This window comes from Ziziphus jujuba, chromosome 1, assembly GCF_031755915.1.
Source record: "Ziziphus jujuba cultivar Dongzao chromosome 1, ASM3175591v1".
Taxonomy (NCBI): domain Eukaryota; kingdom Viridiplantae; phylum Streptophyta; class Magnoliopsida; order Rosales; family Rhamnaceae; genus Ziziphus; species Ziziphus jujuba.
In genome coordinates, this window is record NC_083379.1 from 17,820,213 (window position 1) to 17,881,160 (window position 60,948).

At 32.0% G+C, this 60,948-nt stretch overlaps 3 protein-coding genes across 5 annotated transcripts; 1 reads left to right on the plus strand and 2 right to left on the minus strand.

Annotated features, from left to right (window-relative positions):
* Positions 1 to 31,423: 31,423 nt before the first annotated feature.
* LOC107421357 (cysteine-rich repeat secretory protein 38) lies at positions 31,424 to 36,227 on the minus strand. Of its 3 annotated transcripts, none has more exons than XM_025072121.3 (4): positions 35,329 to 36,227; positions 34,021 to 35,170; positions 33,795 to 33,897; positions 31,424 to 31,716 (listed from the first exon to the last, which is right to left on the minus strand). In XM_025072121.3, the coding sequence occupies exons 1-2, from the start codon at positions 36,074 to 36,076 to the stop codon at positions 35,094 to 35,096; spliced, it is 825 nt and encodes a 274-aa protein (XP_024927889.1). In that variant the 5' UTR covers positions 36,077 to 36,227; the 3' UTR covers positions 31,424 to 31,716; positions 33,795 to 33,897; positions 34,021 to 35,093. The 3 variants fall into 3 exon arrangements, with proteins under 3 accessions (XP_024927889.1, XP_024927893.1, XP_024927897.1); XM_025072125.3 differs by having other exon boundaries at positions 33,795 to 33,907; XM_025072129.3 differs by lacking the exon at positions 33,795 to 33,897.
* A 13,689-nt stretch (positions 36,228 to 49,916) lies between these two features.
* Positions 49,917 to 52,807, plus strand: LOC107421320 (sulfite exporter TauE/SafE family protein 2). The gene is made up of 4 exons (XM_016030542.4): positions 49,917 to 50,857; positions 51,878 to 52,012; positions 52,106 to 52,255; positions 52,340 to 52,807. Exons 1-4 carry the CDS (start codon positions 50,075 to 50,077, stop codon positions 52,646 to 52,648), a joined length of 1,377 nt encoding a protein of 458 aa, XP_015886028.1. The 5' UTR covers positions 49,917 to 50,074; the 3' UTR covers positions 52,649 to 52,807.
* A 427-nt stretch (positions 52,808 to 53,234) lies between these two features.
* On the minus strand, positions 53,235 to 55,697 carry LOC107421188 (transcription factor ILR3). The gene is made up of 5 exons (XM_016030375.4): positions 55,324 to 55,697; positions 54,440 to 54,502; positions 54,238 to 54,315; positions 53,961 to 54,123; positions 53,235 to 53,823 (listed from the first exon to the last, which is right to left on the minus strand). The coding sequence occupies exons 1-5, from the start codon at positions 55,467 to 55,469 to the stop codon at positions 53,563 to 53,565; spliced, it is 711 nt and encodes a 236-aa protein (XP_015885861.2). The 5' UTR covers positions 55,470 to 55,697; the 3' UTR covers positions 53,235 to 53,562.
* Between the last annotated feature and the right edge of the window lie 5,251 nt (positions 55,698 to 60,948).

Here is a 60,948-nt window from a genome sequence, read left to right on the forward strand (position 1 = left end):
TTAGATGCTAGATTGCTTGGATTTGAACAATTGAAAGAACTTTATGAGCATGATAGTGACTTTGGAGAAATTTTTGGAACCTGTTTGAAGGGTATTTGTTTAAGGAAAACAAACTTTGTGTGCCTAATTGTAGCATTAAGGAATTATTGGTTCGGGAAGGACATGAGGGTGGTTTAATGGGTCAATTTGGTGTTTTTAAAACTTTATCCTTGCTGCAAGAACATTTTTATTGGCCTAACATGAGGAGAGATGTTGAGAGAATTTGTGAAAGATGTTTGAAGTGCCGAACAACAAAATCAACATTGAAGCCGCATGGATTGTACAAGCCTTTGCCAATTCCTACCTATCCTTGGGTAGATTTGTCTATGGATTTTATTCTTGGTTTGCCTAGGTCAAGGACAGGTAAGGATTCAATATTTGTTGTAGTAGATAGATTTTCTAAAATGGCACACTTTATTGCATGTAATAAAACTGATGATGCATCCAATGTTGCTAATTTATTTTTCAAGGAAATTATGAGATTGCATGGAATGCCAAGAACTATTGTTTCAGATAGGGATGCTAAGTTCTTAAGTTATTTTTGGAAAAGTTTGTGGGCTAAGTAAGGTACTAAGCTTTTATTTTCAACTACTTGCCACCCACAAACAGATGGGCAAACCGAAGTTGTGAATAGAACCTTGTTCGCTTTGTTACATGCTTTAATTAGTAGAAATTTGAGAACTTGGGAAGAATGTTCACCACATGTTAAATTTGCTTATAATAGGTCTTTACCTTCAGCTACTAAATATACACCATTTGAAATTGTTTATGGTTTTAATCCTTTGACTCCATTAGATCTAACACTTTTACCTTTGAGTGAGCGTGCTAATCTAGATGGAAAATAAAAAGCTGATTTTGTAAAACAGATTCATGAGAAGACAAAGGCAAATATTGAGAGGAGGACCAAGCAATATGCAAAGGTGGCTAATCAAGGCTGAAAACCAATGGTCTTTGAACCTGGAGATTGGGTGTGGCTGCATTTGAGGAAAGAAAGATTTCTTGAACAAAGAAAATCAAAACTCATGCCGAGGGGTGATGGACCTTTTCAAATTTTGGAGAAGATAAACGACAATGCCTACAAACTTGATCTACCGGGTGAGTATAATGTTAGTGCCACCTTCAATGTTGCTGATTTATCTCCTTTTTCTGTAGGTGATGACTTTGATTTGAGGGCAAATCCATTTCAAAAGGAGAGGACTAATACGAATCCACCTCAAACCGTTCAACCGACAACCCGCTGGGGTGTTAATCCAATACAGATGAAGGCGGGGCCAATCACTAGAGCCCAAGCTAAGAAGTTCAAGGACAATCTTGCTTTCTTTATCAAAGGAATAAGTCATAATTAAGAGGGGTTGTCCATATCTAAGAAACCAAGGCCTGTTTTACTCATACAAGCAATAGAAGCCAAAATGGGCCCGGGTGACTTTTTAATGCCAATATGGAGGTCAAGTTGTATGAATTGGATCCTCATTCTTATGGGTTCAATTCATATGGTGGATGAGTCATAGAAACCGGCCAAAGCAGCTTCAAAGCAGAACAACATAGTGGTTTGTGTACAAGGGGAAGAAAGGCCGAAATTTACTGTATTCTTTGCTGGCTTTACTGTATTTTACTGTATTAGCCTTTTCTCATATTTCTAAGCAAGGTCAATGTGAGGAACTTCATAATAAGCTTATTTGCATTCCACAAAGACTATTGAAGCTGATTTGGAGTCCAATTAGGTCAAAGAAAGGTCATTATCAACCTAGCCGAAAATTACCATATTTAGTTCCCTAATTTGTTTTTACTTTTTTGTTTTAGGAAACTATCTTTAATTTTGGATTTGTATTTATTTACTTATTGAACAAATAAGTTTAGGAAAGTTTTTATTTTGTTATTGTGTTTGTAAATTAATTAATTCCTAATTGAAAATAAGGGAATTAATTAATTAGATTAGGAAAAGGAAAGATTCGGTCAAGCTAGAACTCTTCATTGTGTGGCCAATTTTTCCTAGGGTTTTTAGGGTTTATTTTGTTTCTTTCAAAGCCTATTTAAAGGCTTATTTTTCAACAAGAATACAACTTTGATTTGATTGAAAAAATCCTTGTGAGATTAATTATCTCTTTGTTCTTTGATAACACCTAAAATACCATTAGAGAATTGGTTGTTTTAGCTTGACTTATCAATAGGATTTCCATCCCCTATTGTGGCGTCTACATTATACCAAGGTTTCTAACCATAGGTTGGTTAGGGGTTGAGGTCAATTCCATTAGAACTTGAACTTAATTAAGATCCGGGCTAATATAAGAGATCTTTTTAAATGTCCCTCTATCCAATAAAGTCAGTCTTGGAAAAGATAGGCACAACTTTATAGAATCCTAATTTTTCAACTATAGGCCCAAATTAAAGATGTTGCTATTCAACAGACCTATATTAATGAATACTATCATATGGTACATGAGTCTTAATCGAAATCCATACAAATAAAAAGTCAAACTCAAGCTCACGAATAAGTCTAGATGGCACCTTTTTTTGGCCATAACTTTCTAATCTCAACTCTGATTTTGGCATACTACTAGTTTACGAACTTGTGTAGACAAGTACTTTACCATGGTAACTCGATCAATATGAAATTTCTCTCACAATATAGATCAACCTTGGTTAAACCTGACCAAAAATTCAAATTCGAAGTATTTTCTTAGATCGGGTTGTTATACCATACTTAGTCAACTCCGGTCAAACTTAGTTAAAAGTTCAAATTCTAAGTGTTTTCTCTATCGGGATGTTACATTAAAACATATACAATCAAAGAAAGTCAAAAGAAAAGGAATGATAATGAAAGCAAAGGAAGAAGAAGATGAAGAAGAATGCTAGGTTTCTTTTATTAATCCAACTGTTATCTAAACAGTAATACAAAAGGAGTTTATATAGGTTAACAAAAAAAAAACACTAAATTGTCCCTACTAAAATTACCCTCAAACTCATGGTGCGGCAAAAGAAGTATCAAGAGTTTGTTAATTTAAAAACAAAATTGCAAAGTGTAGTGGGATTTTGTTAATAAGTCATATTGTCAATCTCAAGGTGATGCTGAGTTAAATGTTAGTCAATTTCATTGATCTGGGAGACTAAGTTATGAACAATTTGAATAGCATTTCTATTCTCATAATACATAGGAGTAGGATGAATTAAACAAAAAAAAACAAAAACATATAATCAAGTCACCAACATAACCAAAAATCTCAGTATTAGTGGATGCCAAAGCATGATACTTAGTTTTTGTAGGAAGATTTAGAAATAATTTTCTTTTCTTTTCTCTTCATAAAATCAGAGAAATACCCAAAAAAAAAAAACATAAAACCAACTTTAGACTCGCGAACAAAAAGGTTTTCAATCCAATCAACATTAGAATATGCATTTAACTAAAAAAAATGAAGTTGATGGAAGTAATAGACTTTGAAAGAGAGTGCCATGAAGATATTACAAAATACAAATAGCAGCGTCCTAGTGAAAGATAGTAGAAGAAGCAACAAATTGACTAACAACATGAAGAAAAAATCTTATATAAAATATTATGTAAAATATGACATGGTAAAAAGGATACCATTAGAAGGAGAAAATCTAATGTTAAGCTCCAGAGGAGTATCAACAGTCATAGTATCAATAAGGAGAGCATGCTAAAAAATGCCAATTGTGCACCTTTGGATTGAGAAAGAAAATAACCTTTCATAGAGAATGCAACATCAATATCAATAAAGTAATGCAAAGGACCCAAATCTTTCATTGCAAACTAATTAGATAAATATGTCTTCAATAATGCAATATAATTAACATCATCACCAACAATAATAATGTCATAAACATAAAAAAAGAGTAAAATACAACCAACAACACAAAAATAATTGAACCGTAATAATTGGAATGAAATCTAGTAGGAGTAATAATGGTAAAGAATTTCTCTAACCATGCACAAGATGCCTATATAAATATCTGTGTCATTGGAGAAAAGATCAATATCAATAAGATTAGATTAGTGAAATAAGGATCAATATAAAAAAGATTGGACTTAGTGAAATTATGAGAACTAGCAGAATTGGAAAAGGAAGTTATATGTCTAAGAAACAAAACATGATGAGAGACATAAAGTTCCTAGCTAATTGGATCAAAACATTGATAACCCTTTTGACCATCACCATAACCTAGAAAAATACAAATAGTAAAAAGCATGACCATACAATTTTTCAAATAGTGATAAACTTGAAGTATGAGATGAAGGAATCTTAATAATTACATGGATAGCAATAAGAACTACTTCACCCCAAAATGCACTAGGAAGATAGGTCAACAATAAAAGAGAATGAGTAGTTTTAGCAATGTGTCTATGTTTTCTTTCACCAAAACCACTCTATTGCGGTTTGTAGTGTAAGAAGTTTGGTAAATAGCCCCCATCTAATCTAAGCAACTTATAAAGGGTAGTAGAAGTATATTTACCACATAAGTCACATCTAAAACACTTGGGAGCTCTAAAATATTGAGTTTAAGCTAAAAAAGAAGTATAAATACTCAAAAAATTAAAATGCTCTTCAAGATAAACCTAACAATAAAGAGTATAATCATAAAGAAAGGAACCATAATAGAAAAGCCCAATTTTGTTACAATAAGAGAATGTCTTTACACGTCATAATGAATTAAATCAAACCGTGCAGAAAAAGATGAAACATATTTATAAAAAGGTAAGAAAAATTTTGCCTACTTTACAACCATTACAATAAAAAATATCATGAGTTTGTAAATTTCCAAAAGCTAGGAAACTAAAAAGTTTAAACAAGAGGAAAAAACATGACCAATACTAGAATACCATAAATAAAAGCTAAAAGAAAAGGAGTTCAAACGATAGGATGACAAATCAACACTAGAAGCTATGACAATTAGTTGTTAGAACTTGTACAAATTATATTGTTCCCCTTGACTATGGCCAATCCTAACTAGTTTATGGGATTGTAGATCTTGCCATAACAAGAAGTAGAGGAAAAAGAAATTGAATAATCAGAATCAAATAATTGACATGTAGAAATAAAATGGGAATATTACATTCAGACCCCTTGAGTTTTGCATTAATTACAATTTAGTCCTCTAGATTTTGAAAATTACAACTAGCACCTCTAGAGGGTTATGAATAATATTATTTTACGACGTGCAAATGGAATAATAAAGGGGATTGATGATTCCATTTTTAAACCTATAGGGAAATTGATGATATTTTTTAAACTAGAAGGACTAAATTGTATTTATGTTAAACATCATGGGAGCTAAATGAAACTACCCTAAATGAGATTTAGAGTAAGATCAATAATACGGTAGAAATTAGAAAGTGATAAACTATTTGTGCCAACAGAACCAATACATGCTAATGGCATAAGGGTGCCATCAAAAGTCATTACATATTAAGATGAAGTGTGAGATAAAAAGAATAAACTAACGAATTAGGTGACATTTAATGAGTGGCTCTAGAATATAAGACCCATATAGGGGAAGGCATTACCTAATGACCAATAAGATGGAAAACTTGTAAGAGAAGAGGGTGATTAAAATAATAAAAAAAATATTAAAAAAAAAAAAGAAAGCCAAAGATTTTCAACTATGATGCCATGTTAAATGACCGTCTATCCAAAAATTTTAAGCTGATAGGAAATGGCTCAACAATGTGCATCAAACTTATTTTCATATATACTCTCTCACTTGTACACCCATGAAAAGTACGTAAAGTCATTGGGTCTTACACATCTAAGCAATGCAAACAACAATTCAACCCATAATAAATAATAATTCAACACAAATACAATATAAAGAGGGATATGAACAATCAAACACAAAACCTATCAATCATCCGCCAAGGCTATGATACCATATTAAATATCCTTTCTAACATAAAACATAGATGATCAAAGAAACTCAGAAAAAAAGAACAACAAAAAAACCAAAGAAGTAGAAGAGAGAGAAAAATGCTAGATTTTTTGTTAATGCAATTGTTGTGTTCACAGCAATACAAAAAGAATTTATTTACGCTAACAAAAAAGTAAAAATCTAAGCTATCCTTACTAAAATAATAAATACACAAAATATTATAACATTAATAATAATGATGAATGTTATTATATGTTACCTATTCAATCAACCACTACTCAATAAGGAATGACACATTCAACAAGCAACTAGTGAATGTAAAATCCAAATAAGCAATAGGAAATTTTGATAATTGTTATAAAACTAAGACATATACATACATATAAGATAAATACAAATTCAACACAATATAGAAAGAGAAATATAGAGAAAAGATAAATATCTTATGCTTGTCTTTCATTCATTTAAAATCCTCTATTTATAGGCTCATACATGTACATCTACATGAGTTACAAGAAATAATGACCTTGATAAATGACCTAATCAATATTCAACGGTGGTTACATGTGCTATAAAAGTTACAAATTTGTTGATGAATGAGAACCAATATAGGAGTTTCATATTATATTAATGGGCATTCATAATATTCACAATACAGTCCCTTAAATGTCCATAACATATGAAATATGCTTCATTAAAACCTTGCTAGGAAAAAGAGTACAATATTTATGTGCTATGATAATATAAATGCCTATCTACCTCATTAAAACCTTGTAAAGAAAACTTAATGAGACAAAACCTTGCAAAGAAAAAATAAAGAATAGTCAATATATTTCTCCTCTGATTATAGCACTTCCAATGCATGTGAATGCTAATTTGTTTTACTAAAACCTTGTCTGGAAAATTTAGCAGGACAAAACATTAACAAGGAAAAAGAGTACAATCAATATATTCCCCCTTAACATAACACAACTAGTATGCTTGGATGCTAAACTGCCTTGTTAAACCCTTATAAGGAAAACCCAGTGGGAAAAACCTTTTCAAATGGAAAAGTACAATTTAAGCATATACTAAACTGATGTAGCACTGATGATTTGTATCCATGATAAATTGCTCACTATACTACCTCGTTAAAACCTTGCTAGGAAAAATCAAATGAGACGAAACCTTGGTGAGGGAAAAGAATACAATATGAGTAGTGTTGATGTGCTTGCTCGTCCTAATGTCAAGTTAAATACAAAAACTATGTACAATCTTTAAGTTGATACATTCCAAATCCTTAATAAATAAATATAATTTCTTCGAATATGAGTAATGAAATTAACATTATATTCATGCAATATTGTCATAAACTTGTATATTACAAATATCCTGCATATAAGTTTTCCTTTTAGCAAATTGTCATCCAAGGACTTCTATCCATGTTAGAATATTTCCAATAAATACAATTTCTCACTAATAAATTAGATGATATATAATATTTTAAAATTTTCATGCTATTATTACAATTTCGGCTTTTTCGCCTTAATGGTGGAAAAATCTCTTTAGGCATTTTAAAGTTTTAATGTATTGCAACCATTGTAATATTAGTAAATTTACATATAAGCAAATTAATTTGTTGACATATCATATCATTCTTAAAGTATTCATTGAGACTATTAACCCGCATTTGTTTAATTTGTATAGAGCTTTAATCGAGTGAGTATATACCTCAAAGTTTTGCTTCAAGTAATATCACATCCTTCAAGATTTTAAAATTTTAAAATTAAATATTTCATATAAAATGTCATATGCTCATAAATGCAGTTCAATTTTTGGAAACCATCAATTTCATAAAACATTGAAATATAATTGAATTTAGAGTATGTTAGTATGTTTCTTCATTTCAAAACTATATTTCTTTATTTCAAATCTCTTTAGAAGACTTTGTGCCATAAACTAAGAATTATATGTAAACATATTCAAACATTAAACTTTACCTTTTGGTGTACTATATGAGATTTTTAATGACTTAATACAATTCATCTTGAATTGTCTATTTCTTGATTTTTCAATTTGCCAATAATTTGTAGATAAAATCTACAATATCATATAATTTAGTATCATGATCATTTTTAATGATTTTATGCAGCTACTTTGAATAAACCATCAACAACTATCTTCATGATCCCAAAATCTTTAACTATTCTCTCCCAGAGAATTTCTTTTAGAATATTCCTCTTATAGATCTTTTATCACTTTTTAGGTTTTCTCTAATAAAGTTTTAAATCTTAAATGCATGCCACTTTTAGGGCTTTCCAAAATATTTTATCGATTATTAGATGTAAATCTCTATTTCCATTTGTAAAATTGACTTCCTTTTCAAGGAATTTAAGCTTTAAATTTATTGACTATTCACTCTTCATCATGCTGGAAACATACTATATAAATAATCAACTATTAATATTGTCAAACTGCCAAATGTTAAATATATGTTTTTGACATAAGTTTACTATAGATAAAATATTCAAATATGTGCTTTTACTTGTTAGAGAATCATGGCACTGTTAGCTATGATGGTGAGCAAACCCAAGACCTAGTTACTTAGGCCAAGAGGTTTGCAATTCAAGCTTGTTTTTGTATTTTGACTTGTAGTTTGTTCTAGACAATTTTATGTACATTCTAGGCTAGTTAAGTTGTTGCTAAAAGACATCAAAATGATTTAATTAAAGTATATATTAGCTAAATTATGGCTTAAGAAAAATTAAACACCTTGATACATGGAAACACCTCAGTGACATGGATGATGACATGGATAGCTGCGTGGTGACATGGAGTCTTATCATTTGACCAACCTCTCATCCAATGCATGTGAAAATGTGTGGCATCGTGCATGTTGACTACTTAAACTTGAAGGACTCGATAAGGAAACAGCACTTATCAAATATCTAAGAAAGCATGTGATGAAGTTGCATTTATACTTGCTCTTACTTCACCATGAAGTACCTAGGAAACGTTGGTGCTTAGGTTCAGCCATAGTGTGCTTTCACATCATTTTTTGCAAGCTATGTATATGTATAACATTACAATAAATGAATTCAATTTGGTTTTGGCAAAAGACCTTATTTTTCCTTTTGAAAATAAGAGAAACATCCATATCGGCCTTGCTGGAAAATTTAGCACCTTATTCAAAAGCATCAAGGCCGAGCACTCCAAAGCTTTTCCAAAATCAATTTCCAACAGCTTTAAACCCTTGTCTTTTTAGATAAACCTTGTCCTAATCTTTTATTGACATGAATAAATATATTAATTAGCTTTCATTTGTAGTATATGCATCGTAATGCATATGGATATTTTAGATGCAATTAAAATTTGTACCACATATATTTGCTCTTCTAGAGACTTTAATAATGAAATCAAAACAATGTATTAAATTGACTATATAAAATAAAATCACATTATAAATAATAAATATTAATTTAAGAATGGCATTTTCGTTATCTCACAAAATTTCCAAAATCAATTTTAGATATCTTATTTGCTCAATATATGATGTTTAAGATCATCCATTTGCATTTAAAAATCATCATATGTCCATTTGGTCATATGGATAAATTTATCATTTTTTATTTTATTTTCTCTTGCCTCTTAAGGCTTGACATATGTCAATAACATTAATTAATGTATCTATTAGAAAATTTATGAAATTTTCCCTTTAAGTTGACTACTTGTGTTGCTTTCTCATAAGAACAACTAAAAGAATTATATATTCATGATTACTATATAACTTTCATTGCAAATTAACATATTCAATAAAGTGACATTCATTTTAAAGTATGATAATAGTACAATATTCACTTTAAAAAATGATCTAAAATATTTTAACGGACCTCTAAAAATGCTTTATTTCCTCAATTGGGTAGTCATACTCCCTAGTATCAATTGTTCATAAATTGTTTTTACCTAATTGTATGTAATACAACTCTTTCATTCCAACAAAATATATCAAAAGTTTTTAAACTTGTCTAACCCTTCAATGATGACTTTATAATTTTATAGCCAATCAACATTATGGTTCCATAATCAATCATTATTGTCCAAAATAAATTGCAATATACTTTAGTAAATAAAAATAAATAAACTTTAATAAACATTAATATTGTAACCTTCAAGAATGATTTATCATTAAATAATAAATTGGTAAAGGCAACTAATATATGATAATAAAAATAGGCCATAATGTCATCAAATTAAATAAGAATTAAAACTCATAAATGAAATAACAACAAAGAATATAAATAATATAAATATATATATATATATATTACACCAATATACAATTACATCTTAACTATATATTTGCAAGGCATAAATATATAAATATATATATATATATATATATCTCATTCCATCATTAAAAAACCAAAGATACCATAAATTTAAATTCAAAAAGAATACCTTTCAACTACATTTTCTTTGTAAATGAGTATATGGTAACAAGACGACAATAAAATAGAGAGTAGAGAAATCTTTATATATTAGCATAACATATATAAACCCATAAAATTCATAAGTCAAAAATACTATTTTTCTTCCAAATTTTGTTACTCCATTAGTAATCTCATAAATTCTAAAGGACAATTTCATGTAAAACAAACAAACTTCCTTTTAATGGGAAAACATATACAATTGATTCCCCAAAATTACGAGCAATTGCACATAAGCAAATTAAATAATACTTCTCTAAAATAATATATAATTTTCCTATATGTACAAAACAGAAATATGCCTAAAATGAAAATCATATTCAAAATGACAAATAATGATGGAGAGGTAGAAATATAATAATGACACAATTCTAATTATGGAGATAGTTATCAAATAGTTCTAAACTATCAATATATCATACAGCGATATATGTTATATCAATTAAGGAGCATTGCAAATACTTTAAAAAATTCATTCACCAAAAAAATACTTTAAGGAATTCCATAAAAATATGTGGAAGAAAATCTCAATATAAATTCTCATTTTTTTTATGAACAAATAAGAAAGAAAAATGCTCCTGAATTAAATGATATAATCCCATAAAAAATCATCAAAATAAAATATTTACACAAGATCATAAATAAAACCATGCATTATAAAAAAGAATATATAATTTTACCAATATAAGAAAATCATAAATTTCACCAAGAACTTAAAACAAAATTTTTTAGTGTATAACTGATAATCAAGCACAATACTATCTGCAAAACATAATCATATATATGAAAAATGATTACCTCAACATAAACAATAATCTTACCCCAACCAAAAATCAAATTGATAGAGACTCGTGCTAATAACTTGTTAGAAAACTAACTAAGATATATACTTACATAAAAGATAAATATAAATTCAGCACAACATAGAAGAGTGAAATATGCCAGAAAAGATAATTATCTTATACTTGAATTTCATTCATCTCAAAGCCTTCTTTTATAGACTCATATACGTACATAAGTTACAAGAAATAATGATTTTAATAAATGACACAATCAATATTCAATGGTGGTTACATATGTTATGAGAGTTACACATTTGTAGATGAATGAGAATCAATATGGGAGTTTCATATTATGTTGACGGACATTCATAATATCTATAGTATACATTTTATTGTAAATTTTTCAGATTTAATTTTATATTTTCATAACTTGGATATTGTTTTAAGTTAGTTTTTCATATCTTTTGTCTAGTACCTCCCTTAATTTATTCAGTCTTGCTCATAATATTTTTTATGATAAGCTCATACTACAAACTTATCATAATATTAAACAAGCATATAATTTATTTAAATTTAAGTAGGTGTAAGTGTATTAAAATAATAAAAAATATTTATTGTGTTGAGATAAATGTTGAACAATTTTTAAAAATATAAAGTAGATGTAAATATCTCCTTCAAAACAACTTATGGAAAAGCCACTGCTTTCTCTAATAAAATTTCCACAGTTTCAACCTCCTTACCCACTTAAAAGATAAAAAGATGTAAAAATTGGGTGTTATTAAATTATCCTCAAGTACTAATAAATTGCTTAGAAAAACTTAAGCTCAATTTAAGTAAAATAATAGGTTGTTATAATTGTCTTCTCTATACTCAACATGGCCAGGTTTCAATCTATTTTATGAATACAATTGCAAGCACCTTAATCAACCGGTAGTCAATGCTATATTTATACTATTTTGCACGGTCCCAAATTTATTGATCATCTACAAGGTATTCAAAATGATATTGTTCACCTCAACCAATAAAAATATATTACCAAAAGGAATTAATCAGCGTTGGGTAAGGATCAATCTGATCATGAGGGCATGCATGCTATTAAGACTAGTTTATCTAATACTGGCCTCATATATAGGACCTTTATTACATAGACTTGTTGGAATAATGTTGGAAACTTCCCAACAATCTATCATCTCCTACATATATAGGCATGCCACTTCAAACCTGTAACAGATCAAAGAAAGAAAAAAATATATGCAGATTAAATTAAACTCCTTAGATAATTGTATTGATTATTGGAGAACAAAAATAATCTACAAGGTCCAATTGCCTTAATGATTACAGGACTTTTAAAAAATAAAATTTCAACTAAGAACAACTAATAACAATAGACTAATTGAAAGTACATTCTAAAAAAGAATAAACTAGATAGTCTAGTGCCTTGTAGTTGTATGTAGAGGTGTGTCTTCAATGAGCAAATGAGGCTTCAATATATAATAAGAGAATCCTCTTACAAATCTCTTATTTTTTCAATGTGGGATAATTGAAAAACTTATAGTTCTAAAACCCAATTAGTTTTCTTTCGCCTAATCTATGTAGGATATTTTTCCTTATGCTTCCTTATTATCTTAGACCAAAAATATTGGTACAAACATTTCCCCTCCCCCCCCCCCCCCCCCACCCACCCCCAATGCTTCATTAAATTAGAATAATTTAATTGAACATGTAATTTTCAATTTTTTGGTCTCAGCTCTCCATACTAGTATCCTATGATAGTCATTAGCATGATTATGTTGGTCTATGTGATCTTCGTCTACGGCATTTGGTCTTCTATCCAAACCAGAATCCTTTTGGATCTTACTGTATTGTCGTACAACCAGTCATCTTTAAGATGACTTTCTTAGTAGCTCCTAGATCCATACTCAAGCCTTTATTCATATTGTTATTCATCTTTAGCTATCCAAAGTCTCAGTTGGTCTTAAGGTTATATTGCCCATTCCTCTCTCTAAGATTGTTGGGACTAGCCTAATATGGTTGAAGGATTCCATATCGACAATACTTTTGGTCATGGTGTTGGTCTATAAACGGTTGTCCCCCATCCTGAATTCAATTTTTGGCCGATGGAGAAACATATAGTTGTTTCTTTTGTCCTATGCTTTGAACCTATTTCATCATAATTGGTGCGACCAAAAAGGCCTGCACTCTAGTAGATGAAGTCCATGGAGTCACTATCATTTTGCATATGGCCTGAGGGGTTAGCACCATGGTAAATATGACTGAAGGTGCTACCGGGATGAATGCAGCCCTAAAAGCCAGCATTTGAATAGGTATGATCCAGCTTGAGTGGCATGCATCAGAATGGATCTAGCTTGGGGAGCCAACATTGGGGCAAAGGCGACCTTGAAGGCCAGCACTCCTATAGGTGTCAATGGGCCTAAAGGGCCTAGAACTAGATAGATATGGCATGAGGGGCCAACATCAAGGTTGATACAACCTGTGAAGTCAGCATCGGGGCAGAAGCGACCTTGAAGGCCAACACTCCTATAGGTATCAATGAGGCTTGTGGGGCCTGGAACTGGATAGATGTGGCATGAGGGGCCACTATCGGGGAAGAGGCAGCTTTGGAGGCCTGCACCTGATACTTATTTTGATCATAAATTGACCACATGCCTTTTAGTGCCACTTAGAGAGCCTGCAACTGTTGGTGCATGAATGCGAATGATGCTTCCATCTTTCTTCTGTAGTCTTTACATCGCTACTTATTTGACATAAAATATCCCAAATACCTTTATCATCATTTGAAATCATCTTAGCTTCTTAGTTGATGGGTCCCATAGAGCGACCGAGAATAAATTATGTCAGAGAAAAATCCAACACTGGACGTCTCTGATTGTGTGTGTGTGCCACCTTCCAGATTGAAGGAAATAGAGAAAATAATAATAATACTAATAATTGCCAAAAAAAAATTAGACGATTGTATTTAATTACAGAGAACAAATAATTAAGAAGGTTCTGATGCCTTAATGATTAAAGGACTTTAATCAACTAAGAAAAAATAAATAAGAACAATCCAAAATAATAATAATAATAATTAAAGCCAATAAAATAGGTGGTCTAAGGACCAACACGAAATTAAATAGTTGAAACTAAATAATAGGTGGCCTAAGGGTCAATGCAAAATAAAAACTAAATAATAGGCAATCAGAAAGCCTGCTCTATGTTGAAAACTATAATTAAAAATTCAAAAAGTATTCTAGTGTAAAAAGGTGTAGTAGAAGTCAAGGTGTGCCCTCCATGAGCAGCAAATGAGGCTTCAATATATAGTAAGAGAAACCACCCACAACTCCTTTTCTTTTTCGATGTGGGATAATTAAAAAACTTTTATTTCTAAAACCCAATTGCTTTTCTTTCTCCTAATCCATGTGGGATATTTTTCCTTATGCTTCTTTATTACCCTGGACCGAAAATGTTGGTACACACATTGCCCCCCATCTTTCATTAACGTAGAATAATTTGATGAAACATGTAATATTTCAATTTTTCAGTCTCAGCTCTCCATACTAGTAGCCTACGATAGCCATCGGTATGATCATGTTGGTCCTCTTTTATCTTTGTCTATGGCATTTGATATTTTCTTTATACCAGAATCCCTTTGGATCATGCACCATAGTCGCACAGCCAATCATCTTTAAAATGACTTTTTCAGTAGTTCCTAGTGATACGAACCTAGGTCGACTTGTTCCTAAACCCGTATTATATTAGCCTGAATAAAAAAATTAAGTTCAAATTTTAATGGAAACTTTAACCCTCAAGAACTTGTGATTAGAAACCTTGGTATATGATGAAAATGCCACCATAGGTGATGGATGTCTTATTGATAAGTCAAAATAAAACACTCACTCTCTAATGGTGTTTTAGGTGTTCAAAGAGAACAAAAAGAATTCTGTCTCACCAATAATTTTCTGAATAATATGTAAGCTAATTTTTCATTAAAAATATGCCTTTAAATAGGCTTGAAGAATAAAATAAAAACCCTAAAAACTAAGGCAAAACCAGCCATTCATTGACACATTCCTAATGTGGCCGAAAATTCCATTCCTTTCCTAATCTAATTTTGATTAGTTCATCCCTTTATTCTGAATTAGGAATTAATTAATTTACAATTGAAATAATAAAATAATAACTTTCCTAAGTTAATTTTTTCAGAAAAATAATTAAATAAAACCAAAATAAAAGCTAGTTTCCTAAAACAAAAAGTCAAAATCAAACTAGAAAACTAGTTGACTAGTTTGACTACTAAACTAACTTTGACTAAATTTCAGCTTGCAAAGGCTCCAAATCTGATCCAATGTGCCATGTAGGATGCCAAATATGATTAGTGATGATTCCCACACGTTTCCCTTGATTAGAACAAAGAGAAAATGCCAAATCAACAAAATACAGTAAAGTCAGCGACAAAAGCAGCATTTTCAGCCCAAAAGTCCTTCCATGTGCAAATCACCAATTTGGTTTCTTTTCTTGATTCCATGATCTCTTAGTGATATTCATTGAATTCATGAAGTGTTGGATCCATTCCTTGCTACCCGGAGTCCAAAAATACATTAACACAGCTATCCGGGTCCATATTGGCCTTCACCATTTAGATGCTTAAAACAGGCTTTGAATCTTCGGGAATTGACAAACCCTTTTGAGAATTGATAATTCCTTGTATAAATTCAGCCAGTTTGTCCTTAAATCTCTTGGCTTGAGCCCTAGTGATTGGCCCAATCTTCAACTGTGGTGGATCTGCACCCTTGCTAGTTGTCGGTTGTATAGGGACGGGCGGATTCCCATCATTCCCATCCTCTTAAAAGAAATTTGCCCTCAAATGGAAGTCATCACCTGTAGCAAAAGGAAATAAATCAGCAATATTAAATGTAGCACTGGCATTATACTCACCCAGTAAGTCAAGCTTATGAGCATTGATACGAACCTAGGACGACCTGCACCTAAACCCATATTATATTAGCCCGGATCTAATTATGTTCAAGTTTTAATGGTTATCTCAACCCCTAAACAACCTGTAATTAGAAAGCTTGGTATAATGAAGATGCCATAGTAGGTGATAGATATCCTATTGATAAGTCAAACTAAAACACTCATTCACTAATAGTGTTTTAGGTGTTCAAAGAGAACAAAGAGCATTCAATCTCACAAATAATTTTCTGTATGAATAATGTACTAAATATTATTGATAAAACAAGCCCTTAAATAGGCTAAAATTTACAAAATAAAACCCTAATTTTCTAGGTAAAACCGGCCACCAAACAATAGCAAAACCTAGCTTGGCCGAAATTCACCTCCTTTCCTAATCTAATTTGGATTAATTAGTTCCTTTATTTTGATTTAGGAATTAATTAATTTAAAATGAAAATAATAAAATAATAACTTTCCTAAGTTGATTTTTACAGAAAATAAATAAATAGAAACCAAAAAAAAAAGATTAATTTTCTAAAACAAAAAGTCAAAATCAAATTAGGAAACTAGTTGGCTAGTTTGATTACTAAGGTATCTTTGACCAATCTCCAATTTTTGTAGGCTCCAAATAAGCTTCCATATGTCATTTAGGATGCAAATATGATTAATAATTATTCCCACACGTTGCCCCTTGATTAGAATAAGTCAAACAAGAAGAAAACTCAAAGCCAGCGGCTAAATAGCACATTTTTGACCAAATTGAGATGTTGTCCATACAAGTCCTTTTTAGATTCTTTTGATTCTACCTTGGCTGGATTACATGTCCTCTTAATGATATTCATTGTGTTCATGAAGTGTTGGAACCATTCCTTGCTGTCCGGAGTCCAAATTTGCACGAAAAATGCTACCCGAGTCCGTATCAGCTTCCACCACTCGGATGCTTAGAACAGTCTTTGTATATTCAGGTATGGACAAGTTCTTTTGAGAATTAACTACTCCCTGTATAAATGCTCCCAGTTTATCCTTAAACCTCTTGGCTTGAGCTCGAGTGATCGGTCCAGTTTTCATCCGTATTGGGTCGGTACCCCAACGGGTTGTCGGTTGTGCGAGCTTGGGCGGATTCTCATCATTCCCGTCCTCTTAAAAAGGATTTGTCCTCAAATCAAGATCATCACCTACAGAAAAATGAGATAAATTAGCAACATTAAATGTGGCATTAACATTGTACTCACCTGTTAAATCAAGTTTGTAGGCATTCTCGTTAATCCGTTCCAAAACTTGGAAAGGTCCATCCACACACGGCATAAGCTTTAATTTTCTTTGCTTTGGAAACCTCTCCTTTTGTAAGTGCAACCAAACCAAATCTCCTAGGTCAAACACTATCACAACAAAATCTAGAAATACATACTCATTATGGTAAAATTTCACTTTTTAAAGTTAGCAACCAATCTCTTCCAAATTTTCAAATTCCCACTAAGTAAAGCTCTTAACAATGCAGAAAAAAGTTCTATACAAAAAAACCATCTTTAAATAAGCATCTTTATAAATCATAACCAGCAAGGGTTTATCATTAAAAAATTCTTTTTTAACCTCACCCAAGCTTAGATAAAAATTCTTTTTCTTCTTTTCTTTTTTCTCTCTTTCCTTCCCACTCATGGATTCAATGGGTTTTACATCACTCTCGACTTTTGCACCAAATTTCTTACTCTCAGGTTTATTATAATTTTTCCACTCAACCTGGGTTTTAGAGGACATACCTTGGACAGCAAGCTCACCTTTTCCCTCTTGAATGGATGATGAAACCATCGGTGCCATTCTAGCATTCTCTTTTAGCCTCTCGGCTTCCCTCCTTTGTTGCATTTATAATTGGTCTCTAAAAACCTCATTTGAGGTCAATGGCTCCAGCTTAACCTTCTTGCCTTTAAACTTAAAAAAAATGGAGTTCTCTCTCCCATAATGTATGGCATTTTTATCAAATTTCCATGGCCTCCCAAACAATATATGACCAGCATGCATTGGCACAACATCACACAACACAACATCCACATATTTATCTATGCTGAATTTTACTTTGGCTTGTTTATTTACTTTCATCTTTCCACTATCATTAATCCATTATAATCTATATGGTTCTAGATGTTTAATAGTTGTTAAGCCTAATTTATCAACGACCATGCTACTAATTACATTTGCATAACTTCCATTATCTATAATCATACTACATATGTTACCTTGAATTTCGCATCGGGTGTGGAAGATGTTTTCTCTTTGAATTTGATCCTCATCTTTGTATACAGTAAGGACCCTTCTTACTACTAAGCTCAAGTCATCCTTTGAAGCTTGTAGTGTTTCGAATTCCTCATGCTCATCCCTTCCATGTTCTTCATCATCCAATTCAGCCTCTTCCCTACTTTCCTCACATTCAAATTCTAATTCGCCATTACCTTTCAGCACCAGATCTTCCTATTCGAGCATTGACTGGCAATGTGTCCTTGTTCCTGGCATTTAAAACACACAATTTCATGAATTCTAGAAGGTTTAGGATCAGATTTACCTTCATTTTTGTGTACTTGGACATATTTGGCTTTTCCATCTTTCGTTGGCCGATTGGAGCTCTCTTCACCTAGCTTTGATTTTTGTCTCGCTTCAAAGGTGGTATTACTTCTCCAAGCACTTGGATTTGACCTCCTACTATTTGAAACTCCTCCAAACCGTGAGCTTACACCCCTCCTCTTGAATTGATGCTCAAGTTTGATAGCCACATGCAACATCTCCTCCAACTCCACATATTGTTGCAATTCTAGTTGATTGGCTATCTCACGATTCAAACCACCTAAAAATCTTACCATGGTTGCTTCTCTATCTTCATTCATGCACAATCTCATCATGAGCATCTCCATCTCTTTGTAATAATCCTCTAGGGATTACCTATTACCTTGTGACAATGATTGTAACCTTTGATGCAGCAACCTATGATAGTGTGATGGTCCAAATCGCTTCTTCATGGCTCCTTTCATTTTTCGCCATATAGAAATCAATTCTTCACCTACTCTCCTTTGGGTGTCGGTTGTATGAGCTCAAGCAGATTCTCATCGAGCATTCTCATTAATCGGCTCCAAAACTTGAAAAGGTCCATCTTCACATGGGCATAAGCTTTGACCTTCTTTATTTAGGAAACCTCTCCGTTCTTAAGTGCAACCAAACCCAATCTCCAGGTTCAAAAACAACCTTAATTCATCCCTGGTTAGCGTTCCTTGCATATTGCTCGGTCCTCCTCTCAATGTTTGCCTTTTTCTTTTCATGAATCTGCTTCACAAAATCAGCTTTTTGCTTTCTATCTAGATTAACACGTTCACTTAAAGGTAAAGGTATTAAATTTAATGGAGTCAAAGGATTAAAACAATAAACAATTTCAAATGGAGTATATTTAGTAGCTGAATGCAAAGATCTATTATAAGCAAATTTAACATGTGGCAAACATTCCTCCCATGTTATCAAATTTCTACTAATTAAAGCCCATCAATTTGTGGATGACAGTTTGTGGATGACAAAGTCATATTCACTACTTCAGTTTGCCCATTAGTTTATGGATAACAAGTAGTTGAAAATAGAAGTTTAGTTCCTAACTTAGCCCACAAAGTTTTCCAAAAATAACTTAAGAACTTAGCATCCCTATCTGAAACAATAGTTCTAGGTATACCCTGCAATCTTACAATTTTCTTAAAAAATAAATTAGCAACATTAGATGCATCATCAGTTTTGTTACACGCAATAAAATGTGTCATCTTTGAAATCTATCCACCACAACAAAAATTAAGTCCTTATCTGTTTTAGACCTATTAAACCAAGAACAAAATCCATAGACAAATCTACCCAAGGAAAGGTTGAAATCAGCAAATGATGATACAAAGTCACTATCATGCTCATAAAATTCTTTCAATTGTTCAAATCTAAGCAATCTAGCATCTAAGGTAGAAAATAGCCCTTTTATATTTGGGAGAGAGAAGTCTTTTCTAGCAGCCCCAATCAATGCCCAGAGGCTGAAGTGCTTTGCTAGAAAACCATACATTATTCCTTTACAATAAAGCTGCTAGGTATAAAAGGCAGACCATAATACCCCTCAGTGAATCACTTTAGCCTTAGCCTTACCTTCGGGATAATGCATCTACAACCACATTTTCCTTACCCTTTTTGTAGCAGATGACATAAGGAAAAGTTTCAATGAATTCAATCCACTTAACATGCCTTCGTTTGAGCTTCCTTTGACTTTAATGTGCTTTAAAGATGCATAATCCATATGAATCACAAACTCCTTTGGCGTTAAATAATGCTGCCACGTTTCCAAAGCTCTCACCAAAGCATACATCTCTTTGTCTTCGGTTGGGTAGTTTAATGCAGCTCCATTCAATTTCTCACTAACGTAGACTACGGTGAAAGAATGAGGGCAAGGTTAATCAAAAGAAAACAAGGTATGAAGGACTGAACTTGATTTAGAGTGAACGTGTATCTCGGCTTTGATGTAATAAGCTGCTGAAAATTTGTAACAAGGCCGGTTTTGGTGTTCTCTTGGTTTCAAATGGAAACTAAGGTATATTTCTCCAAAATTCAATATATTCATTCATGGAACTGTAATACATATTTATAGCATACAAAATAGGTGTGAAGGCACACCATTACCGGTTTTAAGGACCAATACAAACAAGTCCTTCATGGTGAAGCAAAACAACATGTGTAAAGTAACTTTGCCACATGCATCATGGTTGGTTGACAAGTGTTGCTGCCTCATTAGTTACTTCATGGTGAAGTAGTCCTCATGCATGATGACACATGTCCTTCCATGCATTGGTTGAGAGAAAGGCCGAATGGTGAAGCTCCATGTCACCAAGTAGCTTCCATGTCACCATCCTTGTCACCAAGGTGCTTTCCATGTCATCTAGGTGCTTGGTTTTTCTTAAACCCTAATTTGGCTAGTATACTTTAAACAACATATTTTGGTGTCTTTGTGCACCAACTTATCTAGCCTAGATTACACAATTTACTAGAATTAAAATACAAACCAAATATGAAACAAACTAGGTTAATAATTTCGGCAAAGGCATTTCAGCTTTTACCTTGCCTTGGTCTCGGTTTTGCATGTTTCATGGCTAACACTTGCCATGATTCTCTAACATACGGGTATTCCTTCTTACATTAAAACAGCTCCAACACCTACGCCCAAAGCATCATTTTCAATTTCAAAAGTATTAGAAAATTTTGGCAAAACTAATAAAGGTGCATTAGTTGATTTTTCTTTCAACAAATTAAAAGATTTATCTTGTACTTTCCCCCATTTGAAGCCAACGTTCTTCTTTACAACTTCAATCAAAAGTGCTACGATGGTGCTCAAATCCTAGACAAAGCTTCGATAAAAACTAGCCAAACCATTAAAGCTCCTCACTTGGGTAATGGAGGTGGGTTTCAGCCACTATTGGATTGCTTTCACCTTGGGTTTATCAACTTTAATTCCTGCAGCACTTACAACAAATCCTAGAAAAACCAATTCATCCTTACAAAAATCACACTTTTTGAGGTTAGCAAATAACATTCCTTCCTAAGTACTCCTCAAACTAACCTAAGATGTTCTACATGCTCATCTAAATGCCTATTACATACAAGAATACCATCAAAATAAACAACCACAAATTTTCCAATGGATGGACGCATAACATGGTTCATTAATCTCATGAAAATACTAGGTGCACTCGTTAAACCAAAAGGCATGACTAACCATTCATACAATCTATGCTTAGTTTTAAATGCAGTTTTCCATTCATCTACCTCTTTCATTCTAATTTAATGATACCCACTCCTAAGATCAATTTTAGTAAACATGCATACACCATGTAATTCATCTAACATATCATCTAATATTGGAATTGGATGTCTATACCTAATGGTAATATTATTTATGGCTCTACAATCAACACACATGCGCCATGACCCACCTTTTTTAGGAACTAATAAAATAGGAATAGCACATGGACTCATACTTTCCCTAATATAACATTTGTCAAGTAATTCACTTACCTTCCTTTGTAGCTCCTTTGTCTCATCAGGATTACTTCTTTGTACAGATCTATTAGGAATTGCAGCTCCAGCACAAAATCAATTTGATGTTCAATCCCTCGGATATGTGATAAACCATTAGGAATTTCATCCAAAAAGACATCATTAAATTCCTGCAAAAGAGAAGAAATAGAACTTGGCAATTCAAGTTCTTCAAGATTAGCTTGATCATTTAAATATGCATCTTTATAAATCATGACCAGCAGTGGTTTCTTGTTCAAAATTGCTTTATAACATCACCAAAGCTAAGATAAAAATTTTCATTTTTCTTCTCTTTCCTTCCTTTTTCTTCCTCTCTCTCTGTCATCTCACCGTTCCTCTCATTCTCGGCTTTTTCAAATTTTTTCCCACTCTTGGCTTTTTCATCCCTTTTCACCTCTCGGCTTTCCCTCTTTCTTTCACCTCAAGTTTGAGTTGAGGAAACTTACCTGGTTGGTCATGTTCGGTCTTGCCCCCTTGGATAGGAGTTGAAGCCGTGGGTGCCACACTAGATCTTTCTTTGAGTTTTTTAGCCTCCTTCTTTACTGTATTTGAAGTTAGTCTCTAATACCTCCTTAGGAGTCAATGGTTCCAGCTTGACCTTTTTACCTTTAAATCTAAAAACAATAGCGTTCTCTCGACCATAATGTATAGTATCTTTATCAAATTACCATGGTCTACCTAATAAAATATGTCCGGCATGCATAGGCACAACATCAGACAAAACAACATCCACATATTTATTAATGCTGAATTTTACTTTGGCTTGTTTGTTTAAACAACATCCACATATTTATCAATGCTGAATTTTACTGTGGCTTCTTTGTTTACTTTCATTTCACCACTATCATTAAGCCATTATAATCTATATGGTTTGAAATTTTTAATTGTTGCTAAGTCTAATTTCTCCACCACAACATTACTAATTACATTTGCACAACTTCTACTATGAATTATTCTATTACAGACCTTAACTTGGATTTCACAACGAGTGTGGAAGATGTTCTCTCTTTGTATTTAATCCTCATCTTTGTACACGGTCAAGACTCTCCTAGTTACCAAGCTCAATTACATTTGAAGCATTTAGGGTTTCAGCTTCATCTTCAATTTATTCCTCTTCTTGCTCAGTTTCACCCTCGCTTTCTTCACTTTCAGATTCTAACTCACCATTACATTTTAGCACCATGATTCTCCTATTCGAGCATCGATTGGCAATGTGTCCTCGTCCTTGGAACTTAAAACAAACAATGTCATAAGTTCTAGAAGGACAAGGATCATATTTACTTCATTCCTTGTGCTTGGTCAGAGTCGGCTTTGGTTTCTTTCCTTGACCGATTGGTGCTTTCATCACCTAGCTTCAGTTTTGGCTTGTTGTCATATGTGGGATTGCTTCTCCAAACACTTGGATTTGATCTCCCACTGTTTAGTACTCCTGAAAACCATGAGCTTCCTTTCCTCTTGAATTGATTTTCAATCTTAATGGCCACATGAAGCATCTCCTCCAATTCTACATATTGTTGAAGCTCCATTTAGTTGACTGTCTCTCAATTTAAACCACCCAAAAACTTTGCCATTGTTGCCTCACGATCCTCATTCATATTCAATCTCATCATGAGCATCTCCATCACTTTGTAATAATCTTCCACAGTCCTATTTCCTTGAGATAAAGATTGCAACCTTTGATGTAGCAACCTATGGTAATAAGTAGGTACAAATCGCTTCCTCATGGCTCCTTTCATTTGTCACGAAGTGGTAATCAGTTCGTCACCTACTCGTCTTCGAGTACTTTGATCATTTGTCCACCATTGGAATGCATAATATCCAAATTCCAAAGCTGTCAATTTAACTTTCTTGGACTCCGAATAGTTATGACAATCAAATATCATCTTCATTCGCTCCTCCCACTCTAGGTAAGCCTCCGGATCACTTTTTTCCATAACAGGTGGTATGTTGACCTTAATATTTTCAAGATCATCATCCTCTTCCCTTGTTGGTCTCCCACAGATTGGTCTTCCGTGGAGTGCAAAAATATCATCAATTTCTTTTTCAAGATTATCTCCAAAGTTACCTTCCTTGAATTCCTCTCTAGGTCGCCCTCGGTCTCCATGTACATCAAACCTTGGATTCAGCCCATCTTCTGATGTTTTTAACCTGTCCATCCTTTGATGTAGGTGATCAAAGCGAGCATTCATCTGCTTTAATTGGTCCAAGACCGCCATCATGTCCGTGTGCTCACCTCCACTTCTCGTAGCTCAGGAATCACCCTTAAATCTTATCGATTCTTCTTCATTAATTCTTAATGATCCATCTTCTCTCCTCATCCTTGAATCTGCCATGTTAGTAAAAATAATACAAAAATCCACATTAAATTCACTCCCTCACATGTTTCACTCAAACAAGGTATCGACACTCGTGTTTGCACACTAATTTCGGCTTTTATCCTCTTTTAAGGTCACACTCTCCTGCCTTTTTCCACTCAAAGAATTATATTAAAGCTCTAATTAAAACACACACAAAAGAGCAACTAGATCATAAGTATGTTCTAATTAAACTTATCAACAAAAGAGTTGTAAAAAGCAAGCAAAACCGAGTGAATTAATAAAACCTAGTTCTCAGCTTTTCTAGCAAAAAAAAGGTAAATCAACAAGCAAATTTTCGTAATGAATAAAAAGCTGATTAGGATATTAATAAACCAATAATTCAAGTAATAAATATAGAAAAGTGATTCAAACAATGAACAAGAATCAATTCGAACAAAATAGGGAATAAGTGTTGATTGTTGTTCTTGTAATTTAAGTTTTTTTCTCAAATTCTTTATCAATTTTAATCCAAATAATTTTAGCACTCAAAATTCAAATATCCAGCAGCAAAACTGAATTTCTAGTAACTCCAAATTTCACAATTCAAAATTTCCAGCTCAAACAAATTCAAACTCCAAATTCCAACAAACTGTCCTTTTCTTTTTTATTCAGTCGCAGAACTTAAACACAACTCTAGTAGCAAGAATCAGCAACAAAAATTGCAATGCCAACACCAAAATTCCAATAAACCCTAGACCTCACTCCAGTAATAATAAATCGCACAATTTCTAGGTTTTATGCAATATGCTTTCAAAACTCTCTTTTCTTTTCTTTTTTTCTTTTTGAATATATGAATGCAGCTAATTAAGATTAAAACAATAAAGAAAAAATCAACACTAAACCAAATTAACAAGAACAATGATGAAAAATAACCAACAAACTAGGAAACAAAAATAAAGTAAAACAAGGACACCTAATTTGACTAGGAATAAATATATATATATATATATATTTTTATGCAGAATGTGTATGAACTAAGAACAATCTAAACCTAATACTAAAATTGCAGATTAAAACAAAAATAAATAAAACACATAAGATAGATCAAACTTGAACAAAATCTTGGCTTTGTTACCAAATGATATAAACCTAGGTCGACTTGCTCCTAAACCCGTATTATATTAGCCTGGATCAAAAAATTAAGTTCAAATTTTAATGCAAACCGTAACCCCTAATTAAGTTGTGATTAGAAACCTTGGTATATGATAAAGACACCACAATAGATGATAGATATCCTATTGATAAGTCAAACTAAAATACTCACTCTCTAATGGTGTTTTAAGTGTTCAAAGAAAACAAAGAGAATTCTATCTCACCAATAATTTTCTGAATAATATGGAAGCTGATTTTTAATTAAAAATATGCCTTTAAATATGCTTTAAAGAACAAACTAAAAACCCTAAAAACTAAGACAAAACCGGCCATTTATTGACACATTTCTAATGTGGCCAAAAATTTTATTCATTCCCTAACCTAATTTTGATTAATTCATTCCTTTATTTTGAATTAGGAGTTAATTAATTTACAATTGAAATAATAACATAAGGACTTTTCTAAGTTAATTTTTCCAAAAAAATAATTAAATAAAACCAAAATAAAAGCTAGTTTCCTAAAAAAAAAAGTCAAAATCAAATTAGGAAACTAGCTTACTAGTATGAGTACCAAGCTAACTTTGACTAATTTCCAGCTTGTAAAGGCTCCAAATCTAATCCAATGTGCCATGTAGGATGCCAAATAGGATTATTAATGATTCCCACACGTTGCCCTTGATTGGAATAAAGAGAAAATACCAAATCAACAAAATACAGTAAAGTCAGCGGCAAAAACAACATTTTCGGCCCAAGACCTTCAATGCGCAAATCACCATTTTAGTTGCTTTTGGTTATGCCTTGTTTTGATTCCATGATCTCTAAGTGATATTCCTTGAATTCATGAAGTTTTCGATTCATTCCTTGCTTCCCAGAATCCTAAAAAGCATTAAAATTGCTACTCAGGTTCATATCGCCCTTCACCATTTGGATGCCTAAAACAAGATTTAAATCTTTGGGAATTGACAAACCCTTTTGAGAATTGATAATTCCTTTGTATAAAGCCATCCAGGTTGTCCTTAAATCTCTTGGCTTGGGCCCTAATGATTGGCTCAGGCTTCAACTGTATAGATCTGCAACCCAGCAGATTGTCGATTGTACAGGTGTTGGTGGATTCTCATCACCTAGATCCATGCTCAAGCTTTTATTCATATTGTTCTTGATCTTTGGCTGTTCAAAGTCTCGATTGGATGAAGGTTATATTACCCATTCCTCTCCCTAAGATTGTTGGGACTGGCCTGATATGGTTAAGGGATTCCATATTGACGATGCTTTTGGTTACGGCCTTAGTGCATAAACAGTTCCCCCCAGACTGAATTCTATTTTTAGCCGGTGGAAGAACATATGGTTGAATCTTCTATCCCATGCCTTCAACCTGTTTAATCGTTATTGGCACAACCATAAAAGCCTGTACTTTAGTAAACGCAATCTGTGGAGTCACTATTGTTCTAGATATGGCCCAAGGGGCTAGCACCGTGGTAGATGTGACTGAAGGTGCTACCAGGATGGATATAGCCATAAAGGCTAGCATTCTGATAGGTGCTCATACAGCTTGAGTGGCATGCATCGGAATGGATTTAGCATGGGGAGCCAACATTAGGGCAGAGATGGCCTTGGAGGCCAACACTCCTATAGGTGTCAATGCTGCCTAGGGGGCCATGCAACTGGATAGATGTGGCATGAAAGGCCAACATCAGGATTGATACAGCCTATGAAGTCAGCATCGGTATGGATGCGGCCATATTGACTAGCATCAAGGCAGAGGCGGCCTAGGAGGCCTGCACTTGATACTCATTCTGATCATAAATTTGGCCAAATGTCTTTCAGTACAGTTTGGAGGGCCTGCAACTGTTGGTGCATGAATTTGAATGATGCTGCCATCTTTCTATTGTGCTCTTTTGCATCACTACTCATCTGATATAAAATATCTCGAATAACTTTATCATCATTTGAAGTCATCTAAGCTTCTTAGTTGATGGGTCCCACCAAGCATACCAAAAAATAATGTTGGGAAAAATCCAACACCGAGCTTCTTTGGTTGTACAAGCATGCCACTTCAAACCTATAACAATTCAAAAAAAGAAAAAAATGTGCACCAATTGAATCAAACTCCTCAAACGATTGTATTGATTATTGGAAAATAAAAATAATCTATAAGGTCCAATTGCCTTAACAATTAAAGGACTTTTAAAAAATAAAATTTCAACTAAAAATAACTAATAACAATAGACTAATTGAAAGTAAATTCTAAAAAAAGAATAAACTAGATAGTCTACTGTCTTGTAGTTGTATGTAAAGGTGTGTCTTCAATGAGCAAATGAGGTTTCAATATATAATAAGAGAAGCTACTCATAGATCTCTTACTTTTTCAATGTGGGATAATTGAAAAACTTATAGTTCTAAAATTCAATCGGTTTTCTTTCTCCTAATCTATGTGGGATATTTTTCCTTATGCTTCTTATTATCTTCGACCGAAAATATTGGTACAAACAAGACTCAGCCCAAGCGAAAGTGAATTAGAAAGCACCTAAGACATGTTAATCAGCAATACAAGAATGGTACAACATCACTTGTTTCTTTAGAGATTAAAGATTGAGTGGCTTGTAGCTTTTACTTGCAATTTTCTTCTACTTTAATTCACCATAACAAAGTCAGATTAGCTTGGCCAAAAATGGAATCTAACATAATTTGATTATGAAGCTACATTTGTTTGGACGATAAGATATAATGGTCTGACCCTTTTGGATCGAACTCAATTATGCTCTGGTAAGAAATTCTAGTAAAGCTATTTGGCAAAATCAAAATCTATAGCAACTCAAATAGAAAAGGGGTTTTTTTTAAAAAAATAGCCACTTGCCACATCCAAAACTGAAAAATAGCAAATTTACCACGAAAAAAAAAGGTCATCCGTGGACAAAAATGCCCCTAGCTAAATTGAAAATTACGAAATAGTTTTTTCTCTTACCCTTTCCTCTTTCCTCCTTTCTCATATAACCCATTCACCTAAAAAGAAAACATTCTCACTAGTGAGATTGGTCTCCTTGGCATCTCATCTGCTCTCATTCCTTTTTTCTTATATTTTCTCACTTTTGAAGCCAAACTTAGGTAAAAAAAAAAAAAAATTTCTTATTAGATGAAACATTGGTGCTAAATGATGTGAATTGTCCAACTACTCTCTTATACTTTTATTTTCTCACTTTTGTATTTCTTAAAAGTTTTTTAATATGGGTATATGATAAATTAGTTTATGAGCTGTTATATTTGAGTTTAAAGATACTTAGGTGACATATGGTGTGAAAATGGGAAAAAAATTGTGTAGAACTGAAAAATCGTGAAAACCAATAAAATGGAGGAAAACTCGCAAAAAAGAGGAATTTCCACCATGTTCCGTCAGTTTGTCAGTTTTCCCTAGTTTTTCGTTAGTTTTCTACCAGTTTTTTCGCTAATTTTCCTCCAGAAGGAAAACATTATATTTGACCAAAAAAAAAAAAAAAACATAATCGATTTTTTTGAGACAGTTAATATGTTTATCTAGTATTACTCATATTTTTATATATTTATTAATTTATTTTAACGTTATTCATTTAATTTTTTAGTAAAATAAAAGATGATAATATTGTAATTGCAGTTTTATACAATAGAACATTGGTACAAAATGATGGTGGTTATTAGGTGTATCAAAATGGTAAAAATATAATTGTTGTCGTCGGCAAAAGATGCACAAATCAGAATTAGAAGATGAGATTTTCAATTCTATTGAGATAGACCGAAATGAATATTTGCTAAAGCTAAAATTGGTATATGGACGATACGTAGTAAAGTTGGATCCTACAGAAATATGCAATGATGGAGATGTGAAATGCTTTCTTCAAAAAGTAAGGAATGGATAGATGACAATGATGTGACCTCCATTGTATGTTGAGGCAATTTTGAAAGCTGAACATGTATTTAGAAATGTTAATGAAACAGCCTTTGCTTCGGATAATGGAAGTAACCATCATTCTTTTGCTCGTCCTCCAATTGTTGTTTGTCTACCACAAGTTCTCGATTCTGAACCTATTGAGGCTACATTTCATGAAATTGTAGTTCATGAAACTCAGTTTAGAGATTAAGTTAATGTCCATATATCCTGGATATCATTTAACATCCATGAAGGAGTTTATGTTGGAGGTGACTGTGCTGAACGGTTTTCTAACTAATAGAAGTATGAGCAGTTGCATAATATTAATCATTATGAGAATTATAATGCAACAAAGAATGATATTAGTATTCAGTCGGATAATGTTGAACATAATTATATAGATTTTGAACATGAGTTGCCTGATAATAATAATTATATGCATCCTAAAATGAATAATGAAGGAGTTGATGATGTTAGGGTTTATCGTGCTACAAGTGGCCACTTATCATCAAGCAATAGAAATGGTTCTATGGCCATATTATCATCAAAATTCACTGGTTGTGAGAGCATTGTAGTTGGACAGATATTTCACAACAAACATGACTTATAGAATAAACTAAGTATTTATCCTATAAGGTTGTGTGTTTAGAAAATACTTGTAAATGGCAACTGTGTGTGACCAAATTAAAAAATGGAGAAATATTTGTTATGAAAATTTTTGATAATATACACAGTTGCTCGTTAGATATCATGCATCGAGAACATAAGCAAGCGAGTAGCCGGGTTATCGAACAATGTATCAAATCTAAATATGAAGGGATTGCACATGTTTACAAATCTAAAGAAACTCAATACAAAAATATGGGGTGAATATAAGCTACAACAAAGCATAGAGAGGTAAAAAATATGCACTTAACAGTATTAAGGGATCTCCAAAAGAAAATTTTGTTAAGTTGCCTGCCTACTGTTATGAGTTAGTATCGAAGAATCCTAGAACTCTTACATGTATCAAAACAGACGATAATAACCATTTGTTATTTCTTTATGGGGATTGGAGCATTCATTAGGGAATTTATATCCCACATAAGATGTGTATTGGTTGTTGATACGATTACTTTGAAAGAGAAATACAAAGGATATATGTATATTACAGCGACCATGGATGGCATAATCAAATGTCCTTTGACTTTCGGCATTGGAGATGGAGAGAACAAGTAAGCATATTCTGACAAAAGGAGACTAATTTCCGACAGGGGAAAACTTATTTCCGATAAGCAAAAAAAAAATTTCCGACTAGAGGAAATCTTCTCCGATTGGAGGAAAATGATTTCCAACTAGAGAAAAATGATTTCCAACTTGAGGAAATTTTTTTCTACAAGCGAAAAATTTTCCAGAAGCTGCAAATGAACTGGACCTAAGGGATTTGTGCAAAAATGAATTATAATAGAAATGGCAAAAGATATTTTTAGAACTAATGCATATTGTGAATTTAAAAGCTACAATCTCTTTTATATATTAGTGTACATTATACATTAGGCAACATGCCAATCATAGGTATGTGATGTTACTTCCTAAGGATAACTTACAGTTCTAACACATATTAAACATTATGTTTTCACATTCAAATGTACCATTAAATTCAACAAAAAAGCAGCTTCCTATAAGAGATAATTTCACATTCTAACCATGCATGACAAACACTGTTGTCACACCGAATAACACAGTATCATAAGCGTGGCTCATCATGACAAAGGTTCAAAATTAAGCAATTTATAAAGACATTAGTCACAAAATTTAGCAATTTACAAAATTGATCAATCCATTATGAAAATTATCAACAATGCTAAAAAACCATACAATGCAGCACAAATAAAATTTCAACGATAAATTTGTTATATTAATGCAAAATTAGTTTGCATAATATTTTTTATTTTGTTCAGAGAAGCAACTTACATTAATGGAGAACAAACTGCCACCAATGCTTCTCTCTCTCTCTCTCTCTCTCTCTCTCTCTCTCTCTGTGAGAGTGTGTGCGCGCACGCACGTGTATGTGTGAGCTTCAAATCCTTATTTTTGTAATTTTCTCAGCATTCACTTGTAACTATATTATCTCAAATTTTACGCTTCAGTCTTCTGCTCGGTCCATCACTTGCTCCTCCAATGCTGAAAAAAATAAAAAATCAATATTAGTAACAAAACTTAAATATTTATATATATCTTAAGTAAACTAAAATTAGTTAATTTTATGCTTGTACAATGGGTGGGTTTTATAATGTAACTTGCCTATTCTATCAATATATCTAGCAACCATCCTACAAAGCATACTAACACTCATGAGAGCACACACACATAAAAAACAGAGGAAAATAAAGGAAATGACTATTGAACTACCAATATGCCAATGAGATAACACTTCAGGAAATCATCCTGAGCCTTTCATGTCTAAATTCCAAGTCTTGAAATTCGCAGCAAGTGTACCATCATATATAAGAAATATCCAAGTTCACTCTACCCTATTGCTAATATATTCACTTGAGCTAAAAGATGACGGTCTAATGTCTCCAGGTTTCTACATATACCATGAAGTCATCTCATTCTTTAGTAATAGTTTTGATGAGTTGTAACCATTACTAGCAATATGGAAAGAGATTCTAACATAAAAGGATTGTCCTAATACAGTTCACATCCACTCAGTCGTTTGGAATCAGTTTCGGTAACATCTTAAGGCATCATTTCCCTTTTATGATTCCTTTCACCAATCACAAGATGGAATGGTAAAACAAAAAACAGTAGTGCAATTTTAACATAACTCTGTCTTGCCGCTTTAATAGCATTAAAACTTTAGAAATAAAAACAAGCCAAATGTTCCACTAGTATTGCACAGCTACTACAAATCTAAGAGATATATAATAAACTTTCTTAGTTCAAGTCTGTTTATCATCAAGAGCTTCTATTTATTTTGATATATTTACTTTGGATTTCGAATCTACTGGTTAATAAATAAGTTCAAATATAAATTATTTTTACTTTTACCCACTAATTTTTATTTTTTTTAATTTTAGACATATGGACATAAAAACAAGTATAAAAACACAAAAGCACATGTACCTTAGATTGTGTTCTAGCAGGAAGACTTGATTATCCAGCATATAAGTTATAGTCACTAAGACCTTTTAACTTTATAAAATGTTTATAATTTTTTTTTTCTATTAACTAACAAATGTTTTTCTTAAAAAAAAAAAATAAATAAATAAATAGTCAATAAGCAGCGGTGTATAATCGATAATGTGAAAGATTAAAGAATAATTACATATAATTTATCACTCACTTGCAAACGGTGTAAGCAAGTAGATACATTGTATCAAGAGACCAAAAATATAGGTTCCAAATGAGTAGTTTGTCCTAAACAAGGTACTTAAAAATATATATATATAGCACATGTGTCATATTCCTAGTTAAAAAAAGAACCCAAAAAATTCAGATATAAAATCACATAAATAGAGCTGAAGTTGCCTGGCTTTTTCACATTCCAAAAACAAAGCATACTTATCCAAAAGGTTAAGTTACTAGCAACTGAGTGGACGGTTATGAACTTTTTTTTTTTTTTTTTTTTTTTTTTTTTTTTTTTTTTGCTTTGATATGTACTAAGAACCAACAACAATTAGTGTTAAGAAAAATCCTATGATATCAGAATTGCTACAATCAAAAAAATTCTCTGAACCCCAAAACATCCAGAAAATATAAATATGCAGAACATGTCCACAGTCCACAAAAAGCTTATAATGCACTCAGCGAAAGCGAGGAAAGCATTATGCTATTCTTCATGTCTTATTGCTGACTATCTTATATGCCTACATATACAGATACAACACCACTACGCAATCAATTGTTATACTTCTTGATAAATTTCTGCATTAAATTTAACTGCTCTCTAATTGTGAAGGCTATAGGATGAATAAGAAAGACAAAAATTGACCCTTGCACAGAAAAAATAAAAACTCATGCTACAATATTTCCCATTTATGTTGTTTTCCCAATCAAGTTTATCTCAACCTGAACAAGCCAAATTTATTTTAAGCTTTATTTCATTGAACCCAAGCAACAAAAATAAAAAATCATTTCTTATCATTTCTATTTCTTGATACCAAACAGATATTGATGCATCCTTTAATTAAAAAAAAAAAAAAAAAAAAAAAAAAAAAAAAAAAAAAAAAAAAGCCAGGAAAAATAATCAGAAAGACCGTGTCCTCTCTGAAAGCAGAGCGATGGAGCCAAAGACAAAGAACATGAGAAGCATCCCCGAGTGCTCAAAACCATTCATGTGGGAAGGGCTCAAGATCCCATCTACAAAAAACTTGAGGCAAGTTGAATAAAAAAGCTCAATGCACCAAGCAAAAACGCATGTTTCTGATATGAAAATTTTCAGTCCACACTTTTCAGTCAAAAAAAAATTCTTGAAACTCTTACCTCTTTTAGCTATTCCTTCACTTTCTTCTTCAGTGATTCCTTCACTTTCTTCTTTAGCGAACTGACTGACGAAACTTGGGTTCTTCTACAGAAAATTGCAGGCTAATTTTGATTTTCCAAAAACTTGTCACTCTCATCATAGATGAAGCTCAAACAAACCCACACGGACACGGGGATGGAGGACAATTTTCCAGAAACTGGTTCTTCTATGATGCCGGCGAATGGGAGGACAATTTTGGTCGAAGTGGCAACGGCGACGGTGTGTTTCGAAAGGGAAAGGAAAAGCCCTAGCTGTGATCGAAAGCCCTAGCTGTGTTTCAAAAGGGAAAAAGAAAGTAGAGAAAAAACCAAAAACAAGGAAAGAAAAAAAGCTGCGTTTTGGTAGAGAAAAATGACAAAAACAAAACAAGAAAAAAAATAATGTAGGGTATTTTGGTGAAGTTGGCTAGTTTTTAAGAAAAAAAAAACTTTTTGGTTATTTTTCAAGTTTTGATTTGTAGAGTGCTATTTTTCAAAAAAACCCAATAGAAAATTGCTTTTAAAAGGAAAGTTATGGCTCAAAGGCAATGTTTAGCACTAACTGGATAAAACAGTAGATAATCCAGCTTTTCAGTCTGCTACACCAGTACTTATGGTTTCAACCGACCTGATCTGCCTTTAAAGAAAAAATGTGCTATACTGCTATATAAGTTGAGTTTGGGCTTGGGTATATGTTTGATTACTATTTACATCTCTGAATAAACGTTCGAATTTAGATTATTGGGACAAGGCCTTGCTAAATTATTTGGTGTCAAAGAAATACCTCTTGTTCAATGAACAAATGAATACATTTTATACAAATCAGAAGGAAGGCCTCTGTTCCAAAAACAAAAATTAATTACAATTCTTGGCAACCTGTTTCCTGTACAAAATGGCTGGTGCTACTTTATAAATGGCAGTTCAGCCCATATAAACTGGTTTCGCTAAAATTTCAAGAATTTTACCCAAAATAAAAAAAAAAAAAATGCCAAGAGAAGAAGCACTCAAAGTACAAGAACAACTAGCAGTAAAAGATGTCCAATCCAACCAAATAACTAAAGAACCATCAGAAGTGCTAAAACAGCAGCGACCGGGGCAATTGCAGCTCCTTTATGTGAAGAGGGTCTTCCACCTTCAATCCAAAAAAATCCATTAGCCCCATTTATATTTTCATAACAGAAGCAAAACCCATATTACAATTTTCTGCTTTTCTTTTGTTATGATACATGATGTTCGCTACAGAACACAGTCCCATACTTGAAATAAACAGAAAATGAATCAGAAACTAACCTTCACTTGCAGGGGTTGATATGTTGAAGTAAAAGTGGTGGTAATTATACCACATAAAACAATTAGATCCATGGGTTTCCCATCCTCTTTTATTTCCAATGATTTCTTTAAAAGTCACAAGCTGATTATTCAGGCACTTGTGACACTCGTCCTGATTGATATCTCTTGTGCACTGAGCCATGCCGTACCTCTTCCCACGGCCTACATCCAGCACTGAAGTTTGGAACTTCAATGGCTGTTTTGAAGCATTTGATGCTAGTCTGCCCATGAAGTCGAGTCCTTTCGAACCCATTGATGGATCATCGAAATTAGTCTCGTTCGACCAAGCTCCAGAACTTAGCTCCATAGATCCAAAAAAACTAGCATTCGAATAGCGTAGAAAACACCACCTGAACCATATCCAAACACTTTTGCTCTTGGGGCACGAATTCAGTGCTTCTTTGGTCATGTTATTTATGCAATTACCGCAATCGTTGGCAGAAATGTCTCCTCTACATTGTACAAGGCCATAGACTTTTACAGATTTCTCACCAGTTTGAGTTTTGTAGAAACCGTTCTGAAAGGGTCCATTGGCGGCCAGGGAATCTAACAGATTTCTTCTATTGATCTGGAACTCATTCTCTGCGGTAGATTTATCGTCTACCGAGCACTGTGAACCGAGATTCATATTAATATCTGCATAGCAGGTTATAATGCCACTTAGAGTTAGCAATATGACAAAAACTGCAGCAAAATGTAGTGTTTTCATCTCTTTTGCAGCTCTGTTTCTCTGAAAAATTATATGGAAAGCAGAGAAAAGGTAATGAATGCGTGACGTTTTATTAGTGTGTTGACCACATGATTCAAGTAATAAAATCAATATTGAATTATTATTCTATTATTATATATAGAAAGTCAACTTTCCTGTTTTAGGGAGATTGCAAATAACAGAAATTTTAAATTAAGTCTGGTTAAATGAATGTAGTTATGCTAAAGGGTTGATCGGCTTTTTAGACTTCTTTGAGGGCAGACGTAGAAGACGCAACAAGCAAACTGGCAGAAATCAGAAAGGAAAATTTTGAACAAGAAGACCAACATGTAAAGTAATTATAATATATATCTTGAAATTTAAGGGAAAACTGGTGACCTAGTCAAGTCAGAAGGAAATTTAAAAGCTGTTGCATTCTTATGGCCCAAATAATGTATATCCTAAATATATATCGCCTAAATCATCCGGTAATCATTGGGTGGAATACTAGCTATTACATATTTTCTGTTGTCGTTTATACAAAGACATTTATTTTATTGATCTTGTTGCAAAGTCAACCGGATGAAAAATATGGTTCAAAAATCGAATCACTAAGAAAAAAAATTTATGTTTAACTAAATCATGAAATTTAGACGTAGATAAATTAGAGCATTTGGTGGGGGCCACATGATGACAATATATCTAAATTAATTATGGTATAGGGCTGGCGACAACTCAGCGCCATGGATCGTGATATTGGGGTAAAGGACATCTAATTGATAGAATCTTTCACTTTCTAGGAATTGTAGAGTGTCAAGGGCGGCTGGTTGATTTGAGAAATTTGTATATATAACTGTTATGCATGAAATTTGTACATATAATCGAGTATATATATCAACTAAATTATTTTGTAAAGGTAATTTATAAGTTTTTTGATATATATTGTACATGATTATTGATAATTGTATGAATGAATTTTTTAATAATTTAAAAACAAATCAAACTAGATAGGGGAAAAAAAAAATTCTCTCTCATATATGCATTAATATCATCTTCATCACTTCTTTTTTTTATTTATTTTTACTTTTTTATGTAAAAGTAGAAGAAAAAATATACATATATAGGAGACTATTCCCGATAAATTTTTTTTTTTTTTGGGACAAATAATCTAAAATCTTTTAAATAATTTCATTTAAGTGTTTATATTTATTTTTTTAAAGTTCTTAAATATTTTATATCCATATTCAAACATTATTTATTATTTATCTAGATTATTTATTACTGCTAAAATTACTCTCCATTGTCTCCTAATTTAATTCAAATATTTTTTCTCTCTCTTATTCTATTTCTAATTTCTAAATTTGTCGCATAAATATTTTTCTTTTTGAGTATATATGAAGAACAGTTTCACGGCTTTAATATTTTTGGCACAATGAATTACATGTTTCTCTCTTCTAAAAAAAGAGCTTAATATATATATATATATATATAATAGTGTTTCTTTTGTTGATCTTGTAAACGATTCTTCAATTTCATCATTAATTATTTAAATTGCCTATGCTGAGCAGGTTTGAAGAATACAAGGATCTGTTTCAAAATAATAATAATAATAATAAGGAAACAAGAAGAATTGGAGATTAAGGAGAGAAATACATGTTTGAGATTGAAAGAAAATGATTATTTTGTAAGCAATCAATAATTTAAGCTAAAATAATATATGTTGTTTGAATATGAATATAAAATATTTAAAGATTTTAAAATAATAAATATGAATCTTTAGATTAAATTGATTAAAAATTTTAAATTATTTGTTAAGTACCATACTCAAAAAACTTTGTATGGGAAGCACTATATATATATATATATATATATTATATGTATATATATATATATATATATATATGGAGAGCAATCCCCAAACAAAACTACTCGACAAATAATCTATATTCTTATTTAATATGATCTAACAGTATAAATTTATCCTATTTAAATACTTCATAACAATATTTCTCTCTCTTTATTATATACTTTTCTTCCCTAATTAAGCTCCAAACCATATTTCTATCCCGTTGAAACTCATTTATCCCTTTAGAAAAAACAAAAACCTATCTATCCAATTTATAATTCTAATCAAAAATCCATTAAAGCATGCACAAAAAAAACAATAATAATAAAATAAAATACAACGAAATAATCTATTGAAAAGAAATATTTTAAAAGAAAATTAATTATACACATAATTTACATATTCTACATTCGTATAATTGTATGGATCTAGGATTTTTTTTATTATTTTTTGTATCGGTTGCTCCCAAATTAGGCAGGCCCATACAACATGTGTCTGGCCCAAATCTCAATGGAAATACCCGAAGAAAGAAGCCACGAGGATTTTTAAGAATATCGAATTCATGGCCATTTTTGACCCAAATGCGGAGAAAAGTAAGGTGGTTTTTGTTTCAAAAAACATGTAATATTGGGAAAGTTGACTAAAATGAATCAACCAATTTGGATTAATAAGTCAGAGAAATCGAGATGCAACGAAGCCATCTGCGACTGATTTCTAGGTAATCAACATCAAGTTGTCACTCACACCAAAAAAAACAAAATGAAACTGATAACACTATGAGACAAGAATTTTAAATGATTAATTAATTAAGATTCAACTCCCAAGGTCTAATGTATCTCTTTTTTATAATTATAAATATAGATGACGTACGGTATAGTTATTTATAATAGAATAGGAATATTTATTTATAAAAAAAACTATTCGTAAAAATTGCAATAAAATGAAGATATTTTTATTGATTATTTTTTGTTATGATTTTAACGTAGGTTCAATGTGTAGTTTTAAAAAAAAAAAAAATCAACAATATTAATTAAAAAAGTCAAAAATTTTAATTATTTATGTATTTTTAATCTATGATAATTAATTTAAATTTGAATATATTTTAAATTCCATAGGATTAAATAAAGAATAATTATTCTGCACTTTTAGAGAGGAATAATTTCCTTTAAAATGAAGTAATATTTATTTCTAAATATTTTTATAGAATACATATTTTTTATATTTAAAATATACCAAACATAAAAATAGTTAATCTTATAAAATAACTATTTTACTTCATATATTCTCATGCTAAATGTATATGAAAGATAATTCTAATTAATCTTCAATTGTTATGAATTCATGGAACCTCAGTTTCCATCTAAAGCATTTTCAATGAAATGTTTATGTATTTTGTCCATCTAAAAAAATATTTGCCATATCAGATAAACAAACAATTTTTTAAAAAAATCTTCTTCAATGGTGTTTTGCAAGAGATTTGTCATGGCAACAAAAAAAATAAAAAAATTATCTAACAAGCCCTCTATTTGAAGAATAGAGGGTCTTAAAAAAAATAAAAATAAAGTAGCTGGCTTCAGGGTTCTTTCGAATGCTTAACTTAAAAGTTCTTTCGAATTTTAAAGTCAATCATTCTTAAAAAGCTTCAAACTCTTAATTCAATCACTTTAAAAAGGCATTAGAGTTATAAAAGTGGCTAACATTATATTTGAATCATCGTAAGATCTACACTAGGATGATGTGGGATTGGATACTACGTAGCTTGCCAATAATCTGCACCCATGACCCACCCACACTAGTTGTCACAATCCATCCCCTTGAGGCCCGACATTCTCATTAGCATATTTATGGTTGAGTTTCAACTCTGATACCATTTGTAACGCCAAATCTTAATTAGCAGATCTATCACTCTCTGTCGATATTGTAGCTAAATCTTAGTTGGCAGACCTATCACTCTCTGCAAATATTGTCCTCAATTTAGTCATCGCACTTGATATGAGATTTTTTTTAAAGATTCCCAAAAGGTCACTCATCTTATGATTGCTCTTGTCTGAGGACGCTTAATTTTGGAGTTCTTTCGAACCCTGGCCAACCACTTTGAAAAGGTTTCGGCATTATAAGAGTGATTATCATGATATTTGAATCATCCCTTAATCCACACTAGTATGATATGAGATTGAATACCAAATAACCTAATATTGTCAGAGTCACTCCGAAAGTTCCCTATCGAAACATTAGGATAGCCTCGACTAAGGAAAATCCCACCCGAAATTATATGGAAAATTCTTCAGCATCTCCCCTATAAAGTAAACTTTCTCAAATTTAACCTTGCATATAAAGCATACTTTTATATATTCATAGCTGCCCACACATCTTACATACTATAATATCACAAATTTACAGCACTCCATAAATACTTACCAGCACAAATATAAATATTAAAATAATACGCATAAGCCAAGTCCATAATACTGTTAGCAATTATGATACAACCATAATAACAATAATAGCAATAATAACAATAATTCCAATAACATCTTCCCTATCCATAACGCATATAAATACTTATTCTTCAATATCTAGATATGTATATAATCCTTCGAAAGTCCTAAATAACCTGCCCATAGGCTGAATATCTGCATGAAGGTTGAGATACCTGCTCGAACGCTAAAATATTTGCCCGAGGGTTGCAATTCCTGCCCAAAAACTGATCCGGATCTCTATCATCGGTACTGTACTAAATTTCTCACTACTTAACTAGGTTGCACAGGCACTTTCAAATCCAAAAAATCATTAATTAAAATAAAAAAAATCATGCAAATAATAAAAATAATAAGGTAATAAAACAATTATTGTGACGATTGGTGTGGGCAGGTGCAAGAGGTACCGACAGAGTACTTGGTGTATAATCACATATCATTTAGATGTGGAATAGGAGATGATTCAAATGTAATAATAGTCACTTTTATAACACAAAGATCTTTTCTGAGCAGCTGATTTTAAGGTTCGAAAGAATTTCAAAGTTGCTCATGCGAGAATAGTCCAAGGTTGAGTGACCTCCCACGAAACTCTAAATAAAAAAATCGCATACCAAGTGCAGTGACTAAATTATGAATAATATTAGCAGAGAGTAATGGGTCCATTAGTAGAGGTGGGGTGTTACAAATGGTATCAAAGTCTTTACTCGGCCGAAAATATGCCAAGAAGGATGCTATGTCCCACATTGCCTCGGTTTAAATCAGCGATTATTCAAATTAATAATAATCAGTGTCATAACACTGAGGTATTTTCAAAGTGGTTGGTTTCAAAGTTTAAAAGAACTCTGAAGTTAAGCTTGCTTAGGCTAGAGCAATACTAAAATGGATGATCTCCAAGGAAGCTCTAAACAAACAATGGAGACAGGGTGTCACGAATTGTATTAAAACTTGTATCTAGTCACAAGTGCACTAGTGAGAACATTAGGCCCCATGGATGTGGATTCTAATGACCAGTATGGGTGGGTCAAGAGACACTGACAGGCTACCTAGTGTCCAATCCCATTTGGAGTAAGGAATAGTTTAATTGTAATGATAGTCACTCTCATAATATCGAGCGGCTGCCTTCAGATTTCGAAAGGACTTCAAAATTAAGTGTGCTCAGGAGAAAGTAATCCAAGGATAGGTAATCTTTTGAGAAGTTCTAAACAATTCGAGTAGCGGTGTCTAAATTGCCTACAATATCATCAAAGAGTAATAGATGCACTAGTGGAGGTGGGTGTTACATTTGTTAAATAGCGTAACTCATAAATTTAGCATTTTGTCTCTCCTCTCTTCTCGTCAATTCTCAGCCCCTTCTCTTTTCTCTCTTCTCTCTTCTCTCATCTCCTCTCCCAACATGTCAATTCATTTTATTTAAAATTCTAAATATGATTTATTGGAGAAGACATTTAAATAGACATTGCCAATTGATAGACACCATATCATCCCCTCTCTCCTCATCAATTTATAGCCTCTTCTCTTTTCTCTCTCCTTTCATCTCCTCTCCTAACATACCAATTTATTTCATTTAAAATTCTAAATATATGATTCATTGGAGAAGAAATTTAAATAGATTTTGTCAATTGATAGATACTATACCATCCCAGTTTCAATGCCTTCTAAATTCTTTGTGATATAAACTTAGAATGGATAAAACCATTGTATATGCTCTCATGCAACATTATTTAAACTAATTTGATTGGGAACATAAATAAACATTTATAAAGCCTGGTGCTTTTAGTTCCTTTAATCAAGTTGTCTTGTATTAATATAAACATAAAATATTGTTGGTTTACACTTTTTCTGTAGAAAGCAAGTACTACATTTGTATGTAGACTAGTGGCTCTACGTGTTTTTTTCTTTTTTCTTTTTTTTGTGAATACGTGTATTTTTTTGTTTTTTGCTTGTTATTCCATGGGGAAAAAAGCCTATAAATTCTAAAGCTACCAAAAGTTTATTATCTTACTATAAGCTGGAAGCAACATCTAAACTGTCCTATTTGCTTAAAATTTACTGATCGATTTATATATTTTTGACAGACAAAAAAAGAAATTGCATCTCTTGTTTTGTTTTAATGTTTCTAATTGGGATAAGTATGGGGACAAATGGGGGCCAATATGCTTCAATTCAAACTTATCTTGTCCTAAAGTAGGCTTCTGTCACTTCCTTTTACCACATACGGTATTCTAGATAGTGCATACCAAGCAGACAATGCAATATATATACTTGATCCATTACATAAAAGACTAAAAATATTCCTTCTTTTGCACGTGCCATATATATAATTTGTATTTTGATTTGACTTGGTAGCGAGTCTAGTGACTAATTTGATGAAGCACCAAAGTGGAGCTTCACTTCTTGGACTAGAAGGTTCCCTTTTCTTAATTAAATTTGATGCGACAGAGAAGGCTATCCGAACAAATTAACTGTAAACATGTGGCTTCCTATTAATTAGATGTGTAATGTTTATTTTGAGAAATAAAGGGTGTGATATGCGATGAAGTTTCATGAACAATCTACGAAAGCCAAAAAGTCAATTAAACATCAAAATGCTAAAGAAAAAGAAATCATGTGGACTCCACTCTCTCTATCATTGATTGTAATCAAAACCTCTTTCATTACTCCCTCTCGTTTTTTTATATTTGTTTCTGGAGCAATTAGATAAGTTAGTCTAAACCAGAGTCTCTTGAATCTGCGCCTATTAATATAAAAAACAAAATAAACTAAGCAATAGTTTTTCCTTTACAAAGACGTGATCCTGCTTTCAGTTCAAATTCCCATCAAGTTGTCTTCCAATTACCTCCTAGTTAAGTCTTTCTTTCCAAAAGTACGATATTGCGCCTGATATATATATATATATATATATATATATAGAGAGAGAGAAAGAGAGAGAGAGAGTTCTTCTATGATATGAACATTTATACTTTTTTATTGTGTGGAACTCCTCGAAGACAACAATTTTTAAAAGAACCATCTTCAATAATATATACAAAGATTGCGGTTTCTGTAAACTATCGTCAATACTATATATAAAGATAACGGTTTCTTCAAAAACTATTATTTTTGCGGACGTTTAAAAAATAAAAAAATATGAACATCTACACCATAGAATTTTATTATATATACATGTATATTTAAGTGAATCTCTTCGAAATTATCTCACAATTTATAATGTATAATAAAAAAATATAATAAAAGAAAGGATAATATGGTAATTCAACTAGAATTTTAAGTTTCAAACACATCTCAATTGTTAAAAGACAAGATTCTCCGTATATATGTAGATAAGAAGGATCACTTACTTAAAGTAAATAACAATTACTTTGAGGATTATGAAAATCATTGGTCATTTATTTTGACGTGGGGGCAAAGAAGCCAACGAGAGATTGATCACGTTTCCATCAGAATTGTCTTCTCGCATGAAGAGCCGTTGGCGCACTTATTAATTAAAATGAGTTCTCTCTTGGAATTTTAGAGCAATAATCACAAACTTGTCAAGATCAATACTTATCAAATTATATAAATGTTGAAGTTACATAGCTATTTCTTAAGTTTAGTTTTTGGCCTTTACCAAACTCAGTGAAAGCCAATATAAGGCTTCTATAATATCAACATGACATAAAGAATCCGAAATCCCCTCCCACTAAATTATCTTACAAACTTTCCAGCAAATATAAATAAATAAATTGTCTTACAAACTGTACCATACTTATTATTATCTAAAGACACCAACTATCTTTGTTTAAACTAAAAAGAAAAGGACACCAATTCATAATTCAATATATTTTTTTTATTATGGATAAGATCTTACAAATATATAGTACTAGATAATTAGGGAAAAGTATGACTTAAAAATTGTAACATATGCATGCAATTCGTAACATGTGGCCATTAAACATATCCAATATGTTAATAAATAATTTGAGCTTTTTTTTTCTTTGGACATAGCATAAACGTTAACACAAGTAGTCCTTATTGTAGGAAACGTACAGCGGAAACCAAATCAATCGGTTAAATAAACCATGTGATAGAAAATATTCATCACCCTTAGCAAACCTTAGCTGTGCAGAAATGTCTCCAAAATCTATAAGACCTTCTAAACTATTCTTATTGTGATAGAAAAGAAATAAGAAGGTTAATGAGAAAAATATTCTAAAACTTCACTGGTTTTGTTTCCTCTCTAGGTGTTTATCTTTCCACTAATAAATCTTTGAAAAGAATATGTGAATCGAGTGTCACTAGAGGCTAGAAAGTAATATATTTATAGACTGCGAACCTTAATCTCCTATGATTTTAATTAACACCTCAAACCTAATTAATAGACTCTTTTTTGTGTCTAAATGACCATATAATTGGCCTTTGTCACTCAACAAATTAGTTTGGAAATTTTATAGCTTTTATTATTAATCAAGGCTCCTAGTTAACAATTGACCTTATTCATAGAGTATAAATCCAACAATCTCCCATTTGCTCCCTTATGCCATTTAATATGCCAAATAGGATTATTATTGAGTCCCACACGTTGTCCTTGGCTAGAACAAAGAGAAAATGTCAACTCAGCAAAATACAGTAAAGCCAGCAACAAATCTAGCAAAACCGGCCAACTATTTCCCCTATGCGCACAAGCCCTTTTTGATTGCTTTTGATTCTACGTTGGCTTGATTCCATGACCTATTAATGATATTCATTGAATCCATAAAGTGTTGGAACCATTCCATGCTACCCAGAGTCCTTATTTACGCTAAAACAACTATCTTGGTCAGTATCGGCCTCCACCACTTAGATGCTTAAAACAAGCTTTGTATCTTCAGGTATGGATAAGCCCTTTTAAGAGTTGAAAACTCCCTATATAAAGGCAGCCAGGTTATCCTTAAATCTCTTAACTTGAGCTCTAGTGATTGGCCCGGTCTTCATCCGTAATGGATCAGCACCCCAGCGGTTTGTTGGTTGTGCGGGTTCGGACGGATTCTCATCAGTTTCTAATCACAAATTGATTACGGATTAAGGTTTCCATTAGAATCTGAACTTAATAGTGATCCGAGCTAATATAATACGGGTTTAGAAGCAAGTCGACCTAGGTTTATATCATAAATATTGATAAAAAAGATAAACACATTTTCAAAAAACTAGTACATGTATCTAAGAAGTATTGGGAATACGCAAAATCATCTTAAAAGTTTAGAAGTTTGCATTCTCTTTAATGTTTTTCTCTTAATATAAATTCTGTAAGTATATTGTATCAAACAATTTAAACCTTTAATGTAACTAGCATATATTTTTGTAATAAACAGAACAGGACTCGTTCCTTATATAAAAAACTTTGATAAATGATCTTGGTTTTTGAATTCATCTAATCTAATGATATAAATTTTCTCTTTTCAAAACCCTTCAAATTTCTATACTAACATACATTATCTATTTTACGTAAAAATATGTCATAAAAGATACATATATATATATATATATATTTTACGCAAAACAAATCTCCCATCAAATTTCTCTCTCCTTAATGATATTATCTCCTCATAACCAATTTTTTTTTTTTTTTTTGGGAATAATCTTAAGCAAAGTTTTTTTTTTTTTTTTTTTTTTTTTTTAAAGAAGGGTTTACTTGCTGTGGAACTTGATGAGCAAACTTATAATAATTATATCTTAATTTTAATTTTCTAAGGAAAAGGGGGAAAAAAAAAAAAAGAATGATAGTGATTTTATTTGCTACTTTTATATTTTCTTTTTAGGAGTTAGTTTTCGGTTTTATTTTTTTAAACAAAACTCAATTTCACCTTCATCAATGAAGAACTTATGTTACTCGAATAAGTAGGAATTGGAGGGGATAGGAGAGAAACATGATTGAAGAATATGAAAGAGAACTAATGCTTCATCAACAATTTGTAATATTTTTCCTAAATAACTATTGCTTAAGAGTTTCAAAAAATGAAAAGAAAAAAAAAAAACTCGGTTGATCAAGAAAAAAATGAAATGGGCATTCAAAAAAAAAAAAAATGGAAGGAGAGAGAAATATGATTAGAGATTTGTCATGGGAAAATAAAATGGTTATTGATATTTTATTTTACGGGGTGTTTGGACGTAAGTTTTGGAATTTTAAAAGTTTTACAAGGAAAAAATTTACACTTATAGATTGAGCATGTCTAATGGTCAAGCTTAGTTATCAAAAAGTTTTATGTGGGAAATGTTTCTCTACAAATTATTATCGTATAAAGGTAAATTCTCTAAGATGGGATCCAGATAAATTATAATTTATTATAATATAAAATTGATTCTTATTTATAACTAGTTTAAATAGAAATCATAATTTTTATAACTACATAGAATTTGTTTCTGTATAGAGCATCACTATAGAAAGGTACCATTCACTATAAATTGTGTGGTAATGCGTAGCAAAAAATTTATGTATGTTATAACTGAATTTATGTATGTTATAACTTATCTTCTAGAAACAATATCCAGTTTATTTTGAAAGACATAATAATATGGATAATAAAAGTAGATCTATGATGAATAATTCATTTGTTTTTACATGTTAATTCTTAAAAAAAAAAAAAACATATATATATATATATATTATAGTACTAAAAAAGTGAACCCCAAGCATAATCAATTAAATTTCCATGGGATCATATGGATCCCAGTTTTAATATCCATATCAGCATGAATAAGTTGAAGATATTCCCAAGAAATTATATACATGGTTTAAAATATCTAAAATTTCCTCAAAATTTCTTTGAGATTTCTATTTTTTTAAAGTGTCGAAATAAAATTTAGGTTTCAAATGAAAATAAATAGAATTTTGATAATATCCATTGAAATTTTCGAAATTATGTCAAAATTTCCATGGAAATTTCCGTAAAAATATTCACATCAAATTTTTAACAATTTAATTAAAAAATCTATAATTTCCATCGAAATTTCTGAAATTTTCATGAAATTTCAGTGTTTCCACTGAAATTTCGAAAATATCCATGAAATTTTTTAATTTTTTTTAAAAAAATTCATAAATATTATTAATAGTTAGTAAAAAAAAAAAATTTATCAAATTAACTTCATTGATAATTTTTTTTATCCTTTAATTGCCTTTTAAACATTTATATAAGCAAAATAGAATGAATTGAATTGAATAACATTATTAAGTTCTACTTATTAAATATCGATAAAGCAAAAATACAAAGATTGTGGACTATATTTTTGAACCTGAAAAATCTTATGGTCGGGAATATCTATCTTACAAATGAGGATAAATAGATAATAAAACATATACATGGAGATGTCACAACAAGAAGAGGATTCGATTTTTATAAATTTTGGATCAATGAGGTTGGAAGTTATTTTTATAACCCTTATTCAATAGATATTTATGAAATATCATTAAATAGCAACTCATAGATACCATCTAAAACTCAACTATCAGAGAGTAGTAGTTATATATATAGTTAGCCACTAATGCAAGATCTATATGGTTGGCATATTAATAATTTATGCAAAATTATCAGAGAGATACATCTTTTCATAACTATTTCTCATATTTTATATCTCAAAATCAAAATAAGGAAGAAACTGATGATTTTCAACCACTCAGAAGTTATATGTGGTATTAAGATACATTTATGAACTACAATGTAATCGTAATAATCGTTTTATATATTTTAGTTAATAAATAATTTTATCATATATGTATTTTTTGATATATTTTTATTAATAATAATTTATATATGATCATTAATGCTTATTATAAATCAATTCACTAAGAATTATATAACATCCATTCAATATTTTAGCAAATTTTATAATCAATTTGGTAATTGATGGATTAAGTAAGCTAATTCTAAAGTTTCAATAAAAAATTTTATTTTTTAAAACAAATTTCTATCATTTTTTAAATTTTTTTTCGATATTCGATATTTTTCAATATTTTCATGGAAATTTCCGTATTTTAAACTCTCGATATTTCCATCGATATCAATTTTTTGAACCTTGATTATATATAAATATACAGTTTTAATATAGTAAGAAAGACTTTATAGTGAGGATAGTTTATATGGCAAGTCACACAATTGAAATAATACCACATCATTTAAAAATATATATTGAATACAACCTAAAAAGAAAGTACCAACCCTATCAGATTTGTATGAGACCCACTGAAAATTGTTATAAAAGGTTAACTGGATTTATTAAAATTTGATTGAAAATTTATTTTTCTTATATGGCAGCCAACATAAATGACATGGCTTGTCATATAGGATGTACTCACCATAAAGTCATCACGATATTCTTATAATATCAAAATTCTATGAAAAATGCTATTTGTTATCATTGGTAAATGATCATCAATAATATCTATATGCTAAATAATAATTTAAATAGTTATTATTAAGAAGTTCACTTTTAAAATTCTAATATAAAAAATAACATAATTAAATGTTTTAATTAAAATTTGATGCATAAGTTAGTGATTGTTATTACTGATAACTAATAACAATATTCAAATTCTATATATGTAGAGCATATTTAATAACTTTAGAAATTTAAAGCCTAAATATTTTTGTTGGTATATATATATATATATATATATGTGGAAGTATACAGGATTGAGCAAGTCTAGTATGAAGACCATATTATAATTAAACAAGCCAAATACTATTTGTCACCAGCATCCAAAATACTAGATTTTCCAAGATTATTTTTGAGGTTTTGTTAGACTATTTGGATTTAGTTATATTTATTCTAAGATTATATGAACAAGAGGTGTCTAATAAATCTATCAATATCCATATCAAATATTATATGTCAATACTTAATTGATTTATCTTTGGTTATATTTATTTTTTTAAAAATTTACTTATTCATAATTAAATTATATTAATATGTTAATTAATAAAATATTAATATATATGTATATATATATATATATATAGTATTTGGTATTCAAATTTATTTGGTATCTAATAAATTAATTTTATTAACTTCATAATATAATAGATAACAAACAAAGTTGAAATCATAAAAGCTTTTATAAAAAAAAAAAAAAAAAAAAAATCGGCGCATAAAGTACTTGCAAATCACCTTTAGTCCATATCAAGATGTGTATTAGTCCTAATACAGTCATAATTCTCTTAGGTATTTATCCCAAAAAAAAAAAAAGTCATAATTCTCTTAAGTGGAAGCAATCATCGCATTATTCACTAGATCTTAAGAAGATTTTTCCTCATTTCATTAATTTACTTAGTTATTAACAAATCGAATTAAATTGAAATTTCTTTAGTTATTAACAAATCGAATTAAATTGAAATTTCTTTTTTTTTTCTTTTTTTTTTCTTTTTTTCTTATTAGTCCTTGAAAACTGACCACTTCAGATTGAAGAATTTTCCATTCCAGAGGGACCAGAAAAATAACCAATTTTTTAATTCCGTTTTTCGGATTAAGCATGTTCAACAAAAAGTTTTGTTTCCTTTCACATATTCATGCGACACCTATTCCTCATTGTTCCTATAAAAGACAACTGATATAGCTCACCTCGAGACACACAAACTTCCCTATTAACAACACTAATTATTCACAGCTCTCCTTTCTCTTACTTATCATTTAATATTATAAAAACTTCCTCTGCATTCTTTATTTTCTACCAAAAATTTACCAGAAAAAATGAGGAACCATAGCTTTGAATGGCTGCTAATCTTCTTCCTCATTTTCATTACCTTCGATAATTCCTATGCAAAACAATCAAAACCCATCTCAGAAATCCCCAGTTTTGACTACTTTCTGAACAAAACCAAGCGATGGATGATTAGCCAAGCACAGCCACATGAAACACAACTGAATTTCTCAGTCCGTACAATAGCTGCAGGAGTTCTATGCTTCATAGCCGCCTCTATATCTAGCGCCGGCGGAATTGGCGGCGGGGGACTTTTCATACCAATATTAACAATTGTGGCGGGTTTGGACCTCAAAACAGCCTCGACCTTTTCGGCTTTCATGGTGACAGGAGGTTCGATTGCCAATGTTTTCTGCAACATGTTATCGGCCTGTCCCAGATACGGCGGCAAGACATTGATTGACTTCGACATAGCGCTTTTGTCGCAGCCGTCTATGTTACTTGGTGTCAGTGTCGGAGTTATATGCAACCTTGTTTTCCCCGAGTGGCTTATTACTATACTTTTTGCTATTTTCCTTGCTTGGTCTACCTCCAAGACGTGTAGAAATGGAGTGGTGTGTTGGAAAACGGAATCAGAAGAGCTGAGGAGAAATGGGTCTGGAAACGATGATGATGATGAAAGGAAGGGCAGCAAAAGTGTGGAAGAACCCCTTTTGGCAGCAGAAGAAAATTGCAAAATGATGAGGTTTCCATGGATGAAATTAGGGATATTAATCTTAGTCTGGTCTTCTTTCTGTTTTCTCTACCTTCTTCGTGGAAACCGAGATGGCCAGGTATATGGTTGCTCCGTTCATTTTCTTCGTTATTGGCAGCCACAGATTTAGAATTCAAACTATATCATAACTTCAATTTACTGCTTTATGTGTTTTTGGTCTGAGCCTCCAAAATTACAATGCGTTTAAAAAAAAAAAAGAAAATCCAAAAAATAAATAAATAAATAACCTCTATTAACATGAGATTTTTCGACCCCATTTTCCTTTTTTTGATTTTCAATCCTATGCGATAGAATCCACTCCAATTTTTTATTTTTCCTATCTTTGAATCCACTTTAATTTAAAAAGCAATTATTTTTTTACCACTTAGTTTATTGTATCTTTCTACTGATGTCTATTTTTTTACCACTTAGTTTATTGCACCTTTCTACTGATGTCCTTAAATATAGTGGTATCATATCAAATTAGATCCCTACGAAAAAATAGGACGAAGAGTCTTATCCTTTTTCTTCATAAGTTTGGACCCCTATACCGTGCCTAATTTCTAGGCTGCATGGTAAAAGCTATCATGATTAGCCACAAAAAAATAATAATAATAATAAAAAATTGGTTAATTATGCTTCAAACGGATGGTTCTGATTATTTCTCCTTTACTTTATTTGCTGAACAATTTTGACATTTAAAGCTCCGTAAAGCCTTTCTGACTTTTTTTTTTTTTTAAATAATTTTTTTAGTGTTTTTAATGGCTTATATGGATTCAAACTCCAGCGCACCACCACCCCTCCGGCCCGCCAAAAAAAAAAAAAAAAAAAAGAATGAAAAAAAAAAAAGCCTAGTGGAGACGATCCTTATCTTTATGAATCTTGCCTGCATTTTCTCTTTCTTTTTAATCTTAAATACACAGTTGTCTGGTATTTTGTTGTTTCAAGTCAATTCTCAAAATCAATGTCCAATAAAGGCCATAATAAACTCTCGTAATGACATTGCAGTGGTTCTCAATGTACACCAGTGAGAAGGAAAGAAAAAACATAACAAAACCTTTAAAGGGATTAAACATGTTTCTTTCCAAATTCTTTGCAGGGTATTACTTCTATAAAGCCTTGTGGACTGGGTTATTGGATGCTCTCATTGTTTCAAATTCCTCTAGCCCTGGCTTATACTGCCTGGATGATATGCAGAAAAGATAGTCTTTCATATCAAACTTTTCACCATAAGGTACTTGATGAAACTAGAGGATTAGTTTACCTAGGTTTTTACATTTTTTGTGTTGCAAAGAGCTTTACTTCTGTGAAAACTCTGTGTGAACAGGACATTGAAGACCTGACCCAAAGTAGACAACTAAACCAACTCACTTTCCCAGTAATGGCGCTATTAGCAGGGGTTTTAGGCGGTGTCTTCGGGATTGGAGGTGGAATGCTTATAAGCCCACTTCTACTCCAGGTTGGAATAACACCTGAGGTAAATACGTGCCACCATCTTTACTCACAATTTTAAGTTCAAACTCCAGGATGCTTATAATATACTCGTGCCCTCTCCATGCAGGTAACAGCAGCAACTTGTTCTTTCATGGTTTTCTTCTCGTCAACCATGTCGTCGTTTCAGTATTTGTTGTTAGGCATGAAGCACATAGACATCGCCTTTGTCTTTGCTACCATATGTTTTGTTGCATCGCTTCTGGGATTGGTTGTGGTGCACAGAGCAATTCAACAGTACGGAAGAGCTTCTCTTATTGTATTCTCAGTTAGCATTGTGATGGCTTTGAGTACTGTTTTGATGACAAGCTATGGGGCTCTTGATGTTTGGAGAAACTACATATCCGGAAAATACATGGGGTTCAAACTGCCTTGTTAAGAGGTTCAGAACAGTTTTGTAATTAGGCTCCTTGCTAGGTTTGTAGATTGTGTTGTTAGCTATAAGAGATGTAGAGACTAATAAAACAACTAGTTTTGTATAATGAGAAACTAGTTTAAAAAAAATAAAATCAAATAAAATAAAAAATCAAATTGCATCCCTGGATCTCGGTGACATGGTAGAAATTCACAGGTTTTAATCTATCTGACTCATTAAAAAGCATATTGGTCCATCTTCTGTATCCTGTAACCTTTCCTGTGTTAACACTCTTTACACATTTTCCATACCTCTAAGCATTTTTGCTAGTCGAGCTTTTGCTAGTTCAGTCCATTTATATATCCAAGAACCCAAAAAAGGCACACGTATGAAAAATTTTAGTAGGTTGAGAATCTTCAAAATGGAATTGGACCATGAAGAACTTCTGGGACTTATAAAAGTTTCTAATTCGGTTAGGCCTTTTAAGATGCGAATAGTATGTTTCTGAGTGGCATCAAGGAGTACAAAAGAACAAAAACAGAAATGCACCATGAGAAAAATCTTATCGACCAGAAAATTGGGCACAATCTTAAGCCATAACTCCACCTCATTCAAAATAAAGAAGATTTTGCATTTCATCTTAATGTTGTCTACTCTGTTACATCCTAACCTTGCAGAAACAGTGTTCAAAGAAAAATTGCTTCACTGAACTCGATTCTAATAAAAGCCTTCAGCCTCTCTCCCCGGTTATGCATAGATACAGTTGTTCCAAAGTAATCGCAATACACAATTTGACAAGTCAAAATTGGTAAACTAGATACCAAAATTGTTAATTAAATTGCAACTACCAACTTATGTACTCCATTGCCCTTATCATGCACTAGAAAGGCCATATAACTATGTCCTTCAAAGATGCTATACAAACAAATTCTGCCAAGCTAGGCAACTGGAGGACGCAGAACATGGTCCTGAGAAGTATCAACAGCAGCTGGCGGCATAAACTGCCACATGGAAATTCCAGGGTACCCAAGGGGCACCAGCTTGCTGCCAATGACATGGCCTGGAGCAGAAAAAGGAGCTGGTACGGCGGGAGGGTGTAGGAAACCTGGTTGATTACTGAGAGCTTTCACTTGGTGATCAAGGGTATCTTTCTCTGCCTTTAACCTCTGCTTCTCATCTCGAAGTTCGTTCTTCTCAGCCTACAAAAGAGATGAACCCAACAACTATTTAGTATGTACTCATCTAGTTTCTGTATGAATTTTCAGGGAACCCGAGTATAAAAGATGACTTCCAACATGAAATGCATTCCACAGACTAAACAAAGAAACCACTGAACCTTTAATTCATTTATTTTCTCCTCGAGCTGCTCATTTGATTCCTTTAGCTTTTGGGCTTCCCTACGCAACTGAGTCACAATCCGTACAGCATCACTTAATATAACTCCTTTGTCCATTTTATTAGGCCTTTCAGGATACAAAATAGAACCCAATTCCAGGAACCTTCAAATCATGCCAATACACACATATCAGAGAGAGAGATATAGAAAGATAGAAAGAGAGCACCAGAGGAAAAGATCAGGCAGAAAGAGAGTGGATCACAGAACAAGATCATGCCTGTCGTTAAGTCTATCCCTCCGCATTTTTTCTCTACATGCTTTGGAACCAGATGCACCACATGATTCAGGCCTCAACCTGAAATAGAATTAGCATTCAGAAACTGATTAAAAAGCAGGAAGAAGGAGACACATAGCAAGATTATATGGGTAACTGACCAAATTAGAGAGAGAGAGAAAGAGAAACAGAGATCTGTAAATACCGTTTCTGAGACTTGGTTTCCTTAAGTCCATCAGAGTTCCCATATGAGTCATTAAATTCTACACTGAGAAAACAACAAAAAGGAAAAAGAGATATGAGTTCTCATTTGTAGCAAGTAGATGATCTAGCTCAATATTGCGGACACATGCTGTTAATACAAGTATATAACAATTTGTGAAAAACGAAAAACCAATGAGAACAACTTCGAGAAACAAAATGCAGATATGCTAAGTTGCTAACGGCTTCATTTAACACCAACAAACAAAAAAATTTAAACATTAGAGGTAATATCATAACTAAAAGTCCAATTATATTAATATTATGTAGATTATGTTAAACAATGTTGAACATTCTTTTCTGTGCACAAAATGTAAATCATTTTTATCACGCCTGTAAGCATTTTCACTACTTTTAAAAAAATTTTATTGACAGGTAAAGATGTGATATTGCCTACAAAGTCACTTTTGCTGTTCCTTGATAAAATAAAAACCAAGCACTTAATAAAATGATAAACAACAATTCCTTATTGAAAAACCTCACCGTGCGCATATGTTCAAGCCCCACTTCGTTTAATATTGGCTACTTGTTTGCGATTATCATAATAAGAGATGTTGAATAGAATTTACTGCCGAATTTAATAAGATGCTAGAAAATCTAATTATCTCCATTTCTCAGGCTTGATATAATTACTAAATTTCTAACCCATTATACAAAAACTAGCAGAAATATTTAGGAAAACAAAGTTTTGTTAGTTTCACAAAAATAATGGACGCCCAAATTTATTAACAGAAAGTACTCATACTACAATTCAATTGTAGAAAAAAAACCAACAGCAAAAAAAAACCAAAAAACGTGGGAGTAAAAGCAAGAAAAAATTTGAGGTACCTGAGAGCGGTAGGAGCAGTGAAAGAATGAGAAGGCCAGGTAAAACTTGGCGGCTCTCCAAGTTGAAGAAGGTCACCGCCAGGGACAGGAAGGTCGTCTATTAAGGCGTAATCAAAATCCCAGTTGGGATTGCCCGGCGAACACATCTTCGATTGGTCGCCGGCAATTGAGAATCTCCGGCTGTAGCCCTCTCAACAGGGCCTAGCCGACGTGGTTGGTTGTTGTGAACGACGGAGAGATGAATGTCAATAATTTAAATAATTAAAAAAAATAAATTAAGTGAACTTGATTGGTTGGCTGGTTTGTTTTGAGATATGGGAAACCCCAAAAGTGGATTTGAGAGTGTCGTTTTATTCCACCGTGATTACCCACCAGAACCAAAAAAAAAAAAAAAAAAACAAAAAAAAAAGAGGGAATTTGCCCCATGCCTCCAACACGGATGAGCTTTATGATTTTCACCTTTTCAGATATTTTTTTTAAATTTTTAATAATTTTAAAATATTTTTATATCCAAATTAAATATTTTTATTTTTTTTTATGTTATTATTTTTTTTTTTCACCTGACTGTTCCCTTCTCTTTTATCATCCTTTCCCAAAGCTGGCTCATATCTTCTTATTCATTAAGCATTCTTCACTTAGTTGTCTTTTTGCCAAACAGTCCCGTTTCGTCTCTCCAGTCACCAAAATTCCATACAAAGAAACTGATGGTTTGGAATTCGAAATTAGGGTATTGTGAAAAAGGAGGACGTGGATTTGTATACGAAGCTCAAGGGTGGTACTGCATGACGGAAGCAGATGCCCAAGCTTGCTGTTTCACTTGGCCTCTCTGATAAAATGCCTAGTCTGTTTGCTTCATTTTTCTTTTGACTTTTCGATTTGAGTGGTTTCTAGGGTTTTTTTAAAACATTTGTGGGGTGTGTGTTTTTTTTTTTTTTTTCCTGATTGCTTTTGGGATAAGTTGGAATCGAAATTAGGTTTATGTTTTTTTTTTTTTTGGCTATTTCTGTAATTTTTTTTCCTTATGCTTTTGTAATTTTTGTTTTAGGTAGTATTCGGTGTGCGATTTGATGGTCTGATAATAGAAATCGGCAAGGATTGGGGAATGGAGGACGGGGATTTTGTGGTGGAGACTTGCATTACACATACTCTACCCCGGGCATTGACGCTTGAGAAGGGATTAGAGAGTATCAAAGATGCTGTGGGGAAGTTGAAGCTGAATCCTCCTTCTACCTCTAGTGGGTTCTTTCGGTTTCAGGTACTGAAAAATTCCGTAAGACTTTGCTGTTTTGATAACTAAGTCGTTCTGTTTGGTTTTCATTTCATATGTGATTCTGTGAGAATTTCTAAAGGTCGCTATGCCTTCCAGTATGAAAGCTTTGGATTGGTTTCTTGTCAGTTAGAGTCTTGCGAGGTTTTCCCTCTGTTTTTATGTCGAAGAATATAGAAAATCCTGATTGTAAATCGCTTTATGTGAATGAAACCGTTGGAGTTTTTGGAATTGGGTCTGCTGTTCACTTTACACGGAGTTCTTCTTCTATCTCAGGAGAGAAGACAACGACCAAAAGGTTTAGATTCTCGTATCTCTTATTTCACGCTCATCAAAAGCGTCTCCTATGATGATTTAGGGGTTGCATTTGGTTTTTGTTGTTTGTTGTCTGTTGTTCATTTTATACATATATATGTAAAAGTAATTTTAACTTTATTAGGACAAGAGTTCGTTTTTTCCTATTGAGCTTGATTGCTGAACTGATTAAAGTTGGGGGTTTGTAATACGGTTCCCCCACTCCAAAAAAGAAAAGATTGCCCTTTGAATAGTTAGTCTGAAAGATGGATGTTTCAAACTTCTATTTGGAGGGTCATGGACAATTTTGGAGCTATTGAGACTTACGGCTTACCCTATTCCATTTACATCAAGGTGCAGGAGGTTATCTAATCATTTTTTTAAATGGCTTTAGGCTAACAAGCAGAATATTGTTGAATAAGAACCCAAAATTTGTTTGGTATTTTGTTGAAAGGTCTATTTGGAAAATGACAAGGCAGAAATGAAATTGAATATTAACGTGAACTCTTCATTGGCAATTATGTAAGGAATGTTTCAACATATATGCTAAAGGCTCTAAAACATTTTATGAAATTTAGAATAATTTTGTCCATTTATTGGAAATTTGTGGTTGGTATGAAAAATTGATTTAGTAATGATGGTTAGTTGCTTATGGTTATGCATCTAATTATGATGCAAAATCTGTTGCCCTTAAGGTTCCTGCGTGTTTGATAATTTGCATTTGGTATTACAAATATGATGCATACTGTAGTGGCAATTTTTTTATCTGCATTTCGGTGTATGTTGTTTTGCATGGATACTTGGGTCTTTTAGATTTGTATGAATCTTCTTCCTTGACAGCTCTAAAAATGGTAGCTAGATGCTATTAAATTTAAGTAATGTTTGTGGTTTCTCCATAGATAGAACAAATGAGCTCTTGCAAAATATGAGTAAAACTTCGACTGTTCATTAGTCACAGTTTTGCATGTGATACTTATTTAATTTATTGCTTTACGTAGTTGTATGTGATACTTATTTAATGTATGTCTTTGCTTTACTTAGTTGCCTGGTGCCATTGCTTATCTGCCACCGATTCTGTATAAATTATGATTCGCTGACGCATTGAATGATGATAGTTAAAGAGGAAATGAAAAATGTGTTTAATATGTATTATTATTATTGGTGTATATATATATATATATATATAATTTTTTTTTTTACTAGATATGACTTTCTGGAATAGACAAAGATGGGAGGAAAAAAAAAAAAAAAAAGACAAATAAGTTTATATACATTGTTAGGAGTTAGAACCACACATTGTTTGTTATAGTTTCACCAGATAAGTTGGGACTTAATAAAGGATGAGCAAGGTGTCTCTGTGTTTGTCTGCCATGCTTCATTGGCTATGCTTAGTCGGTACTTTACTAAAATCCATTTAATGGTGAAGCAATAATAGAGTTTCATTCGTCTCAATCTCTTAATATAAACGAGAAATCTGTGAAAGTATTGAAAACCCAAGAAGTAAGTTAAAAAAAAAAAAAAAAGGTTGGTGGAAGAGAGTAGAGAGAGGATGCTGAAGCATGCGGTTTACTATGAGAATTGCCCAGGTTGTAAGGTAGAACAGTATAAAGAGATACAACGTGATTTACCAATTCGAGGCCTTCTTTTTATTTGGATTGTTGTGTTGTGTAATGGTATGCTTTTTCTTATTCTTCTGCTGTTTGTTATTTATTTATTTTTATTAATTTTTGGTTTTTGGCATTCCAAAGCATTGTTGACTATTGATCATGTTAATGTTTTGTTTGATTTGTTGCATCTATGATGTGTATTTTGTTCTCTGCTACATGTTTTGTACTTGTTAGATTACTGGTGGATGAATTTGATGCTGCACTTTGGAAGGTTGGCAGAGGTTGACAAGGAAGTAGTAAAAGAATTTGATGGAAAACATTTTCACATTCTTCCTTCTTTTGACACTCTGTTTTTTGATAGACATGCTTTGAAGTAGGATTGAATGAAGATCCAACAAACATCTTTAACTTTAATTCAGTTTTGTTAACCTTTTTGAAGTTCGACTTATAGCCTTGTTTCTTCTTCTTCTTCTTCATCCTTCTTATTTTTTTTTAAGTCATTTTATTTTATCTGTAAATAGATTAGACATTTATTATTGCCTTTTGTTTTCCTTTTCAAACAGAATTTAGTTGTGCATCACACTGATAATTTTGTCATTTGGTACTTTTTACTTGGATCAATCTTATTTATACCATGTTTTTATAGAATTTGTTTAAGAAATGATCTCTTCTTCATTTCTTGCTTGAATCACACATGTCCGGGACAACTTGTATGATGTATGATCTATATGATTTTCTCAGCATATTAGTTGTTTATGACTGACTGTCTTTCTCAATTTGTTTGCAGTGCTGCCAATAGCATCTCTATTTTCATTCCTTTATTTTATGGTAAGTGTGTATTTTATTTGTGAGTGTTTTTTCCTTCATTACACTCATTCGTAGATAGCTTCCAACATTTATAGCATTTTCCATGCCATTGATGGAATTTTTTCACTGTTATTTGAATTTGACATGTTTATAAGTTTGAAGGTGTTACTTGACATGGAAATGTTTCCTGTGTTACTTTTAATTATATCTTATGTTATTTGTCTTGCCTTTAGGAAATTCATAGAATGTATCTGCGGACATCCTTTTAGCAAATATTTATGACTCTTTTAGTTCTTGAAGATGTATGAAATTAGATATTATTTTTTGAAACAAATTTAGGTGAATGCCCCTATTTTGAAAGCTTTAATGAAAAATAACTCCCCTTGTGTTGATATGTATATATGTTAATGAAATATACCTTCTTCCTTTCAAAACTTTTTTATCTACCCTCTTATATCTATTTTATCTATGAAAAAAATTAAAAATGACTTGAGTGTCTTTTTTTAATATTTATATTTTTCTGGCAGTCTGGATTAATATTTGCTGAAGGTTGGTCATCTACTCAATGTATTGATTGAAATTGGTGTTTTTTTTTTGCTGTTTTGAGATTTGGGCATCCTTTAGCAAATCAATCTATGAGATTGGATTTTGGTTCTATACAATTCATAGAGAGCAAGGATATTACTAGGTATGAGCTATTGCCTCAATTGTTAGATTTGAACCTTTATACTTCTTTATGGATACTCTAGGTATTTAATTATTTTCTTTGAAACTTGTATGCTAAATATTGTAACTAACTGCAGATATTTCGTTTGATTTCATCCAGGTATCAAATCGGTCTCCATTTTAGTGGAGGTGCCCCGTATGCTTTTAATGCTGTCACTAAAGTTTGACATTATACCAATTGTGGTGCCAATTGGTGTTCGAGATTTTGACATTGATGGGGAACATTAGGTCAATTCGGAATTGATACCAACAGAGCCCTTTGTAGGAGCTGTAATATTCTCTAGTTTTTATTCATAAAACACTTGTACAATTTTCTCTTGCGAATTCAGATTTAGTTTTTAGTCTTTGTACGTGATTCTCATGTCAAGATGATGTGTAAGGACCCAATTTCATTATTAAATTCTCCATATTATTTGAGATGTGGAAAAGCAATAAATAAGAATGATGAGAATTTAAATGGATGGCAATTGAGTTCTCAAATATTGGCTCTCTAGTTTCGGACCATTTGAACTTGTTTGAATGGTATGCATTGAAATATAGTTAGTTTTTGATTGTAGACTATTCCTAGCTTGCAAGCTTCTTCCAATCACTTTTAAAATGCGGCTCCATGGCAGTATGTCCAAACGAGAGTTGTCAGGAGGGAATTAATTGTGCACTTGTGGAAAATATTTAAATAAATGGATATGAAAGTGTAGAATAAATGTAACAGTCTCCCATTTCTCATCTACCCTCATTTCTCATTAACTGTCGAATAAAGTGGAAAATATTGAAACAAATTTTTTTACCATCTCCCATTTCTCATCAACCCTCATTAACTTCTATCCCTCTCTCTTTCTCTTTTGTTGGTTATGTACCTTTCAGTCTTTCTTTACACTGACTAACCATTGCAAAAAACACAATACCACCTTTAGTTCAATTCACTCT

What these genes read in the sequence shown, in the direction of transcription:
- LOC107421357 (XM_025072129.3), bottom strand. Translation starts at nt 36,076, where the DNA reads ATGAAAACACTACATTTTGCTGCAGTTTTTGTCATATTGCTAACTCTA. An exon ending in ATCAACCCCTGCAAGTGAAG is followed by an intron (nt 35,171 to 35,328) that starts GTTAGTTTCTGA and finishes TTTGGATTGAAG; the next exon opens with GTGGAAGACCCTCTTCACAT.
- LOC107421188 (XM_016030375.4), bottom strand. Translation starts at nt 55,469, where the DNA reads ATGTGTTCGCCGGGCAATCCCAACTGGGATTTTGATTACGCCTTAATA. An exon ending in ACTGCTCCTACCGCTCTCAG is followed by an intron (nt 54,503 to 55,323) that starts GTACCTCAAATT and finishes TTGTTTTCTCAG; the next exon opens with TGTAGAATTTAATGACTCAT. An exon ending in AGGGATAGACTTAACGACAG is followed by an intron (nt 54,124 to 54,237) that starts GCATGATCTTGT and finishes CATGATTTGAAG; the next exon opens with GTTCCTGGAATTGGGTTCTA.
- LOC107421320 (XM_016030542.4), top strand. Translation starts at nt 50,075, where the DNA reads ATGAGGAACCATAGCTTTGAATGGCTGCTAATCTTCTTCCTCATTTTC. An exon ending in GTGGAAACCGAGATGGCCAG is followed by an intron (nt 50,858 to 51,877) that starts GTATATGGTTGC and finishes AATTCTTTGCAG; the next exon opens with GGTATTACTTCTATAAAGCC. An exon ending in ATCAAACTTTTCACCATAAG is followed by an intron (nt 52,013 to 52,105) that starts GTACTTGATGAA and finishes CTGTGTGAACAG; the next exon opens with GACATTGAAGACCTGACCCA.